Here is a 60,948-nt window from a genome sequence, read left to right as displayed (position 1 = left end):
GAGAGGGAGAAGCAGGCTTCCCGCTGAGCAGGGAGCCTGACACGGGGCTCGATCTCAGGCCCTTGGGATCATGACCTGAGCCAAAAGCAGATGCCTAACGACTGAGCCACCCAGGCGCCCCTCAGGTCAGGTCTTGATCTCAGGGTCATGAGTTCAGGCCCCACATTGGACTCCACCCTGGGCATGGAGCCTACTTAAAAAAAAAAATTTGGGGGCGCCTGGGTGGCTCAGTTGGTTAAGCGACTGCCTTTGGCTCAGGACGTGATCCTGGAGTCCCGGGATCGAGTCCCGCATCGGGCTCCCTGCTCGGCAGGGAGTCTGCTTCTCCCTCTGACCCTCCCCCCTCTCATGCTCTATCTCATTCTCTCTCTCAAATAAATAAATAAAATCTTTAAAAAAAAAAAAAAATTTTTTTTTAATTAACTTTGGGGCACCTGGGTGGCTCAGTCAGTTGGACATCCAACTCTTGATTTCAGCTCAGGTTATGGTCTCAGGGTCCTGAGATCAAGCCTTGTGTCAGGCTCCACACTCTACAGGGAGTCTCCTTGAGATTCTCTCTCTCCCTCTCCCTTTGCCCCTTCCCCCCATCTCACACACTCACTCTCTCTAAAATAAATACATAAATCTTAAAAAAGAAGATGGAATATCATTCAGCCATGAGAAACAAGGAAATCCTGCCATTTGTGACAACATAGTTGGGCTCTGAATGCATTATGCTAAGTGAGATAAGTCAGACAGAAAAGAACAAATATTGTATGGTATCACTTATAGGTGGAATCTAAAAAGAAATTGAATTTGTAAAAACAGAAAGTAGAATGGCAGTTACCAGGGACTAGGGAATAAGGAATTTGGGGATATGTTGTTTAAGGGTGCAAACTTACAACAAGTAGATAAATAAGTTCTAGAGATCTCAGGTAGAACAAAGTGATTATAGTCAACAGTACTATATTATAAGCTTCAAAGTTACTAAGAGATGAAATCTCAACTGTTCTCAATACAAAAAAGAAATGATAAATATGTGACATGATAACGTATGTTAGCTAATGCTACTGTAGTAATCATAGTGCAATATATAAATGTATCAAACCAACACCTTGTACAGCTTAAACTTATACAATGTTATACGTCAATTATTTCTTAATTAAAAAAAAAAGCCAGCTTATGATCCAATCAACCTACATCAAAACCCTGAAGTTAATAAGCCCTATCCATGTCAACAGAGCTTAGCTTAATTCCTCACTTTTAAATATGAACATAGCGAAAGATTACTAGACACTCAAGAAAAGTTACCAAAAGTAAAGGCAGAAATCAAACCAGGGGCACCTGGGTGTCTCAGTCAGTTACGCATCTGACTTTTGGTTTCAGCTCAGGTCATGATCTTGCAGTCGTGGGACCAAACCCCACATCAGGCTCTGTGCTCAGTGTGGAGTCTGCTTCAGATTCTCTCTCCCTCTCCCCTTCCCTCCCCTCTCTCTCTCTCAAATAAATAAAACCTTTAAAAAAAAAGTCAAACCAAACAAGAAAAAAATATACGTATATAGAAAACAGAAGAAAAGTTTTAAAAAAAAACCTGAAGTATCTTTAGGGAAACAAGATATTGCATCCATGAAAGAAGAATAAGGTTAACTAAAAAGAATGGAACTGAAGGGAGGGGGTGGAAGAGTTTTATGACACTCAAAAAAAATTCAGTACTTTCTTCCTAGCAGAAGTTTTAAGTTCAAAAAGAGAAATTTAACTTTGCGCTAATTAGGAAAAGTCATAATTGATAAAAAGCTTATATGAATCTCTAAGGAATTTCCTAATAAGACTTTCTGGGAGGGCGCCTGGGTGGCTCAGTTGGTTAAGCAACTGCCTTCAGCTCAGGTCATGATCCCAGGGTCCTGGGATCGAGTCCCACATCGGGCTCCCAGCTCAGTGGGGAGCCTGCTTCTCCCTCTGACCCTCTCCTCTCTCATGCTGTTTCTCGCTCGCTCGCTCTCTAATAAATAAATAAATAAAATCTTAAAAAAAAAAAAAAAAGACTTTCTGGGAATGATTTAAAGGTGTACTTTCTGACACATTTTCCAATATTTTTTATTTTGATAGTATTAAATGTTTATATTCTCTGATTACATTTTACTTTTTTTTTTTTAAGATTTTATTTATCTGACAGAGAGAGACACAGTGAGAGGGAACACAAGCAGGGGGAGTGGGAGAGGGAGAAACAGGCTTCCAGTGGTGCAGGGAGCCCGATGTGGGGCTCGATCCCAGGACCCCGGGATCATGACCTAAGCTGAAAGCAGACGCTTGACTGAGCCACCCAGGCGCCCCACATTTTACAACATTCTTTATTAGCTTCAGGCAGTTTAAATTCAGCTAAGAAGATGACCGCCTCTAAGAAATACTGTACCAGGACTGTCAGTAAATGAAGTAATGTATGCATATACATTGTAAACTTTGCTATAACAATACAAGATATGATGTATTACATTAGTAAGGGAAGAAGAGCATTAGCCTAGGAAAAGGGGCAAGATAAGCTTTAAGATCAGGGCAAGATTTAGTCAAAAAAACGTGAAAATACATGAATTCTAAAATTACTAAAAATTAAATAACAGCAGGCAGAATTGGTAATTCAGCTGGAAATCATTTATATGAATTTGTATAGATATCTGAGTAAAGTCACGGTATATGGACCAGGTGGTGATGAGATTAAATCACTGTGCAGAATTTAGAAGACCGAAGTCATGGGAAGTATTTCTTCCATCATCTCTCAAGGTAGAGATTCCTCTTCTAATGGACAAAAGTCTCCATAAGAAGCCCAGCACTGAACGCATCTATTTTCTTAGAGCTGGGGACTGTCAGCTATTAGAATGCCAATATTCTCGTGTGAAGCAACGAAACCCTTACCTTTTTTTTTTTTTAAAGATTTTATTTATTTATTTGAGAGAGAGACTGAGATAGAGAGAGCATGAGAGGGGGGAGGGTCAGAGGGAGAAGCAGACTCCCCGCCGAGCAGGGAGCCCGATGTGGGACTCGATCCCAGGACTCCAGGATCATGACCCGAGCCGAAGGCAGTCGCCCAACCGAGCCACCCAGGCGCCCAAAACCCTTACCTTTTTTATCCCTCAACGCCATACTCCCCTTTATTCTTCTGAATGCCATGATTCAGATGTGTATCTAAATCTTTCTTTTCAAATGTATATCTAAAATCTTTTTTTTCTCAAGACATAGACATTATATTGTTACTCTTACTCTCAAAAGGAAAAAAGGAACTATCAAATAATAATAAAGAGCTCTAAGAAACACTATGATAAACTAAGATTTTAATAGGTTAGAAAATGAAGTTAGAGAAATGACCTATGAAGTAGTACAAAAGTCATAAGCATAATTTCTAAATACTGATTTAACAACCCCAAAAAAGTAAAAAAACAAAAAAAGGAGTAAGAGCTGTATCAAAAGGGAAATGGAGGGGCACCTGGGTCAGTTGGTTAAGCATCTGCCTTGGGCTCAGGTCATGATCTCAGGGTCCTGGGATCGAGCCCCACGTCGGGCTCTCTACTCAGCAGGGAGTCTGCTTCTCCCTCTCCCTCTGCCCCTCCCCCTGCTCATGTGCACTCTCTCTCAAGTAACTAAATCTTTAAAAAAAAAAAAAGGGGGGGGGCGCCTGGGTGGCTCAGTTGGTTAAGCGACTGCCTTCGGCTCAGGTCATGATCCTGGAGTCCCAGGATCGAGTTCCGCATCAGGCTCCCTGCTCGGCGGGGAGTCTGCTTCTCCCTCTGACCCTCCTCCCTCTCATGCTCTCTGTCTCTCATTCTCTCTGTCTCAAATAAATAAATAAAATCTTTAAAAAAAAATTTTTTTTAATTAATTATTTTTAAAAAAGGGTTAATGGAGAGAATGAGTAATTTAAGATTTAAGAAGCTAAAATCCTCACCTGATAGTAACAGGAAATCAGTAGCTAATGTCTTAACTCAGGAAATAGTAGGAGATGCATATTATGTAGCATCAATAAGGTAAATACTAAAGAGTCAAAAAGTCTTGTCTCTGGTTTTTAAGCTGTGTATACATTCCTTTGACAAAAAAAAAAAAATTTTAATAGCTTAAGCTTATTTGGCTTATGTATACAGATTAGAGCTAAGTTAAAGTACAGAAGTGTGGCTTAGGGGAAAGTTCTTATTTCCAAGTAAGCTTTGTTTTGAATTTATATCATGAATTTGTTTTGAATTTATTATACTTCAAATACTTATATGCAAAGGGAATTTTATAGATACAATGTGATCAACATCCATCCATCAGGTTTGTTTTTTTGTTTTGGCTTTTGTTTTTGACAGAGAGAGAGAGCAAGGTGGGGTACAGAGGGAGAGGGAGGAATCTTAAGCAGATTCTGTGCTGAGCATGGAGCCCCACGGTGGGGCTCGATCTCACAACCCTGTGATCGTGACCTTAGCCAAAAATCAAGAGTCAAATGTTTAAAGGACTGAGCCACCCAGGTGCCCCTATTTACCAGTTTTAAAAGGATAACAATAAGTGATATACATGTTAAGAAAATGAAAATGTAGCTGTTAAGAGAAACAAGGAAATTTGTGAACATTACAAATTAAATTTAAAAATATATATGTACACACACACACACATACATACATACATACATGTCTCAGCCTGATTACAAGGACTTGAGAAAGACTTTCCGGCAGAGATTATCAATTTCACTGCAAATTATAGGTGTGTCAATTGGCAGTTCAAAGCAGTTACTAGACTTTCCCAAGCTTCTATCTTTAAGCACCAGGGACTTTTCAAAGGGCATTAAGTGGATAGCAAGCACATGATATCAAATTTTAGGGTAGACTATCAAAGTGTAGCCTTGAAGGCCCAAGTTCAAGAACACCTCCTCTACCCAAATTTACCAAAAGTAGCTTCTTGAATTGTCTTCTAAGCCCAATACTATTTCAAAAGTTTTTTGTTCTTCTCTGGCATTTTTGCCCATAAAGACAACTGTTATTTATCATCTCTGTCTGAAATTGTCCCCCTATGTTAAGTGACAGGCTTTTAGGTAACAGTGATTAACTCTGAAGTCTGTTTATAAACATTGCTATCTCTGCTCAAGTTTATGTACTTTATACGGCTTTGAAATAGAGGAGGGAAATAGCCTGATTCATTTATCCATTTGCTTGTCTCTTAACAAACCCTAACTTTTCATTATATGCTAATAGGTCTGAGTCAGACACACCTAGAATGACTGCATGGTAATTACAGACTCCTGGTTCTAAGCTGTATGAAACTTTGGTGTTTTATGATTGTTTTGTATGTTTGTGATTCACAGTTAAGTCATTTTTTCAAAGGACCCAATTCCATTCTGTAGATTTACACTAGTCCACAAACACAATGTACAAAGCATTACAAGCCACTGGTTATTATTCCTAACCAGTTATGTACTGTCCACATTTTATTAAATTACCTAGCTCTGGTCTGCTGGAACTGAGGTGGACATCTAAGCCTCATGTTGATGTACAGCTGAATCCACAATAATCCAAGGAGGGCTTTCAAGCAAGTACTTCAAAACCTGCTAGAAAACTGCAAGGGAAGACAAAACAGTTGTGTTTTAGAACATGACCTGAGTGGAAGGAAGACCAGGCTATTTTATTGGTGACAAATAAGCACTTGTTTAAAAAAAAACAAAACAGTAAGTGATAGCCACAATACCATAGCAGAGAGTAAACACATATGAGAAAAAAAAGGGTTTTAAAATATTTTTATTTGCAAAAATAAAAATAAAACTAATCTGAATCAGGTTCCTTCTTCTTCCTTCTTGTCCCTTTTGAGTGAGTCCCAGGCTCTGTTCTGTCTTTGTCATGCTCCATTTGTTGTGTCAACCATTCTTTTTCTAGCTGTTTCAGCATGTCTGCAGTGAGGAGGCCTTGCTGCACCAATCTGGAAGCAAGGGATTTCTCTCCCGCACTGGGGCTGGGTGGCTCGGCAGCTTTACTCCCTAACGTTTTGGTGCCACGCACCCTTCTAGCTTGGCCCTTTAAAGTTCCTGATGATCGCGGCTGGCTCTCTGCTGACGAGCTCTCCAAATTCAACAGCTTATGCGTCTCTGAAATTTTAATCAGTTTGGTGATGTTGTGTACACCGTCTTGGATAATGCCATCTAGGTCTTTCTGGAGGTCTCGAACAAGGCTGGCATCTGGAAACATATCTATAAACCGGTAGCTGGGAAAGAGACATATTATGTTATAACAACAGCTCTTCTCACAGTATTGGACTTATCTCACTGACATAACTCCATCTTGACACTGATGGGTCCCAAATACTCTGTTGTTGCAAATTCTGTCCAGTGCATTTGCTCAACCTTTATTTCAGCACCAGCACACCTGAGAAATATTGTCATTATGAGGGTAGGTCATCACGCATATCTTAAGTGATTCTGATATGCTCCCCGGTGGTACATGCCCAACCTTTGAAAATCACTGACCTAGCACAGTACTTTTCAAATATTAATATACAAGTGAGTCACCTGGATATTTTGTTAAAATGCAGTTTGATTAAGTCTGGGGTGGGCCTGATATTCTCTAGTTCTAACAAGCTCCCGGGTGATGCCAATGCTTTTGGTCCACGGACCACCATTTGTGTAGCAAGGATCTAGTAAACCTTCTCACCTACCTATCTTAACTAGAATCGTAAGTCCCTCAGTCATTTTTAGAATGGGTATAAACAAGGCTCAACAGCCAAAATGGACAACAAACATAACATAGAACAACACCCTGCAAAAATGTTTCTAACTTGAGATCAAAAGACCATATTCATAAAATCTTTGATTTCCTCTATTACTTAGAAAAACGAGAGTACATAAAGGAAAAATTTGATACCTTAGCCAGAGGTAAAGATCCAAGACATCATGGACAGCTTCTAGATCCATGAGGTCTTTAATATTCTTAGGTGAAAGTAATGGCCACTTAATATATCTGCGTAACCATGAGAAGGTCAGTGGTTGATTCCTGCTATACTGCCTGGCAAACTGAAAGAGAAGAAAAGAGTTTGGTAAAAGAATCAAAATTCACTTAAGTCTGCAATTAGAAAAAGAAAACACAACAAAACATTAACTGTGGTTATGTTTCAATAAGCAGGCTGGTATCTTTCCTTCTTTATACTTTTCTATATTTTTTAGAACATGTAATATTTTATAAAGATACTTTTAAGGAAAAAAAGGGGGAGAGGGTTTCCTTCACTTTCCAAAACCAGGGCAATAATATGTGCATCAGAAGTTGTACAAGAACGAACTTTCCAGAGCCTAAGTCTGTTAACTTTTATGAACATTAATGTTCTAAGTTCTGGATAGACATCGAAGACTCTCATTTCTATCCCTTCATCCAATAGTCCTGTAACTACAAATATGAGCTGTATCTTGTTAATGTCCTCTCTTATCATAAAGAAACCCTTTGGGGTGGCTTGGTGCAAGGCTGCATATGAGTCAAACTGGTAAAGAGACTCCGCCTCTTCACTCAGCTGTATTGTTTTGGCCAAGCCACCACTCTGTGCTTCAGTTTCCTCATCAATATCATAAGACCACCACACCTCCTTCTGGAACCACAGGACACTGTTGGAGAATGTGCTTGGAAAACCAGGCTGCTCCCACTCCCCAACAATGCTAGGCAGGATTATGCATCAGACCACAACCAAATATGGTCTGTCTATAGAAGACAGACCACAACCATATGAGACCTCTAGAACAAGAGTTTAAAATCTTTAGCTTCAAGAATAAGCTGATTTCAAATGGTTCATTTCATGGTTAGGGAAAATTCTCTCTAAATGTTTAACCTAAGCAAGGTCAATACTTCAGAGAGGCAAGGGAGTTTTAGAACAATTGTGGTTAAATAATGTTATGATTTGGGGCGCCTGGGTGGCTCAGTCGATTAAGCGTCTGCCTTCGGCTCAGGTCATGATCCCAGAGTCCTGGGATCGAGCCCCATGTCGGGCTCTCTGCTGAGCGGGAAGCCTGCTTCTCCCCCTCCCTCTCCCTCTGCCTGCCGTTCCACCTGCCTGTGCTCTCATTCTCTCTCTGTCAAATAAATAAATAAAATCTTAGAAAAAAATAATGTTATGATTTTATTAAATTCAGTTGTGCATTCTGCTAAGCTTAATAAATGCCAAACAGGATAGCCACAAAGGATGGAAATCTGACCATACTAACCTGCTAAAGCAGGAAAGCCAAACTCAATTTCTCTTACAAAGACAGTGGCTTTAATATTTGTGGCCACAAACTAGTGGAAACCCAGTATGTCAAAGAGCTAAGTATGGAGCTGCCCAGAGAAGAGAAGGGAGAGACACCTATCAGATACCTCCATCCAACAGCCAGCCCTAAAGGAGCTCCCCAGAACACTGATTCCAAACAACTATCCCGGGGGGCATCAGAGGCCATCAATGGGATTGAGCTATAGTTCAGTAATAATGGTGATCAAGAAAAAAGGAGGGGCGCCTGGGTGGCTCAGTTCATTTAAGCGACTGCCTTCGGCTCAGGTCATGATCCCAGGGTCCTGGGATCGAGTCCTACATAGGGCTCCCTGCTCCGAGGGAAGCCTGCTTCTCCCTCTCCCACTCCCCCTGCTTGTGTTCCCTTTCTCACTGTCTCTCTCTGTCAATTAAATATTTAAAAAAAAAAAAGAAAAAAGGAAAAATCTCTAAATTTCACATGCTAACCAATAACAGAACATATAAGCAACTGTTGGCCTGTACCGTTCCAGACCTCTTACTCCTTAGTAAAATGCTGCTGCTTCATTAGAATAGCTGTTTGAAGGATGGTATAAATGGGGTCAGGGCCATGAACTCGCGCTCCATCCAGGTCAGTTTATAGCATTTGAGACTTTGTTCCATAAACTTCAACTATGCTAACTAACTCTCCCATAAATGTCAGCTCTAAGAAACGTATTTTCTAGGTAAATACCTGGACTTGCAATACCTCTAAGACATATTAATGGGAAAAGAAAAAGGCTAGCTGCAGAATAATTCATCATAACATTTATGGGAAAACACACCCACGCAACAAAACTAGAATTTCTGTATGTACACATATGTAGGCAAACACAACGGAAGAGGTCTGCAGTGACACAAACTGTTAACTATAGCTCTGTCAAAGACTGGGATTGGGGGTGGTAACCCAATTTAACCTATCTGTAGTGTTTTAATTTGTGCAGCGAGAAAGCATTTATGTATTATTTATGTGATTTCAAAGTAATTTAGAACATAATTTAGAAACAGATTTGGTAGGAACACAGCTAGTACGCAGAATGCTGAGTTCTATAGAGAAGACAGTGGTGAGACTATAAGTCCGAGGAGGATTCAGAGAGGAGGCCTGTGGGGGTTTAGTGGGATGGAACTCCAGGCAGAGGCAATAGGGGGAGAGGCAAGGGCACTGCAAGGTGAGAGGACATGGCAGGGGGCTAGAAGTTCAGCTTCCACTGCCCTTCCCTGCCCACCCTTGTCTGGGTGCATCCTGTGCTCCTCAGAAGGCAGAGGTTTGCAACCCTATGCAAATGAATGAAAAAAAAAGGGGCTGAAGCTTGGCACCAAACTCATAAAAGACAGCAATCCTTGGCTCAGTGCCTTATAATTAGGAAAACTGAATACTATTGCCACAGCTCACCCCTACTCCCCTTCTCCTTCCAAAAAATATTAACCAATGCCATTAAGAAAGAAGTGTATCAGAGCGCCTGGCTGGTTCAGTTGATAGAGCATGTGACTTTTTTTTTTTTTTTAAGATTTTATTTATTTATTTGTCACAAAGAGAGAGACAGAGAGCACACGAGAGCACGCGCACAAGTAGGGGGAGCAGCAGGCAGAAGGAGAAGCAAGCTCCCCACTGAGCAAGGAGCCCAATACGGGACTCAATCCCAGGACCCTGGGACCGTGACCTGAGCCAAAGGCAGGTACCCAACTGAGCCACCCAGACATCCCAGAGCATGTGACTCTTGATCTCAGGGCTGTGAGTTCACATCCCACGTTGGGCATGGAGTCTACTTAAAATAAATAAATAAACGAACAAATATTAAAAAGCAGACCAAAAAAAAAAAAGTGTATCATTAGGCAAAGAACCCCCCTTGAAAAAAAATTACAGTTGTTTTTGTTTTAGCTTCTTCACAAAGGCTACCATACAAACCCAAATACAAAGCAACAATTCCCCATTACCCCAAAAAATTGCCTGTAAGAAAAAAAGAGCCACTTTGTATTTAACTTCTTATATAGTATCCCATATCGAAAGATACTCTCCAGGGGCGCCTGGGTGGCTCAGTTACGGTTAAATGACTGCCTTCGGCCCAGGTCATGATCCCAGAGTCCCAGGATCGAGTCCTGCATCAGGCTCCCTGCTCAGCAAGGAGCCTGCTTCTCCCTCTGACCCTCACCCCCTTCATGGTCTCTCTCACTCTCTCTCTCAAATAAATAAGATCTTCAAAAAAAAAAGAAAGAAAGAAAGATACTCTCCAATTGTTTTAATTTGAATAACAAAATATTGTTTGGGGAAATGCACGGACTTGAAACAACTCAAAATATAAAGACAAAGGCTTACTTGTAACAGTGAAGAACAGACAAAGGGCTGCTTCTTGTTGATAGGAGCTGTGCAGAAAACATACCTCACTCGTAGACTTAATGGAATATGTTGGATCAACTCTGCAGAAAATTTAAAATCATCCATATTGCAGACAAAATACTGCCCATCAACTTGTGAAAAATCTACAAAAATATCCTGGGGGGAGGGGGGAAATAAATTACTGGACTGCCTAAGCGGGCATGAATAAAGAACTCAAGTCTACAAACGACAATCTCTTTAAATCTGTAACAGTTTTCTAGAAAGGCCTGCTTAATCTGCCTTCCCAAGCTAAAAGACCTCCCCCATAGCCTTCCCAACCTGAAATACTCAGAAAATTCCTCAGGACAAAAGTCCCAGAGGATTTTCTGAGAACATTTTTTTCACTTTCAAGATAAACTTCACAAGTAGCAATGTCACAAAAACAGACTATCCACTGATGCCCAGGAGATTAACTAATAATTGTCTGACATATCAACATTTTTAGAAAAGAAATTTTAGATTTTAGAAGAGATTTAAAAATGAGTTCTTACTTACAATGAGATTAGAAAGTGTTGTATCAGGGAGATGGTAGGCAAACATCTCAATCTGCTCAGCAGTTGGATGAAGACCGGCTGCCTTTAGTAAAAAAAAAAAAAAAAAAAAACATGGAACACTTCATCTAAAACTAATGATGTAATGTATGGGGATTAACATAAGAATAAAATTTAAAAAAAAAACTGTAAGTTTTCTTCTTTTTATTTTTTAAGATGTTATTTATTTGACAGAGAGAGACAGCAAGAGAGGGAGGAGTTGGAGAGGGAGAAGCAGGCTCCCCGCTGAACAGGGACCCTGATGCGGGGCTCGATCGACCCTGGGATCATGACCTGAGTCGAAGGCAGACACTTAATGACTGAGCCACCCAGGCGTCCCAAGTTTTCTTCTTTTTAAAGGACAACTTTTCTTTAAGTTATTTCAAAATAAAGTCCTATATTCAGGCTAAGCTCTCGCCAAATGAGTTAAATGCCAAGAATTTGAGTAAAAAAGAAAAAAACAACATCACTTTCCCATCTATTACCAATTAAGAAAACTGATGAGATAAAACTAACCAATTATACCCAACTGAGTAATTAGTCAATCTTTCACATACATCTTAGTTACACGCCTAAAATCTATGATGATCTGATAGAGTACCAAAACTGCTTTCCACGGTCTCAATTATCTTCACTGAACAAAAATGAACAAGGAAAACCCAATTGCTTTAGCCAAGGCAATAAAACTGACAGACAAATCCAGGAAAGAATGTCTAAACTGGAGGCCAGTGATCTCTTCAACTGTATTCCAGTATTAATAAATGCCTACAGGTAAGTATATGCAGAGAGAAAGGGAATGGGAAAGAAAAAGAGCAAAGGATGAATGGAGGAAAGAAGAGATGAGTCACAGGAGGGAGAAAGAATAGGAGCACAGGAAATGAGGTGCACAGGAGAAAAGTGGGAGTGTGTCATTATCAACTGCACTTTTAACAAAAGCTGCAAGGCACCTGGGTGGCTCAGTTGGTTAAGCGACTGCTTTCGGCTCAGGTCATGATCCTGGAGTCCCTGGATGGAGTCCCGCATCGGGCTCCCTGCTCGGCAGGGAGCCTGCTTCTCCCTCTGACCCTCCCCCCTCTCATGTGCTCTCTCTCTCATTCTCTCTATCTCAAATAAATAAATAAAATCTTTAAAAAAAAAAAAAGTTGCAGAAATTAGTTCAACCACAGCTTTCCTCCAGGAATGTTTCCTTGCATCATCTCATTTCTATGCCCCTTCAGCAGAGCCACTGAAAAATGCGAAGAGCCACGTTAATTTGTAAGCGAATTTTCCAAGCAACTTAAATTGTAACAGTTTGTTTAAAATACATATGCTGCTGCCTCATTAACTGCACAAAACTGAATCTTGTCCTTACTGGCTCAAAGTTGTATTGCTTAGTACTGTTTTTGCCCCACACTCAAGGGTTTCTTCTACATTCAAGCTTCTTATAATTTTTCAGTCTGCTGACATAGCTGTGTGTCCACCTAAAGCAACTATACCCCCACCCCACCCATCACTAGACTATAGGAAGAACTAAAGGAAAATCAGGTTCATTAAACTTGTTCCATCTGGATCTTTCACTTGCACACCATTCTCTGATGAAGGGGTCCCTATACCACTCCAAAGCAGTAAAGTCGGGCTTCCTTAACATGATTTTCATGGCACAAAACTTTCTTTTGCTTATATTAGAGTCTAGAAGATAGGTGAAGAAAGGAATGACTGTCCTCCACAGAGAAGTAATTAACATGTTACACCGTACCTTTATAGGCTCCACATGCCTATTCAAAATTTCCTTTAATAAACTGAGGTCTTCTCGATTCATTGTTGTCACTTCTCCTTCTTTATATTTTGAACTGAACCTACCAGCTCTGCCAGCAATCTGCAAAGCCTGAGAGGTGGTAATTGGTTCTATTTCTTTCTCTCCCTTTTCATTGATAGTGGGCTTTATAAGGGAGTAAAAAATAATTCTTCTTATGCTCCTGAAATAGAAATAAAAGTACTCGCTCAGACTGCTGAATAAAAGACTCTCCATCATTTTGGGTCATTGTAGAAATGCTCACTGCAATTCTAGTTTAGGCCTGCTTACAATCTTGTCCACTGTTTACAAAATAAGGAAAAGAGGTTTGTTAGTAATTCTTTTTCTTCCCATTAAATAGTTATTTTTTAACAAATGTGTAAATTTACTAAAAATCATTAAGTTGTACATTTACAAGGGGTAAACTGTGGAGGATGTAAATTATCCTTCAATAAGGTACAGAAATAATTTTCTTTTTTAAGATTGATTGATTGATGTATGTTATGTATGTATGAGAGAGCAAGAGCACGAGCAGGGGGAGGAGCAGAGGGAGAGGCCAAGCAGATTCCATTCTGAGTACAGAGCCTGACTCAGGGCTCCATCCCAGGACCCTGAGATCATGACCTGAGTTGAAATCAAGAGTCAGACACCACCGACTGAGCCACCCAGGCGCCCTGAAAATAACTTTTTTTTTTTTTAAACAAATAAACCACATAAAGTGCTCTCAGACTGCTTTTAAAAGTTGGCTGCTATCCCTGGGTGGCTCAGTGGGTTAAGTGTCAGACTCTTTGATTTCAGCTCAGGTCATGATCTCAGGGTTGTGAGATCGAGCCCCATGGAGATCTCTGTGCTCAGCAGAGAGTCAGCTTGAGAGTCTCTCTCCTTCTCCCTCTACCCCTCCCCTCTCACATGGTCTAACAAAAAAACAAAACAAAAACAAAAGTTGGCTGCTATTAATAGCTTTGAATAGTTCTTTAATTCATAAAGGTATAATTGCCTTGATTACCCAGAGAAGAATATTTAGGCATAAAACCTAATGCCTAGTTCCACATTCATAATGGGCACTCACACACTTGCTGAGAAACTGAAAATACAGTAAAATAACATAACAGGTTAGTGGTAGGGAGTTCACTCAAAACTCCTAGTACTGTGTGCTATTTTCTTTTTATTCCCTCAAAAGATGTAAACAAGATAAAACTCAGATCTGTATTATAATACCCATTCTCCTAAACCTAAATGTTTGGCCATTCTATTGCCAATTAGAAAATATTTAACTGCCATCAAACCCATTGAATATCCATGATTATTTAAAACAAATTACTTACAAATTAAGTCCCATGCCAATTGCATCTGTAGCAACCAGGATTTTGCATGGATCATCAGGATCATTAAACTTTTTTGCTTGAGCAAGTTTGGTCCCTAAAATAAGAAGAGTTTATGTTAGTTCAGCATTCTCAATCTGCCACATCACACCAAGTATATCTCACCCCTCACCTCTTACTCTCCAATCTGCCACATCACACCAAGTATATCTCACCCCTCACCTCTTACTCTCCATTTTTATCAATAAAACTCATTGTTTCTGGGTGCCTGGGTGGCTCAGTTAAGCGTCCAACTCTTGATTTCAACTCAGGTCATGATCTCAGGGTCCTGGGATCGAGCCCGCATTGGGCTCCACACTGAGCTTAGAGCCTGCTTGGGATTCTCTCTCTCCCTCTCCCTCTGCCCCCCCCACCCCACTCACACTTGCTCTCTCTCCCCCTAGGGAAAAAAAAGAGAGAGAGAGATTTCAGGACTACAACTTCAACATAATTACCAAGCTCATATTTCACATTTTAATATTTTTGTTTTGTTTTGTTTTTAGAGAGAGAGCCAGGAAGGGCAGAAGGAGAGGGAGAGAAAGAATCCTAAGCAGGCTCCACGCCCAGCACAGAGCCCAACATGGGGCTCGATCTCACAACCCTGAGATCATGACCTGAGCCAAAATCAAGTGCCAGATGCCTAACTGACTGAGACACCCAGGTGCCCCTTTAATGACTTTCTGTAAGAAAATCATCAACTCAACATTTAAAATACAGTCCAACAATAGCAGCAAGAACTATGAATTTAAAAACTTCTATCCCTACCAAGATGAACCAGAGAAATTTTATACAACCCACAATAAATTATTAATGTATCAAGTTAATTCAGTATCTTTTACTGCATCTTCTATACACAGCTCGACATAAATGGCAAAAATAAGAGACTTCATATCCCTGTCATGATGAAAGCCAATAATTACCAGGTGGGAGACTGCCATATATAACAGCTGATTCCAATCCCCGAATTTCAATCTGTCGACTCACAGAATAAATATCATTCTTGCTAAAACAGACAATGCAGTCCCCAGGCCGAAGGTTGTCTAACGATTCTAATGCATGATCCAGCACGGAAATGGGGGTAAGCCTCTTATAGTTTCGAACCTACAATAAAGACATGATATTGTAAAATAACACATTTAACTTCTTATGACTAATAACTAAGTGAAAAACTTGCAATGAAATGTAGCTAAGGGGCCCCTGGGTGGCTCAGTTAAGCATCTGCCTTTGGCTCAGGTCATGATCCCAGGATGCTGGGATCGAGCCCTGCATCAGGCTCCTTGCTCAACGGGGAATGTGGGGGTGGGGGGGGTGTCTGCTTTTCCCTCATCCTCTGCCCCTCCTCCCTGCTTGTGTTGTCTCTAAATAAATAAATAAATAAATAAATAAATAAAATCTTAACAAAAAAACATAACTGACAAGTTCCAACATTTTTCAAAGGAAAATACAGAAAAACATTTTCATATTATAAATGATACCATCAGTTCTCATTGGTATTTCTAAATCCATAAAATGTCATATAGCATTTCACAAATTTTCAAAGCACTTTCATATATATTCAATTTTCATGGCAACTTGGTAACTTCAGAATGCTTATTAACTATTAGTTCCATTTTATGAAAAGGTAAAATAGAGCCCATAGAAAAGATCAGGTCTGATAAGGATTCTTTCCGTTCTGGCCTTCTGTGATTTGCCTAAGAACGCAAAGCTAATAAAAGCAAAGCCTAGAACCCAGAATTTCTTCCACTACATTCCAGCCTCTCCCTGAAAGCTGAACACAAAACAAATGGGCCCATTTTTAAAAATGTCTTCATCTTACTCAAGAACTATAGTAAAAAACAAAACAAATGTAGGATTAAAAGGAAACCAGTTACTTTCTATTCTATGAATTTCAGAAAGGGATACAAACTATCTCTAGCAATTAGATGTATATCAAAAGTCCTAATACTGGACATCTGAGGCTCAGAAAACCATGAACTTTTGCTAAGCCTCAAACTTCGAACATTCCTGACTTAGTTAATTCTAAAGAGATCTGCTCAAACTCCAAAAGGTTTTGTCAAGAAAAGATGAAAAGTCTCCTGTACTTCTGGAAGGCTTAGGGTATGATGGACATTCTGCCAGGATTTCGGATCATGATATTCAACCAAGTATGTATGATCTAGTCAACTGTGAGAAAATGAAGCATTCTTTTTAGTTAAGTTCTGATTTTGCCACTATGTGGGACCTACGAAGCCACTGCTGGGGTACTCTAGGCTATTTGCTACGCCACCTTGAGACAAAGCATATAATCTAGTACCTCTACTTCCTCCCCAGTCGTGTACATAAGCTCAGTAACCAGGTCAATAGCAGCAGATTCTCCACACAAATGGACTTCTTCAGCACAGAGTCCTGTTAAATGCAAAATCAGTAGTTTTTTAAAGATATGAAATTAAATATTGTAATACCTTATATAGCAAAAGTACTTTAAGTTTGCTTACCTATTGCTTTACAACTTTACCAAGCGTTTTCATCAATATTATCTCTTTGATGCAAACCTCAAATTAACAACATTCTAGTGGGCAAAGATTCTATTTTTATGACTCTCAGAGTTTTTAAACTGCTTTGGCCAAGGTTTTGAGTCTATTAGAGGGTGAAACCAGCCAGGACTAGAGAACCTTGCATTCTGATGGTTAGCACTGAATCTTATACTTGCATTTTTCAAATTAGGCTCCATGGAATCACTAAGGTGCCTCAGAGGCTGAGGGCTGGAGGGTAAATGAAACTCCAAGCTCCTTATCGCTGAGCAGATCCACTCTCATCCATTTTAAATTACAGACTTTAATGTATACACTTTGTTTGAAGGAGTTCAGCTATTTGTTTTTAAATTTGAAAACACCTGCCCTACAACACGGGCTGATCAAAAATCCACTCCAATCAAGCAGTGGAAATGTTCATTCATGTCCATGGATCTCAAAAACTCCAATTCCAGGAGCCTATCCTAAAGTAATAACTAAATAAACAAATGAAAAGCTATGGCCACAAAAATTTTTACTGTAGCACTATCAGTAATAGGAAAAAATGTTCAACTCTGTGGAAAAAAAAAACAGTGCAGCTCTTCAACGGAGAATATACGATATTAATATGTGGGGTGAAAAAAAGTCTATGAAACAACAAACTGGAAAGAAAAAAAAAAAGCAAGATACAAAATAATTCACAAGACACCGTATTCCCAAGGAAAAAGACTGGCATGAAAACACCAAAATGTTAATCCTGGTTGTGTAAAGATGGCAAGATTTGAATTTTAACTTTAATTAACTGGTTATGCTAACTTTAGAGTAGGAAAACTGGACTTTCCATTATTCAAATAATGTTTAGGAAATAAGAACTCACACTAGGCTGACTCTTTTGTTTGATTTGTGTCAAAGAGAGAGGATCCTAATGATTCTATCTGGCACTGTCAAGCAGAGAAATGCATCTCCATGCAGATGACACAAAGCACAGGTCTTAGCATTCAGACCACCAACCTAGAAGCGCTCTGGTCCAGGCCCATCCTCTGGCTGGATCTTTGATCATTTGAATTTCATCAATCACGGCCACTTCATCTACAATAAGAAGTTCTCATGAGCAACACAATCTACTTAAATAGCGTCATGAACAAATTATAGCACCACAACTCAAGTTTTTGTCACCACCATCATCACAATCGTCACTCACTAAGCACTTCTTTTCTGGCAGGCTTGTTCTAAGTGCTTTATTTACAATTATATATCTCATTTAATCCCGACAACGAGCCTATACAATAAGTATCATCATTCTAGCTATTGTACAGAAGAATTAACTAAAGCCCAGAGAAGTCACTGGCCCAAGGTTACACAGCATGTGCAGTTAGTAAGTGTTAAGATCTAAAAACATGAAATTCAAACCCAGGCCATCTAGCATGTAGTAGGTCCCTTTGTCCTATTTTCTGCAATCTCAGAGGCAGCCTGGAGAATCTGCTTAATAAGAACTAACACACCCAGGGGCGCCTGGGTAGCTCTGTCGGTTGAGTGTCCGACTCTCGATTTCAGCTCAGAGTCATGATCTCGGGGTCATGGAATCAAGCCCTGCATAGGGCTCCACACTCAGCGGGTAGTCTGCTTCAGATTCTCTCTCTCCCTCTGCCCCTCCCCCTGCTTGTGCATGCATGCACACACTCTCTAAAATAAATAAACCTTTAAAAAAAAAAAACACACCCACGGGGTAGTAAAAAAGAGAAAGTATCTATACTTCCAGGAACAAGGAGTAGACAGCCCCACTATAAATGAAGCCTCTCTATCACAGGAACCCAGACAGATGCCAGGAGCAGAAAGTGGAAGAGCAAGAGTCATTCCCTGAGCTCCAGCTATGCTCATTCTTAGGGGCTTTAAGCTCATCACTATGGCAAAAATTAGTACCTCATTTTATTTTCTAATGCCAAAATGCTTTTGACCATATTATTTTATTAAGTCAAATAAATTATATTTTAATTTTCTTCCTCAAATACCAAGGAGTTGAGAAAAGCACATTTAAAAAAAATTAATATGCCCACAGTAACATTTAGGAAACAAAAGAAAGCACATTTTATACTGAAAAACCATCAGATTAAAAATCACTTATTGCAATTGGGTACATACAAACAAGATTAGAAAAAAGGGGACAGGAGGGAATTTTGATTTATAAACTTCTGTGCTATCTAAATTTTTTTTTTAAAAGATTTTATTTATTCATTTGAGACACAGAGATACAGAGAGAGAGAGAGCATGAGCAGGGGGCGAGACAGAGGGAGAGGGAGAAGCAGGCTCCCCGCTGAGCCAGGAACCTGATATGGGGCTCAATCCCAGAACCCTGGGATCGGGACTTGAGTCAAAGGCAAACGCTTAACAACTGAGCCATTCAGGCGCCCCTGCGCTATCTAAATTTTTACAGTGTATTACTTTTATAATAAACTCATCTTTTAAAAACTAACCATTTACTCAGAAAAATTATTAAAATGAAAAAAGCTAACTAAAGTACATAATATATACCTATTTAACTATACACACCCACAATGCACACATAAGTATATGCATACACAACACAAACACAGAAGAAATCTGGAAAATACACACCACAGGGTTAACACTTGTTGATTCTAGATGGGTAGAATTGAGAGGTTGTAGGTTTTCTCTCTTTGCATTTATTTTTATATTTTCTATAATGAAGATATGATTGCTTACTGGTAAGAAGAAGTTAATTTTTATTTAAAATATTTTCAAAACTACTTAAATAGAAGTTCACTGAAGTGTTACATATAATGGTGAAAAACTTTATTTTTTTTAAGATTTGATTTATTCATTTGAAAGAGAGAGAGAGAACACGAGCAGAGGGGAGGGGCAGAGGGAGAGGGAGAAGCAGGCTCCCCGCTGAGCAGGGAGCCGGGACACGGGCTCAATCCCAGGACTCCAATATCACGACCCAAGCCGAAGGCAAGTGCTTAATGGACTGAGCCATCCAGGCACCCATTAGTAAAAAACTTTAAACAACCTAAATATTCTTTAGTAGGGGAGGGAATGAATTTTAGTCATAAGATGGAATTTTAGTCATAAGTTTAAATGAATAAACTTGATATATATATTTATGATATATACGATATACATGCGATATGATACACCTAAAACAAGACTAGATCTAAAAACATGCTGTGTAGAATAAAAAGCAAGTTGTGATGTCCACAATAGCCAAACTGTAGAAAGAGCCAAGATGTCCATCGACAGATGAATGCATAAAGAAGATGTGGTGTATATATACAATGGAATATTATGCAGCCATCAAAAGGAATGAGATCTTGCCATTTGCAACGACATAGATGGAACTGGACGGTGTTATGCTGAGTGAAATAAGTCAATGAGAGAAAGACACGTATCATATGACCTCACTGATATGGGAATCTCAGGAAACAAACTGAGGATTGCTGGAGTGGGGGGTGGGGTGGGAGGGATGGGGTGGCTGGGTGATAGACATTGGGGAGGGTATGTGCTAAGGTGAGCGCTGTGAATTGTGCAAGACTGTTGAATCACAGATCTGTACCTCTGAAACAAATAATGCAATATATGTTAAGAAAAAAAAAAGAAGGAAAGAAGAAGATAGTAGGAGGAGAAAGAAGGCGGGGAAATCGGAGGGGGAGACGAACCATGAGAGACGATGGACTCTGAAAAACAAACTGAGGGTTCTAGAGGGGAGGGGGGTGGGAGGATGGGTTAGCCTGGTGATGGGTATTAAAGAGGGCACGTTCTGCATGGAGCACTGGGTGTTATGCACAAATAATGAATCATGGAACACTACATCAAAAACTTTAATATAACAATTAAAAAAGTCCAAAAAAAAAAAAAAAAGCAAGTTGTGGAACAATAACACAATATGGTAATCATGTCAATGTTTTAAAATACACAATCTAGGGGCGCCTGGCTGGCTCAGTTGGAAGAGCCACGACTCTTGATCTTGGGGTGGTAAGTTCAAGCCCCACGCTGAGTGTAAATAAACTTCATTTTTTTTTTTAAGATTTTATTTATTTACTTTAAAGAGAGCAAGAGAGAGCACAAGGCGGGGGTGGAGGAGAAGCAGACTCCCCGCTGAGCAGGGAACCCAACATGGGCTCTATCCCAGGACCCTGAGATCATGACCTGAGCTGAAGGGAGCCACTTGACTGACTGAGCCACCCAGATGCCCCATAATAAATAAACTTTAAAAAAATTCTTGGGGCACCTGCGTGGCTCAGTTGGTTAAGCATCTGACTCTTGATTTTGGCTCAGGTCATGATCTCAGGGTCCGTGCTCAGTGGGGAGTCTGTTTCCCCTCTCCCTCCCCCTGCTCACACACACTCTCTCTCTCAAATAAACAAATCTTTTTAAAAAATTCTTTAGGGGCACCTGGGTGGCTCAGTCGTTAAGCGGCTGCCTTCGGCTCAGGTCATGATCCCAGAGTCCTGGGATCGAGCCCCGCATCGGGCTCCCTGCTCAGAGGGAAGCCTGCTTCTCCCTCTCCTATTCCCCCTGCTTGTGTTCCTTCTCTCACTGTGTCTCTGTCAAATAAATAAATAAAATCTTTAAAAAAAAAAAATTCTTTAAAATAAATAAATCTTATTTATTTATTTTATACGTATTGGTGATATGAAAAAAGACAGGAAAGATATATACCAAATACTTGACAGCAGCTGGATCAAAAGAGGAATTGAATCGGGGAGTGGTACAAAGGAAACATCATACTTGTTAACATTTTAGTTCCTTGGAGAGAAAAAGGGAAAGGAACATTCAAAAGCAAACACCATAGAGTTTGGCATTTATCAGCGGTGGTGAGCACTGGCTATCTGTTGTCCTAGTCATCTCAATTAAAAAAATTTTTTACAATAAAAACAATTTCGTATGTTCATCTGTCTTTTCAAATAAAAAATTACTAAACCATAGTGTTTTAAATGGCATGTACATACAAGGAGTTGTAACACTGCACATCTCAACGGTACAAGCAACGTGGGCAGCCTGTTTCCCATCTGGCTCTATGGTCACACGCTCTTCCCCTGTTACCAAGTCACACGGAACACCCTAGGATGACAAAAAGAAATCCGGAGTTATCACCACCTTTAAAATAACAGAAAAAGAAGTTTTGGATGTTTGAGTATTTTCGCCATTACCATCAAATTTATTCCCAATCCTGTAAAGAAAATTTTTATGAAAAATAAAAGTGGCTCGCTTACATAACCTACATAAACTTGGAAACATCTCAAATCAGCTTAATTCTCAGGTAACACAAACATGAGAAATCATAGCAGTTTCACTTTTTAACTTTGTATGTTTCTGTACTATTTTGGTTTATTAAAATGAACATGGATTGTTTCTATATTCAAGAAGAATATTATAAATAATATTTAAGAACGTAAAGACCCCCTAATAGAATTCCTTGAGAAGGAGCAGCATTAATAGTATGGTATAATAGTTTGCCCAGGACTGAGGGGCTCCTCAGGACGAAGGGCTTTAGGTGCTAAATCTGGGAAAGTTCAGGCAATCCGGGACAGCTAGTCTCCCTAGAGGCCTGAACTAATCATGAAGAAACATCTGATATATCCAAACTGAGTGACAGTTTACAACACAAATGACTGGTAGTTTTCCAAATGTAAAGGTTTTGAAAGATAAAAGAAGGTTCCTGAGGAGTTGTCCCAGATTAATGGAAACTAGAGACATGATAACAAAATACAGCGTTGAGACTGTGGACAGAATCCTAAGGGGTTGGAAGACAGTGGTGGTGGTGTTATCGACAACTGGCAATTTAAATATAGACTGTGGATTAAATAATAGTATTCTATCAATATTAAATACCCTGCTTTCGAGAAATACCACGTGGTTATGTCAAAGAAAGTCTCTGTTCTGAGGAAATACCTTCTTATTTATGGATAAGGAGGCAGGATGTATGTCAAATTACACAAGTCATCCAGAACAAAAAACAGAGAATACAAATTATCTTCCCAAACCTGTTCATCTCACATTATAAAGTCATAAGACAATGAACCAGAACGTGGCCCGTTTAGTGAAACGATGCCTCAGACGACAGGGCGTTCAGTCCTTTGCAGGTCTAAACAAGTGGCTTCAGTCTTTATCATTAGTTCTAGTTCATAGCATCAGAGGTCTAATTGAAAAAAAGGTAAGTTAAATACAATAACAGAGTAGGTTAACTCTGAGGAAGCAAAAGAGGGCCTCAGAGGGAGTTTCAACTGTATCAATAGTTTACTTCTTAAAAAAATAAATAAAACAAGAAGTATGGTGAAATGTTAGAATCCGATGGGAGTTGGGTAGTGTGGATTCAAGTTATTTGCATGTAATTCTCTGCATTTCTCTGTAGTGGTGAAATATTCTGTGATACTGTATTTCATTCATTCCAATACACTTTTCACATTTTAGTATCTCTGAAATCAGGAGGTAGCCTAATGGCAGGTCAGAGTTCAGTTGGCAGCTTCTTTTTCTTTCTCAGTTGTACATAAAATAATCGTACATCTTACAAAGTACAATGAACTACAGCAACTTTTATTAGTGGTAAATTACTACATATGCCCTTCCCCACCTTCCACCTTTACCCTGCCCAGCCCTCCCAAATTAACAAGAAAAAGAGCAAATATTTGGTAATATACTGACAGCAGCATTACTCTTTTCGAAGATCTCATGTGCCAGTAATTTTAAAGGGCCACAATACACTCCAGATTTTGCTGACAAGTATTTCTGGATTGCATGATAAGTCTTTCCACTGTTTGTGGGGCCTGAATGGAATATTATCTTCCGCTGTATGGCTCTGGCTTCTGGGTACCTAAAACATAAGTAGGTAAACAGCTTATTCCCATTAACCTGAAAGTCCATCCTGGTAAAAGTTATCAACCGAAAATGATTCCAATGAAACATCCTGTTAATATTCACTTGACAGGATCTTTTGGGAAACTAAATAAAATGATGAGTTTCAGATCCACACTAAAATAATGACTTTTGGGGCACCTGGGTGGCTTGGTCAGTTAAGCTTCTGCCTTTGGCTCAGGTCATAATCCCAGGATCCTGGGATCAAGCCCGTCGGGCTCTCTGCTCAGTGGGGAGCCTGCTTCTCCCTCTCCCTCTACCTGCCGCTCCCCCCGCTTGTGCTCACTTGCTCTTGCACGCTCTCTCTGCCAAATAAATAAAAAAATTAAAAAATATTGACTGTTTTTGTTTGCCTTTGGCTCAGGTCATGATTCCAGGGTCCTGGGATCAGGCCTCGCATCAGGCTCCCTGCTCAGTGGAGAGTCTGCTGCTCCTTCTGTCCCTCTCCCCCTCGTTTGTGTTCTGTCTCTCTCAAATAAATAAATAAAATCTTAAACCCCCCCCCCCAAAAAAAAAATATTGACTGTTTTCCAAGATTGGCACTTACTAACTAAAGGACAGAAAAATCTAAATGCAAATTAATTTCTTGGATATTTTTGCCATTGTCCAAGTCCCTTCTCTTCAGGAGTTTAACTTAAAGTAAGTTTAAACTGCTATCAGCTCCACAGACATGCTGATTTCACTTCCACAGCTCTAAATACATGACCCTATAAGTAAATATTCCTAGGCTTCTGAATTTCAACATATATAATGTAATGACTGAGTCTTCTGTCTCCAGCCATGATGAATGGTACGGGACTTGCCCGCCCACCACAAACAAGTACAAAACTGGACAAAATACATGCCACAGCTGCTTGGGGACATAAACAACAGGCAGTGGAGGACTACAGCCCTGAAACAAAGGAACACTTGAGATGAGCCCTACTGCACTCCAGCAGGGCACAGGGAGGTGGAACCCAAGCAAAGTATGACAGTCCCAATGAGCTGAGCAGTAGAGATCAAAGTCAGAGATGCTAAAGCAGGTGGGATTTGAAGGGCATAGTGTGGAAGAGAAGAAAGGGTTCAGTGGAGGAAGTGCCTTCAAGTCTATGTGAGGCTTCCCTTGGGTCTCTGGCCAAGGGCTGGGCTGCACATGTGCAGGGTCTAGCAGAAAGCAGCTTGCTAAGGGTTTTAGCAGAAAGTCTCAAAGAGGTGGCAAAGCGCTAGATGTTGCGAGCTCCAGCCACAATGGCGGTAGTGATGAGAGCTCGTTAACACCCAGGCATTTAGCTGACACTAGGCCACACTTTAATTGTAAGGCCGAAACCCTAAAGTAAGGGCTACTCTAGATTTGTCCTAGTAAAACCTACTACCTAGCTTGATCAGAATCAAGGGGAGACACCAGAATTAATTGCCTGTTTTTCAAGGGAAAACAACTCCTAGACTCCTTATGATTTATCATCCACCCTACAATAAAAAAATGTAATGATCACCAATCTCCCAAGATTAGACACTAGTATCAAACCCACAAGTAAAGAAACTAACCAGTTTGGTGGTATTCTTAAGTCACTGATTTTACGAAGGTCATCCTTACATTCCAACACAGGAAATATCTGTTTTGCGTGTCTCAAGAAAAATGGAAATAAATCATCCACATGAGCTGAAAAATAAAACACTGCATTAACAGGTGCAATCTACATGTTATCCATAACCAGACTTAGCGAAACTTTCCTTCTTAGCGAGGTAGTCAAGGGGAGGATACCAGGATAAAAAGAAAAATTCTGGAGCAAGGAACTCTATCCTTTTCTCAGATCCTGCTTCGTCTTGTGTTTTCTTTTTAATTTCACTTACGTTTTCTAGGAAAATAGCAAATTGGCTGTCAACCACCATGTTCTACTCTTCTGATAAAAACAGGTAAAGATCAGCATTGGTGAAAGTTAAATTAAAAAACCTGGAAATATACATTAGCAAGAAGACCTATGGTTACTGAAGAGAAATGCAGGTACAAACACTTTACATTTAAAAAACATAACCAAAGCCAAACTGTCGATGGGAACACAACAGTGATGTTCTTACATTTTTTCTTTTCTCGCAAAAACTCTGTCCTGATATGAGGGAGAAAAAAAGTCAGTGGCAGAAACAGATGGAATCTGCCACATATTGATTCTATCTTCTATGAGAGTTCACTTCACTGTTGCCTATACATAACACATAGCCGAGAGCAGAAGGTGATAGATCAAGACCCCAGTCTTCCTCTAGTCTAAGATATATGGTGGATTTAATGACCAGCTCAGAGATCCACTATAGAAGCAAAATGACCTAGAAGGCCTCCTATGAAAGCACACAATTATTTACAGACGGTGTGAATGGGCCCACTCTATAACAAACAAGCTCTGACCAGAGAAATAGACATGAAGCACAAGAAGAAATACAAAGTATGCTCAACACATTTTAAAAGAGATTTTTAAAAATCTCTAAACACTTACCTGCACTGAAGCAAATATCATTCAAAATAATGTGAATGTCCACATCCAGAGAATGAGACTGCATGATATAATTTCTAAAGCTAACGAAAGCTTGATGGAAGAGACGAGCTGTGGGAAACACAAAACCAAAATAGGTAAGGCTTAGTTTTCATTTCATTTCTCATTTAAAAGGTACATATACACGTTACACCTAACTCATCAAAGTGTCCTCTTTCTTTGGGGTCAGAGGAGGGTCCTACAGCTGGATTATTATGATCTGGCCTACAGTGAAATCCTAGCACCACATGAAGGAAAAATTAACACACAGCTCCTTTGCCGTGTGTCCAGCTCACCGGGTGCATCTTGCCAAACTCCTGTCAAGACAGAAGCAAAGGTCAGGGACATCCTCCAGACAACACGTATGTACTTGTTTCCTGGGTACGCGAGGTCTCACACAAGAATGACAAAGCTGTAATCTATGAAGTAATAAAATATCTCTAATGGAAATGCTATTAGCCTTACCATCGAGTCCATAATCAGCACCCAGTTTCTGAATTTCTTTCCTCTTGTAAAACTTGTCTAAGATCTTCTTTACTTCATCTGAAAGAAAGATGTGCTTAACATTGGATTTCTAGATGGAGAAATGCCCAAAGAACAAAAGAAACTTGAAGTCATAACACTCATGGCAGCAGCTTACTGAGAGTTCCAAGTATTTAAAGGTTTTAGTTGACCACATGCTTTTTATGGTTTAATAGTGCAACCGAGTGTCTAGAAAAATTATAAATTCAAATAATAGAATATTCCTGTTATACTGCAGAGGAATAAGCAAGGTGCCATAGGATTAGACATTGCCCTTAGCCTCCATCAGGGCACTCTTAGATGACCATATTCTGTTTCATTTACTTACATCCTTTCTAAACATCTAATAGTGAGCAGTTAAAAGGTATCTAGAAAGACAACCAGAACTGCAAGGAGCAGATCACCATGCTTTTACTCAAATGACTAAAGAGGTCAGGGATGATCTGTAGTTTGAAGATGATGATTTTAAGAACAGACTACGCTTATTTTGTTCTAGATGGCATAACTACAGTCAGTGGGAAGTGAGGGATGCAGATTTCAGTGGAATTTATACAAGAACTTAGAACAGTGGAAAGGGGCTGCCTCAAAAAAGTGCCAGCTCCTTGTCACTGTAAGTGTCAAGCAAGGCTGAGAAGACTGTATTTCAAGGGTGATGGAGGGGAGGGCGAGTCAGATGTCTGATGAAGCAACAGGCCAGTATGAATCAATAATTTCATAAATGAAAATATTTTAGTCAATCAAGCTGCAAATGTATTAACATTGTACATTTTAAATACCACTGCATTATTCCAGAGATAAACGTTCTACTGATCCAGCCACACACACTGTATTTCTGGGAAGACAGGCCAAAATGGAGGATAGTCTTTGCCCACGAAACACTGAAAGGCCAAGTGGCCTGTATTTTTACCTCCTGCCCAAGTACCAACCGCATTTTCATGCAATGACAATACACACAATACTTAAGAAATTAAGCCTGAATAAAGCATCCCACTAATAAAAATTTGTTTTCCATAATGAGGAATTTTAAAATCAGTGGCTTAGGCACTAGATTTGCCCACAATGAAATGTGAGATACATACATATATATCACTTATCACGGGCAGCTATCCTGATATTTCTGGGTATCTGTGACTTTGTACCCAGTGGGGGCGATCATCTCTTTCCATCAATAGTGGAAAAATCAGTGACAAATAAAAGACTGGAAAAAAGCACATGCAACTGCTTGGGGAAATTCTGCAGAACTACAGACTCCATACAAACTGAAGACATCACATTTGTTTAGAATTAACCCACTTTCCATAACTAACACTCGAGTGTTATGCAAGAATCAAGATACTCAAGGATACTTTACTCAAGCATAAGGTTTCTTGTGCTAAGTGAATGACGCTAGTCAAGAAAGACCATATCCTGTGTGATATTATTTATATGAAATATCGTAATGTGAATTAGTGGTTGCCATGGGCTGGGTGAAGGGAAGTGGGGCTAGCGGAATGTAGAGTGACTACTACTAGGTATGGGATTTCTTTTGGGGGTCATGAAAATGTTCTAAAATTAAGATTATGGTGATAGTCTACAACCCTGCAAACATACCATTACACTTTAAATGGATGAATTTTATGGCATATATGTTATTTTTTAAAGCTGTTGTAAAAAAAGAATATTACCTACACAAAAATCTCTGTATCAACACTTTATCTAAAAGCATGCTCCAAATCCACTCCCAACTTTTTAAAAAAAAACTGCAAAAAAAATTAATGGAAATAACACTAAATATTTTTTAATTTACTACAAAAGTATATGAAAACATGTTTTGCTTTTCATAAAAATTAAGCTTTAGATAATTAAGCTTTACATAATTAACATTATGTACAATGTTAATACATTTGCAGCTTGATTGACTAAAATATTTTCATTTATGAAATTATTGATTCATACTGGCCTGTTGCTTCATCAGACATCTGACTCGCCCTCCCCTCCATCACCCTTGAAATACAGTCTTCTCAGCCTTGCTTGACACTTACAGTGACAAGGAGCTGGCACTTTTTTGAGGCAGCCCCTTTCCACTGTTCTAAGTTCTTGTATAAATTCCACTGAAATCTGCATCCCTCACTTCCCACTGACTGTAGTTATGCCATCTAGAACAAAATAAGCGTAGTCTGTTCTTAAAATCATCATCTTCAAACTACAGATCATCCCTGACCTCTTTAGTCATTTGAGTAAAAGCATGGTGATCTGCTCCTTGCAGTACTCAATCAGTTAAGCATCTTCCTTCGGCTCAGGTCACCTGGCTCCCTGCTCAGTGGGAAACCTGCTTCTCCCTCTCCCACTCCCCCTGCTTGTGTTCCCTCTCTCGCTGTGTCTCTCTCTGTCAAATAAATAAATAAAATCTTTTTTAAAAAAATTAAGCTGTAACAGTTTCACTATTCTTAACAGAATGATCTGATTTTTTATCATAATTACTTCTCATTAAAATTAACAGTGATTAAAGGAGACACCCTCTGGATTTCAGCCACAGTAGAAATGACTCAGTCACTACAACTTTCACCAGGTAACAACACATAGCTTTCTTCTAGCCTCCTGCAACGGAGCCTGGGACTTAATACAGCTACACTGGGACTCAGTTACATTTGCTAAAATTAAGAGGCCCACTACAAACTCTAAGCCAGCTGCATCCTTTTAAATGGTTACATTTTCTTTTGAAGAGAAAACAAAATGTTCAAGATAGTCCATCAGGACTTCCAAAATGTGAATCTACCTCACCGGGAGTGTTACACAAAATAACAGTCCACTTTACTCCACCTACATTGTGATGAAGAACAAAGTAGCCGTTACCAACTGGGGTTGCTTAAACCATATGATTTATCCATTTTGTTAAAATGTTTTAATTCCCTCGTTTCACTGTAAGCATCCATCATTAAAGAGAATCCCACTTCAGGACACCAAAGCTACAGCTCATTCGAGCGCTGGAGAAGCAGATGGAAAAGTATACAACTCAACCTCTCTTCATAACAGAGTTGGGAAGGCCAAAGCCACAGTGGAAATGCAGGTGGAGAGAAGTGATCAGAATAGGTTAGAAAATCTCTAGGATCCATAAAGGAAAGGCAGCATCATTCCTCAGTGGTGGCATTTAGCTCCTTTCCCTCTAATATTACAACTAGTATTACTACCACTGTCATTGAATATGAAGATGTGCTGGAATATTGTTCTAGTAGTGGCCAGAACTCATGCTGAACCTTTTTTTTTTTTTTCCCTTTCCAAGTTTTTATTTAAATTCCAGTTAGGCAACATACAGTATAAAATAAATTTCAGATGTAGAACATGCCGAACCTTTCATATCATCACAAAGGGAATGAAAAACCCTAGATCTGCTCCAAGGGTAACTACTGCAGCAGACAGGTGCATCAGACCAAATGCCTCAGACCCTTCTGCCTCACTCTCAGGTGACAGGTGTGACATCAGCACTGAAACGGAGAAGGCTCAGCTATCCTCTACATGCCCAAACGTGTCTGTGCCTGATATCCTGCATCAAATTACAATGACTTTATTAAGCCTCTCCTCCTTCATAAGGTCCCTCCTGCAACCATGATTCTCATCCCGAAAGCTAGATGTGCTCTGAAAAGTGTCACCTAACGTCTATACAGGGACTGTCTCCATAATCTTGACCCCCTTAGTATCATACCTGAATTCCCTACTTCATAAGTGGTATGCCAGAACAAATCCATCCAGGTGTTTTGACAAGCTTCCCCCAAACTCTGACTCCAGTTCACTCTACTAATAGGGAGGCGAGGGGCTTCAACGCTCTTGCAACAGCTCTACAAATCCAAGTTCCAATGTGCATCTACTGGCTCCCTGCTCAGTGGGAAACTTCCACTACTAGGATCTCTAAGGAAACTACCACACAACCTGCCTCAATTAATCTGATACTCTCCCCGGGAGTGACAACTGCTAATAAAATCCACCAAGAATATTATTTTTGCTGCCACCTCCTGTAAACAAGCCAGTGATTAATCAAAAATCAAAAGGAGGGGCGCCTGGGTGGCTCAGTCGTTAAGCGTCTGCCTTTGGCTCAAGTCATGATCCCGGGGTCCTGGGATCGAGTTCCACATCGGGCTCCCTGCTCTGCGGGAAGCCTGCTTCTCCCTCTCCCACTCCCCCTGCTTGTGTTCCCGCTCTCACTGTGTCTCTCTCTGTCAAATAAATAAATAAGCAAAATCTTTAAAAAACAAAAATTAAAAGGAGATCATGCTCTGCAGGTACATCTGCCACCCGTGGTCAGCCAGGGCTCACGTAGCTATGTCAATGTCTGGATGCTACTACTTTCCTCCTTCGCTGCTCCACTTGAGACTGCCCAAAGCTTCCAGCCTAGTCACCTTTCCCAGAAAGAGGAGGGCTACTCTGCCATCAAAGGTAGTTGTACTTCATTGCTAGAACTTCTAAACACTTAAAAATTCATAGTAGTGCCCAAAGTTCTTAAAAATACTACTCTGGTGGAACCAGCTGATTCTAAGTAGAAATATGTATAAGGAATTTTACACCAGCTATTATAGCCTAAAGGGAAAAAGCTAAGGAAAAAAGCCCTTGTTGATACACTAACCTAAAAATACATTATTTTATTAAATCCTCACATCAACCTAGATTTATAGGTAGATTATGTGGGCTTCTAGGGGAATAGTATTCCCAGTTTCCATGTATCAGATTCTTACTGCAGGGTGTCATCCCAACTTTTATTGTTTTTTGTTGTTTTTTTTTTTAATTTGACAGAGAGAGAGAGAGCGCGCGCGCACAAGTAGGCAGAGTGGCAGGCAGAGGGAGAAGGAGAAGCAGGCTCCCCATCGAGCAGAGAGCCCAATGCAGGGCTCGATCCCAGGACCCTGGGATTATGACCCGTGCCGAAGGCAGATGCTTAGCCGACTGAGCCACCCAGGCTCCCCGGCAACCCAACTTTTAATTCCATTTCTCAAATAGCAAATGTTTAGTACAAATAATGTTAGTTTACATTTGTTCATCCCTTTACGTTTTCCAAAGTGCTTTTCCTAACACGTTCTGATGATTTTCACAATCCAGAGATGCAGGCAGAGAAAATATTATGCTCATGTTACCAACTAGGAAATGGACAAAAGGTAAGTAAATTGTAAATCAGACGGGTAACTTAAGTGCTGCGTGACTATCACAAATATGCACCATCTTTCTACACGCAGTCAATCTATATTCACATGGCTAAATTCGTTATAATCAACCAAGAAATATAGACAGGTAGATATTCAGCACCTACCGTGTGACTACAACAGTGCTTGGCACATAGTAGACATACAAGTAGGTTTTGGGGGGGATAAAAACACTAACTCATAAGGGTTCTTAGGAAAATTGAGTCACATGCTTACAATGGTACCTGTTCTCTAGCAAACACTCAATATTAGCCACTGTTTAAAAAAAAAAAAAAAAGGAGCTCGGCAGGAAGCCTCCTTCTCTCTCTCCCACTGCTTGTGTTCCTGCTCTCGCCTGCTCTCGCTATCTCTCTCTCTGTCAAATAAATAAAATCTTTTAAAAAAAAAAGAAAGAAAGAAAGGAATCACAGGGGCATTCAGGCAGTGAAAGTATTGTACTTCTACCCCAAAAAACAAGATTTGGCCCATAATATGTGGTAGTTCTGTATTTTTAAATTACAATAGGAGTCATCAATGTTGCTCGTTGAAGTGAACTGCCTCAGGTAACTCCTGGAGAGCTAGTGCCCTGTGGAGCTATACCATTCCCTCACCCTGCCAGAGCTTCATTTGGTCAGAGGAAATCCCCTGCCTCCCTAATCATCCAGAAACTAAAGAGGTGCAGCCCTATAATCTGAAATTCCCCTTAAGACCATTTGCACGCCTAGCTGTCAAACCCATTCAAAGTTAGTTGCTGCCACTTGCTGATACTGAGCGATTCCTTTCTCTCTGGAGTCCTGGATGATCAAGGATACACACCACCTTTGCCAAAGAACCCGTATCATGTTCTAACTTGTATTAGAGTTGGTTATCCATACATCCTTCCTCCCCGCGAGACTGTAAGTTTCTGGAGCGCAAGAGATCTGAATCTGAGTCTGGTTCCTCTTGGCAACTACCATACAATGCCTAACCGTGCCAGGTTTGCATAGATGCCAATAAATGAGAAAGAATCCTGAAAGAAATCCTCCTCTGGCTTTTCACTGACCATCCCCTTGCCCCTTTTCAAGGACAATAGTTCTAGGCAGCGGAGGAGAAACAAAGGATGCTCGAAAAAGCGGTCGTCCACGTAACGACGCAAGAAAGGTGAATCGTGCCACCAGAAGAGGGTTTAAACCATTCCGAGAGGAGCGCAGTGAAAGGGAAAAGACCACTTCTGGGGCGGCATATTAAAGACTGAGTAAGACGCAGTCCCAAGCCTTGAGGGGCTCACAAACCAGCGCGATACGCAGACACTGACAGGCACGATGACAACACTCGAGGGGACCGCGGGTCTCCAGGGGAACAGGGTGCAGCGTCCTCGCGGCCACGCATCAAGCCCGCAGACACCCCCGCCGCCCTCGCTAGCTCCCGCACTCACTCTTATCCAGAGGGCGGGTTAGCTCGGCCCCGACGTCGCCATCCGCGCTGGGGCCCTGAGGTTTCACAGTCAGAGGCACGAACAAGGATGTGTTCGGGGCTTTAGAACCTCCTGAGGCAGAAGAGGAGGAGGAGGCGGAGGCAGCGGTAGACACGCGCCCCAGAGCCCCAGGCAGGGGTTCACCGCGGGCGCGAAGGACAGAGCAGACCGCTGCCCGGTGGCCAGCCCAGCGCCCCGCCGGGAGCCGAGCCCACAAAAGGGCACACCGGGGGAAGGACATCGAGGCCACAAGCCTTAAAGGAGGCTGGCTGGAGCTGCCTGGGACTTGGCGGTGGACAATGACGCATCCTGCCAGCGCCTACTGTTCAGAAAGCCCCAGTCCGAGCAGGGGAGCTGCCCAGGATAACGCCCGATCAAAAAACAAAGGTAGTGTGGTGAGATTGCTCATAAAGAAGAGGAAAAGCTTAGAAATAAAAACCAGAAAAATGTTATTTCTTGTTCTCTTTCTCTTTTTCATTATTTATTGGGCTAGCTTTCTCTAAAGATAAGAAACTAATCAGGCACCGTTGCAGATGTCACTAGATGGGGAGGGGGCCCTGCGAGTTGTGTCACGTGACGCGAGCTAGCATGGTAGGTGCGCGCGAGCTCAGAAGCACGTGGGCAGCGCGGTCAGCGGTGCCGGGCAAGACTCGGGGACGGGCGCGCGAGTATCTATCTCTGTTGTGGACACCAGCGAGGCTTGCTGACTCTCTAAAGAGCGTTTCTCAAGTTTATTGGATTATTAACTTCCGTTTTCTGATAGAGTAGCGTTAGAGAACATAACTTGATCTGGCCTTCAGAACGTAGCTAAGGAATTTTTTTCTGCAAGTTCTTAGGTAAACCCCCTGTGTGACACTTGTGTAAGTACTTGTTCTTTAACGTGAGCAGTTTGTGTACATCATCTAAGCAGCTGAGATGTCACAACCGCATAACAAAAATAAGTCCTCTGTATCCCAGCCAAGTTTAGTTTCATTTGCATAAGTTGAATACTGTCATAGGAGCTTGCAACATGTTAATTCAAAATACGCTGTTATATTTTCCACATCTCTTTCATTATATCTAAAACATTAATATCTTGCAACTTGAAAGGACGTGTCACGTAATAGGTAATATCGCGTGTCAAATAGTATACCAGTAACCATTTGCTAATAGGCAGTGTGCCTTTCATTCACAGGCAATGTGCCTTTCTATATATGTATATATTTTTTTAAGTAAAGGTAATATATAGATATAGATATATAGATTTTTTAATTTTTTTAAAGGCTTTATTTATTTATTTGTCAGAGAGAGACACAAGCAGGGGGAGGGGAGAGGGCTTCCCGCGGAGCAGGGAGCCCGATGTGGGGCTCAATCCCAGGACCCTGGGATCATGACCTGAGCCGAAGGCAGACGCTTAATGACTGAGCCACCCAGGCGCCCTATAGATATATTTTTTAAGTAAATTCTACCCCCAAGCTAAGGCTGGAACTTAGGACCCCTAAATCAAGTGTTTGCGTGCTCCACGACTGAGCCAGCCAGGCACTCCCACAGAATATATTTCAAACATCAGAATATAAGTAGATAACCCCTTATTCTCCAAAAGTTTCGGATCTGGTTTTGGTGATACTAACTGTACAAGTTAAGTAATGCAAATACATGTTAATCTTAGGCTAATGAGAGTTCAAAGAAAGGAGCAATTTCAGATCCTTAAGGAAGTTTCTGCCAGACTTACAAGCAAACAAACAAGACAAATAGGGAAGTTGTAAGGAAATTCTAGTCAGAGGAAAGAATATAAGCAGAGGCTTAACTATGGAAAAGGCATACTGAAAAAGTTTAAATACCAGAATTAAGGCAGGCTTCTTTCTGTGTTTGGCAAATAGTTTAAATGTTTGAGCAATCAATTAGTGTCTAGGATAGACTGGAACAACCCCCCCCCCACACACACACACAAAAAAAAAAACAGGGAGGAAAACCAATTATAACTATAGCAAAATTTCTAGCTGAAGCTGGTGGATTAGTGTGTCTGAATTATGGTAGACCCCATGTATATGGAATGGAGAGACTTAACAAAGAAATCCTTAGATAATTTAAATATGACAGAAAATGCCATGAAACTGGGAGAATGAATGAGCCAAATACTTAATATGCAATGAGGCTGATGTTATTCCTTTTGTTAATATGCCTGACAACCGTTTATAATTATTGGGCCAGAATCAGCAGTTGTTAATAATCTTAGGGATGTAGTAATGTACTCTAATACAGTTTTACAGGAAAAAAAATCTTAAAACAGTTTTAAATGGGGGCCCCTGGGTGTCTCAGTCGTTGGGCTCAGGTCATGATCCCAGCGTCCTGGGATCGAGCCCCAGGTCGGGCTCCCTGCTCAGCGGGGAGCCTGCTTCTCCCTCTCCAGCTCCCCCTGCTTGTGTTCCCTCTCTGTCTCTCTCTGTCAAATAAATAAAATCTTTTTAAAAAATTTTTTAAGTTTATCAGCACCTAGTACATATTAAAGCCTCCATAAGTGTTTTGTTTGCGTGAATGAATGTGATAACCATAACTGGTATCCTTGCCTGCTCTCAAGCCTCCATCCATACTTTGCACAGTCACCATAAGGATCTTTCGAAAACACAAATCTGGGGGTGCCTGGGTGGCTCAGTCGCTTAAACATCTGACTCTTGATTTTGGCTCAGGTCTTGATCTCAGGGTCATGAGATGGAGCCCTAAGTCAGGCTCCACGTTCAGTGTGAGCTTGGGATTCTCTCTCTCCCTCTGCTTCTCCCCCTCCTCATGTGCATGCATGCGCACACACACTCTCTTTCAAATTAAATTTAATTTAAATTTTAAAAAAAACACAAATCTGATTAATTCCTGCTTAAAATCTTTTAGTGTATTCTGAGTAAGTGTTGAGATAAAGCCCATACTCCATTCATTTGTATGGCGTCCAAGGCCCTTCAAAATTTGCCCTCCTTATATCATCTCTATTCCCCATATCTATTATTCTATTCATGCCAGAACTACACACCACTTATTATGTCCTCACTTCTCACCTCCGTACCTCTGAACACATTGGGTGCCTCTCTTGTGTGCCATGGGACCTAGGACAACTGCTATCTAGCACTAGAATTGTGTCATAACTGTGTCTCTAGTACAGTTGAACAACACAGGTTTGAACTTTGTGGGTCTACTAATACATGGATTTTTTTGATAAGTACGATATTGTACATGTATTTTCTCATGATTTTCCTAACACTTTCTCTAGCTTACTTTATTGTACAAATACAGTAATACATATAACATGCAAAATATGTGTTAATCTACTGTTTATGTTATCAGTAAGGCTTCCCAGTCATTAGTTTTGGGGAAGTCAGAAGTTACAGATTTTCTACTCCACAGGGATCAGTGCCCCTAACTCCTGCTTTGTTCAAGGGTGAAGTGTAGTTTTCTTTTTTTTTTTTTTTTCAAGATTTTATTTATTTATTTGGCAGAGAGAGAGACAGAGAGAGACGGAACACAAGCAGTGGGAGAGGGAGAAGCAGGCTTCCCTCTGAGCAGGGAGCCCAATGTGGGACTCAATCCCAGAACCCTGGGATCATGACCTGAGCCAAAGGCAGACACTTAAAGACTGAGCCACCCAGGCGCCCTGAAGTGTAGTTTTCAAACCTTGGGTGCATCAGAATCATCTGGAAAGCTTGTTAAAAACAAAATTGTTGGGGGGTACCTGGGTGGCTCAGTCAGTTGAGCATCTGACTTGATTTCTGCTCAGATCATGATCTCAGGGTCCTGGGATTGAGCCCCACATTGGGCTCAATGGGGAGTCCTTGAGATTCTCTCTTCCTCTCCCTCAGTCCCTCCCTTCCTCTCTTTCTCTCTCAGATAAATAAATCTTTAAAAAAACAAAACGAAACTGTTGGGGTCCTACCCCCAGAGTTTGATGCAGTAGGTCTGGGGGGGCCCAAGAGTTTTCATTTCTAACTTGTTTCCAGGTGATGTTGACCCTGCTGGTGTGGGAGCCACACTTTGAGAAGTACCCTGGATTATAGTTCCATCAGGGTAGGGCCAATGAAACAGCACATACGTTCAGAAAACATGCTGAATATATGCATAAATAACAAAATAAATGGGGAGAGGGAAAGAAGTGGAGGAAGTAAAAATACCCCAGGTGATAGGGAATAAAGTAAGCAAGTTCTTCTCTCTACTTTGCCTTTGCTATTAAAACCTGGTATAGAGGGTTTCACAAAAGCACATCCTTGTATATCTCTCCCCTCACATCTTGCCTACCAAATTCTGTAGTTTCTAGTATTTTTCCAAAACAAGGTTATCGTGACCTAAATACTAAATTGTTTATCCTAAGTGAATTTTTTAAGATGCATTTGTGGGACTTGTAAATAGCACCATCATGGTCCTGCTCTGCTCTTTCTTGTTTTCCCTCCCAGGCCATTAAAACTCCTAGAGAACCTAGTCTGTTTCTTTATTCTAATGCTGAGGTGCATAATAATTCTTATCCATAATTTTATTACATTTGGACTTGCTGCAGGATTGTTGAACATGATGGTCAAAAAAGAGTTCTTGAGATGTTTTACAGTACAACTTTGTAAATTTATTTAAGTAGTGCGGGGGCAGGACCCCTGGGCAGAAAGTGCTGCACTTTTGCTGTATGAAGCTGGTGGTGGTTACATATGCTTAGTGTTCAAGGGGGATGGGACGAGCAGGGAGCATTAGATCGTAAGTGTTTTCTTCAAATTTCGACTTGTAAAACTACTGGAGATTTCTCTGGTGCTTATCATTCAGCTTGATATTAACTACTGGTGAGATATACCGGTAGTCATGAGACCCTTTAAAAACGTAGCAACCATTTGATCCTTATCAACACTGCAGACTATAGGTCAGGCTTCTGGACTAAAGGTGAACATTTTTCTGTTTCTGTCCGTCATCATTTCCCTCCTGATGAATTTTCAGTACTTAAATCTTTAAGGTTGTTGAAGGACAAAGGGCTTATCTTCTGTAACTTCTTCAAGCTGACAGGGGTCATAGAGATGTCCCTATCCACGGATCGAAATTGATCACTGTCTGTGTCTACAAGTTACTATTACAGAAGGCAATTGTTGTAGAGTCCAGAGGTGACACTGGGTAAATTTGTTTCAAGTAGTAAGGATCTTCTGTCAGCTGGGCGAAGGAGTCAGGAACTGCTTGTATGTATCTCAACAATAGGAGAGAACAAAGTGAAAGACAACATATTAAGATTAATATAATAAAAATAAGAAGTGTGATAAGAAGATCCTTTAAAGTAGACCTTAGTCCACCTCCTGACCAGGAATTTAATCAGTCATTAAATGACATTGTAGAGTCTTTAAGAGCACCAATTTGATTTAGTAGTAGGAATATCCCTATTGGGGTGATGTATCATATTGGCTATGTATTGATGTAAATAATGCCAATCTGTACCTTATGATGGAGAAACCCACCAAGGGAGGCCTGAAGTGCTTGATATGGGCAGTAAGCCACAAATCCAAGGCAAAGATTGGTTTTGTAGCTCAGTGTAATGTTGTGCCCATTGTAAAAAAAAAAAAAAAAAAGTTAACATTTAGGTACAGTGTGCATGTCTGCTAAAACTTTGGATACATTAGCAGAGTCATCTGGGATATACACAAAACATTTAGTCTCAATATTAGCAATAATAACTTTTTCTTTGACTTGCAGTCATCAAGGGCCATTAGGTTTTGGAGGGTCACGTTTCAAATTTGTGGGTGACTTCGTGTTGGGTTTAGTTAAAGGTGGAAGCTTTAGGCTTGGCTAAAGCCTCGTTGGTAATTTTACATCGATAGAGGTGGCTCCCAGGACAAATATGGCTAAGGGATACACCATTAAGAAGCCTTCTTTGGGACACCTGGGTGGCTCAGTCGGTAAAGTGTCTGCCTTCGGCTCAGGTCATGATCCCAGGGTCCTGGGATTGAATCCTGCATTGGGCTGCTTGCTCAGCAGGGAGCCTGCTTCTCCTTCTGCCCCTCTTGCCCCTGCTTGTGCTTGCTTGCTCTCTCTCTCTGACAAATCAATAAACAAACAAACAAACAAAAAAAGGGATGCCTGGGTGGCTCAGTCAGTTAAGCGGCTGCCTTCGGCTCAGGTCATGATCCCAGGGTCCTGGGATCGAGTCCCATATCGGGCTCCTTGCTCGGCGGGGAGCCTGCTTCTCCCTCTGCCTGCCTCTCCCTCTGCTTGTGTTCTGTCTGTCTGACAAATAAATAAAATCTTAAAAAAAAAAAAAAAAAAGAAGAATCCTTCTTTGCCTGATGTTTAGCCTTAACAATATCCTAACTATGAGGAAATGCTAGAAAGTGAGAGATGACCTGTCTGGGGAAATAAGGGCATCCCAAGTATAGTCTCTGATCCAGTTATAAGGAAGGTGGGGCCATCCATTATCTCTAAATTCACCCTTATTTCCAGAGATAGCCAAATCAAGACTAATTCATTTGTAAAACAAGTCCAGTTTTATTTACATAAGCTCCTCAAGGAGAGTGATTGATCGTGTAGATCCTTTAAATCTGCTTTGCTGGAACTTTTCATAAGGAATCTCTAGACTGAACTTTTAATAGCCTCTCAAACCAAAGCCAAGCCAAATACTTGTCATCAGACTTGCCTGTAATACCTGTAGATTAGGATATTCCTCTTCTCGAGGTCCCCAGAATATCCTGAAGTTCCCGCACCTGCCAGGAAGTGACATTCTTTACTCACCTGGTAAGGCTGCTGGGAACTCTAAGCAAGATATCAAGCCAGTATTTTCAAGGGGCTCCATGGGCTCCATAAAGTCTACCTTAATTCCTTAAAGCTGTCTGGTCATATCTGAGTCTATGCATATCTCTCTCTAATATGACATTCCAGTCAAAGTCTTGGTAATATAACCAATGTTTCCAATGGTGTCCTGTTAGAAGGGGAACAGATTCTTACTGAACTTATGCAAATAACTGTAGTTGCCATGAAAGAAAGAATACTCACTGAGAATTTCTAAATTCTAGAGGGTTCAGGTAGGGAGAAAAGTTAAATGCTTCAGTTTGTTCACAAAGAAATACTTTTTCACATTTCTGTAAGTCATGGGTATCTTAAGAGAAAATTTCCTTAAATCTGGAAGAGCAAATGATAGAGAATCAGCAATGTTTCAAACAAGAGTCACATGCTCAGGGTGACTGGGTGGTTCAACTGGTTAAGCATCCGACTTGATTTCGGCTCAGGTCATGATCTCAGGGTCCTGGATGAAGCCCCATGTCGGGCTCCATGCTCAGCAGGAAGTCTGCTTGAGATTTCCTCTCTCCCTCTCCCTTTGCCCCTCCCCCTTCAAATAAATCTTTAAAAAAGCAAGAGTCACAAAAACTATAATCATCTTCCTCAATTCATTTAGTCCCATATTACTAATTCTAGTTGTTTGGATGCAGCTTTTTTTGGTTAGTTCTGGAAATTCTTACCCAATTTAGTTTTATTTTTTTATTTTTTTCCCAGTTAAGTTTTATCATTTTAAAGATATCAAAAACCTGCATTTTTTTTAAAGATTTTTTATTTAATCCTTTGAGACAGAGACAGAGACAGAGAGAACACAAGCAGGGGGAGTGGGAGAGGGAGAAGCAGACTCCCTGCTGAGTTGGGAGCCAGATGCAGGGCTCTGAGCTGAAGGCAGATGCTTAACCATCTGAGCCACCCAGGCGCCTCAAAAACCTGCATTTGTTAAAAGTCCTTTTTATGAATCTATTTGAAGATAAAACATACTTGCAAGAGCATCAGAACAATAACTATAAATAACCAAAAAAAACCCTTCAGAAAGATCCAATATAAGAATTAATCATAATGCAATTGACAAGGAAATCCACTTATTTCTATGACACACAACATTTCAATAGTTGAAGTAATGACCTTATCCCAGGACATATTAAAACTAAAAGAATTTTATATATATTTTATTTTTTATTTTATTTAGATTTTATTTATTTGTCAGAGAGAGAGAGAGCACACATGCAGGGGAAGCAGCAGAGGGAGAAGAGAAGCAGGCTCCCCGCTGAGCAGGGAGCCCCAAGCGGGACTCGATCCCAGGACCCTGCGATCATGACCTGAGCCAAAGGCAGATGCTTAACCATCTGAGCCACCCAGGCGTCCCAAAGAATTTTATATATATTTTAAAATGGTTATAGCATTTACCTGTAGAACACAACCTAAGGCTTATCATCACTGGTTCGACAATGCATCCCATGTAATTTAACATACCAAATGAACAAGCCTTAATAAGTCAAAAGATGTCATTTACCATTTAAATCTCGAGAAGTTTGTTAAAAACCTTAGAAAGTTCTAAAGCACATACTTAGGGGTGCCTGGGTGGCTCAGTCGGTTAAATATCTGCCCTCAGCTCAGGTCATGAGGTCCTGGGAACCAGCCCTGCATCAGGTTCCCTGCTCAGCAGGGAGTCTGCTTTTCCCTCACTCTCTGTCCTACGCCCTGCTTGTGATCTCTCTCTCTCAAATAAATAAAATCTTTAAAAAAAAATAAAGCACATACTTAAATAGGATTACAGATCATTATAAATTTAATATTTATATTTAACCAAGGTGACGATAAGGGATTCTATGGGAAGTTATATAGTTGTTAGCAAAACTTAGGTCCTTTAATATTGAAAAGTTTTAACTTTAAGTAATCAAAGACCTCATACAGACAAAACATCGAAGCTTTGGTTTTCTGGGCAGATAAAGAAAAACTTCACTTACATTTTCTTATCAAAAACAGACCAACAATCCAAGAAAACTTTGTCTTCTTAACATACAGAAAAGGAGAATTTCAGTTTTATACCAGTGTACTTTTAAAATCCATTCATTTTGAGGGGCGCCTGGGTGGCTCAGTCATTAAGCGGCTCAGGTCATGATCCCAGGGTCCTGGGATTGAGCCCCGCATTGGGCTCCCTGCTCAGCGGGAGGCCTGCTTCTCCCTCTCCCACTCCTCCTGCTTGTGTTCCCTCTCTCGCTGTGTCTCTCTCTGTCAAAGAAATAAATAAAATCTTTAAAAAATAAATAAATAAAACCCATTCATTTCGAGGTGCCTAGCTGGCTCCGTCGGTGGAGGATGTGACTTCTGATCTTGAGGTTGTGAGTTCAAGCCCCATGTTGGTGTGGGGCCTCCTTAAAAATAAAATAAATAAATAAAATCAATTCTTTTTTTTTAAGATTTTATTTATTCATTTGACAGAAAGAGAGAGCACAAACAGGGGCAGCAGCGGAGGGAGAGGGAGAAGCGGGTTTCCCGCTGAGCAGGGAGCCCAACACGGGGCTCGATCCCAGGACTCTGGGATCATGATCCGAGCCAAAGGCAGACACTTAACTGACTGAGCCACCCAGGCGCCCCTTGACTTTAATTCTGACCACACATAAAATTCTTTTCCAAAGATTTCCCTTCACAAACCTTCTACAATTTTCTTTTTTATTTATATTTTGTCCTAAGCCTTTTTTCTCTAAACAACCCATCTCATTTTAGGACAAAATTACTTTATTTTTCCCTCAACAAAAGGTAGTCCCATCCCTTATAACTTTCTCATGTATCTCCTACTTTCTTATAAGTAAAGTTGATTTCCTTATTTCCACCAGTCTTAATTACATTTAGCAGAATTTTAACTTTTAGAAACCTTTGCCCCCAATGAAAATTGAGTAGTAACCAATTGTGAAGTGTCTGTTACACCAGGATTCTTTTAAAGCTGAAATTCATGAATACATTTCATAATTTCTAAAAACATAGGTTTTCCCATAGTACATTTACTACTAAAGCATGAAGCAATTTACTACAGACCCAAGTATCCTCAGTTTCTCTGCAATGAGAAGCCAAAAGCAGACAAACCTATGTTCAGTAAGTAACCAATGCTTTAGTATTTTATCTTTTTTTTTTTTGCTTTAATATTTTATCTTATCTGGAAAAGACTTAGATATCCAATGAATTCGATTTCTCATTTAACTTAGCAAAACTTCAAAATTTTAAGTTACCAAAGATTTTGAAAGCTATTTAGAAGTTTTACCTATAAACCGTTTTATTTAGCCTACTTGGTTTTTAATAATTACCCATAAAACTCTGATGAGATGAACACAATTAACCCTCATGTTAAGTCATTTTTTGCTGACAACTGGCAGCAGAGGTAACATGAGCTTATTTGACCTGTAGTAAACCTTGGTAGAATACAAGTTTTATATTTAATGCTGATAATTCTAAAGACATGTCTACCTTAATTATTATTATTATTTTTTAAAGATTTTATTTATTTGACAGAGAGAGACAGCGAGAGAGGGAACACAAGCAGGGGGTAGTGGGAGAGGGAGAAGCAGGCTTCCCACCGAGCAGGGAGCCCAATGTGGGGCTCGATCCCAGGACCCTGGGATCATGACCTGAGCCGAAGGCAGACGCTTAACGACTGAGCCACCCAGGCGCCCCATGTCTACCTTAATGAAACTAACAAATTTAAATTAGCTTAAATACCGAATATGTTACACTGGGTCCACTAAAAGTCAATCAATTTGTTCCCCACTGTCAATTTTTACCTGGGGCTCCCGTGGGGAAATCTGAAGGGGGCAGAAGTGGGGCGCTCTTGGCTCCTTGATGGGGAGGGTAGGAGGAGCAGGGACCAGTAACGCCAGGAGCCCGGGGGATGGTACAGGAGCTGCTTATGTAAGGCGGCTCCCGGTGGTGCAGGAACAGGAGGGAGAGAGGGGCACAGAGTAGGTGAGGTGCTGCCAGGAAGCCTGGAAGCGGATAAAAGCCCAGAGGGCAGAGAAAGAGGACTCCTGGTCAGAAAGATCTTCAGCTCTGACAGATGAGCAGACGGACATTTTCTTTTTTCCACCCACAAAAAGTGAGGGGCGCCTGGGGCGCCTGGGTGGCTCAGTTGGTTAAGCGACTGCCTTCGGCTCAGGTCATGATCCTGGAGTCCCGGGATCGAGTCCCGCATCGAGTCCCGCATCGAGTCCCGCATCGGGCTCCCTGCTCGGCAGGGAGCCTGCTTCTCCCTCTGACCCTGCCCCCTCTCATGTGCTCTCTCTCTCATTCTCTCTGTCTCAAATAAATAAATAAAATCTTAAAAAAAAAAAAAAAGTGAGGGGCGCCTGGGTGGCTCAGTTGGTTAAGCGTCTGCCTTCAGCTCAGGTCATGATCCCGGGGTCCTGGGATCGAGCCCCACTCAACGGGGAGCCTGCTTCTCCCTCCCCACCCCACCCCTGCTCTCTCTCTCTCTCTCTTTCTCAAATAAATAAATAAAATATTTCTTTTAAAAAAGTGAAAATGGGCAGTCCATGTTGGACCAGAGAAGACAAGGAACCTCCCCAAAACAAAGGGGGTTTTGGCAGCTGTTTGGGTATTCCTTAAAGTCCCTGTCCCAAGGTGAACTAACCAGATAATTGGTTCCAATTATCCTAACCATTAACCTGGGAAACGAATGATGGAGAAAACCCCACATACAACAAGAGTCAGACAACATTCATTCAGTCCTCTCAAGAGTATATTCCAGATCTGACACACAAAAGAAGAAGCAAACAAAGAGGAGGCTAATGACTTAGGAAAAACAGGCAGGCATGTAAGGATCTTGACAGCAACCTGTTTACAAAAGAGTTGCACATCTTGGGGGTTAGATTTATTTTATAGCCCAACAGCATGGGGTGCTTTTTTTAAAATCCAAATGGACTCTAATATGCTAGGAAACAGCCCAAGAGGGAATCCTTTAGGATCGAGAAAGCTGATGTCCTAGTCCATTCCTATAAAACGAAGAGAGTACTTTACCCCAAATCCCCTTCGGCTTCTGAATGGCATCCCATCAGGAATATTGCCAAAGGTTCCTGAGGTTCAGGGTGGTGGGAGGCATCCCTCTTCTCAACCGCTCTGACACCTTGGTACTACCTGAGAAGTGATGTTGACCTCCCTTCCCTTCCCCATTGCACCCTAGACCACAAAGGCTGGTGAATGGACTAAAACACGCAGAGACTGGGGCTGCCTCTTTCCATTCTGGGGAAGCCAATATATTTGGCCACCAATATTAATACCCTTTGAAAGCCTCTGGATCTAGTATTAATGGATGGGGTAGAGGTCCTGGCCTTTGTTAAGAAGGGACAGCTATTTTATATCATATTGTCATGTATCTAAGCTAGAAGTACTTTCATTCTAAGAGCAGGACTGTTGCCCATGGGTAAGGACAAACGAGAGACATGAAGAAATGAAAGTGTGGAACCCCTGTCTAATCCAGGCAACTTTCTCGTGAGCTTTATCCATGATCCAGTCCCAAGGGAGTGGTCCCCCATTGGGTGAGTGCCCCAACTGGGTAATAGCTCCGGTCCCTTTCAGGAAGAAAACGGTCAGACATGTCTTAGACTTTATGCTCATTGAGGGATCACACTGGGTTATTTAGGAAGAAACCTTACACAGGAGTCTTAAGATTGGCAGCCATCCAAATGCCATGAATGGCTGTCCCATGCCTGAGAAGAATACAAGTATTAACAGGTAAAACAGGAAGAGCCTGATTTCTGAGCCCAACACCATTACGACCAAGGTACTGATGTCCATCCAGCCAGGTGGCAGGAGTTTGTCCCTCCCTGTAGTTTGGGCATGGGCAGAAGGTTCTCTCCTGAGCACTCAGCAAGACCTGTTCCAGAGGGTTGTACTATTCAGGACATCTCTGAAAAGGAACAAGTTAAAAACAAAGACCGGGGATAAAGAAGACTTACCAAGCCACATCAGGGCTCTTGGATTCATTCATAATTCCTGTACAGACCACCAAAATTGTGGCATCGCTGAGCTTGCCAGTCAAGAAGTAATTCTGGAGACATTTTATGGTGCAACTTAGTAAGTTTCAGTAGCACAGGGACAGGACCCCTGGGCAGAAAGTGCTGCACTTTTGCTGTATGAAGCTGGTGGTGGTTACATGCTTAGTGTTCAAGGGGGACGGGACGAGCAGGGGGCATTAGATCATAAGGGTTTTCTTCAAATTTCTTCTCATAAAACTACTTCCATAAGATTTCTCTGGTGCTTATCATTCAGCTCGATATTAACTCAGTGAGATGTACAGGCACTCACGAGACTTTTAAGATTTATTTATTGGGGCACCTGGGTGGCTCAGATGGTTAAGCATCTGCTTTCAGCTCAAATCATGATCCCGGGGTCCTGTGATTGAGCCCCACCCACATGGGGCTCCCTGCTTGGCGGGGAGCCTGCTTCTCCCTCTCCTTCTACTGCTCCCCCTGCTTGTGCTCTCTCACTCGCTCTGTCAAATAAATAAAATATTTTTTAAAAATAAAGATTTATTTATTAATTCAAAGAGAGAGAGTGAGCAGGGGGAGTGGGAGAGGGGGAAGCAGGCTCCCTGCCAAGCAGGGAGCCCAACACTAGGCTCCATCCCAGGACCCTGAGATCATGACCTGAGCCGAAATCCAGGGTCAGTTGCTTAACCAACTGAGCCACCAAGGTGCCCCTGTCATGAGACCTTTTAAGAATGTAGCAACCAGTGCATATTTGACCCTTATTGAAACTGTGCAGGCTATAGGGCATGCTTCTGGGCTAACAGTGAACATTTTTCTGTTTCTGTCCCTCATCAGATTTTTTTCTAGAGGAGAACACCTAATTTTATAATCACTAGGAAAATAAGGTTCACTAATTTATTCAGATATTGAAAGTATATTATGTCATAAGCACAAAGTACACTAAAACAAGACTGAGCCAAGAGGCTTAAAATCCATAAAATCAAAGTCTTTTATAAAAGTGTGGTGAGCAGAGTCCCGGAGGTGTGCACAGCAGGCCTTGACAGCACAAGAGAGAACATCTAGCTCTTTGACTTGGAGATGGAAATGGTGTCTGGCAAGACCGGCCAGCAGAGCTTGCAAAAAGCTAGCTGGAGTGCAGACGGGAGAGCGGTCATCCTCCAAGGGGCTTAGAAAAACGGGAGCGGTTATGTAGTATGGAGTTTAAGCTTTCTCCTGGAATGGAGTCACTAAAGATTTTGGATAGGGGAGTGACTAGGAATTATGCTCATGGAAGGCCCGAAGCCTTAAAAAGGATCTATTAAAAGGTGCACAGTTTCCTCATTATGCCTTTATTTGAAACTTAAAATATGTTGTATTCCAATTCAGGCTAGTAGAAGCCCCTGGTGCCTTTATGTCTGTTCAACAGATTCCGTTGAACACAAAAGGAATGAAATTAAGATGTTACTGACTCACCCAGTACTTAGGATTGAGTATTCCAATTACTTGATCCATACTGATGAAGGAGTCTGCAATATGCCACTGTGGCATAAGAATTTTGAGGAGAAGGCATTTGAGTTCCTGAAATCCTCTGCCTCAAAGCCAAGCCTCCCAAAGGAACTCAATTATCATAAATCCCCTCTCAGGGAGCAACCAGGGAAGATGATCTCATCACCAGGTACAGTGAAAGTTGGCACCACGCCTAAACAGACTTTGTCACAAAACTATTTTATCTTCCGTCAATTCTCCTAAGGGCCCATTTATCTTTCTTAAGTCATTTGTTTTCCCATAAGTGCCCTTTCTACCCCCAACTTCCCCTATGAAGAAGTCATGTATAAGTGTCCTTCACCCCCTTTCCCCTATCAAGATGATATATAAGGTCCCAAATTCTTTTTTTTTTTTTTTTTAAAGATTTTATTTATTTATTTGAGAGAGAGAATGAGAGAGCACATGAGAGGGGGGAGGGTCAGAGGGAGAAGCAGACTCCCTGCTGAGCAGGGAGCCCGATGCGGGACTCGATCCTGGGACTCCAGGATCATGTATAAGGTCCCAAATTCTAACTACCCCTTTAAGTTTCATTTTTGTGAACTCCCTCATACTCATTCAGTCAGTCTTTTCTCTTGCTTGTCTTTTGTCAGTTTAATCAGCACGCTCCCAAACACAGAATCTAAGAAAGTAGAGGAAAAGTTCTTCCTCCCCAACAATTCAAAACAGTGCCTGCCAGCCACTTATTTCTAATTATGTACTTTCCCCCTTTTATGATTTCAAAATAATAAAACTCCTTTGGGAGCTGCTTCTCAAATTTAATAGAGCCTAACGTAGAATCGGCTAAGTGTTCTAGTTTTTAATCTGATGATTACATTTAAAAGGAACTGTGATTCTTGATTTCTGTAATTTGTCACTGTGGTTTCTTTAAAAGCCCAGGGTGCTGGATTTACAAACTCTAAAAACCTTCATTTAGGTGCTTGTTTAGAATTAACATCTTTTAGATGTTAACCTCCATGTTTACGTATAACTGAAAAACCATAAGTATGACAAATTAATGCTTTTTGGTCTTTAGAATTGAGAATTGAAAGGTAAAGTAGATAGGAAATGTGTGAGTAGGGAAAGTAGTTGATAATTTACCAATCATTCTTGAAAGAAAACTTAAGAGGGTGTAAACTGACCAGGACTGCCTGATCGGAAGGGTTAAGAATTGCTAAAATTCTAGTTTTTCTAAAAACTGATTTGATTGTTCCTGGTTTGTTTTTCTTTTTTAAGATTTTGAGAGAGAGTGCACAAGTGGGGCAGGGGGAGGTAGGGGCAGAGGGAGAGGGAGAAGCAAAGTCCCCACTGAGCAGGGAGCCTGACGTGCGGCTGGATCCCAGGACCCTGAGATCATGACCTGAGCTGAAGGCAGATGCTTAACTGACTGAGCTACCCAGGCACCCTGTTGATGTTTTTAAAAAGATTTTTAATTTTTTTCAATTTTTAAAAATATTTTTGAGAGAGAGCCATGAGCAGGGAGGAGGGGCAGGGAGAACCAGACTCCCCACTGAGCAGGGAGCCCGATGTGGGACTCGATCCCAGGACCCTGGGATCATGACCCGAGCTGGACAGATGCTTAACCAACTGAACCACCCACCTGCCTGTAAGATTTATTTTTAGAGAGGAGCATGGGGGGAGGGGGTTTGCAGAGGGGCAGAGGGAGACGGCCCCCTCCCCCGACTCTTCATTTTATTTCATGAGGTTCTTGCTATCAGCTTCTGCTAACAGAAATTCAGAATGATTAAACTGTGTCCCTCTTGTATTTTTTTTAGTTCTGCTTCAAAAAATAAAGTTCAGGGGGCGCCTGGGCTCAGTTAAACATCCGACTCTTGATTTTGGCTCAGGTCATTATCTCAGGGTCGTGAGATGGAGCCCTGCATCCGGCTCCCAGTTCAGCATGGAGTCTGCTTGAGATTCTCTCTCCTTCTCCCCCTGCTTGCATGTTCTCTAAAGTAAATAATTTTTTTTTTTAAAGTTCAAAACTACAAAAAAAACACAAAAAAACAACAACAAAAAAACCTCTTCGCTAGTGACGGAAACAACCATTTACATGGTTTAGACAGTGGTTCTCAACCCTGGATGTTTTTTTTAACACTGAGACCCTGACCCCTGAAATTCTGATTTTATGGTCTGGGTAGGACCCAACATGGTTATTTTAGATTTTTTTTTATTTATTTGTGAGAGAGAGAATGAGAGACAGCATGAGAGGGAGGAGGGTCAGAGAAAGAAGCAGGGAGCCCGATGTGGGACTCGATCCCGGAACTCCAGGATCATGACCTGAGCCGAAGGCAGTCGCTTAACCAACTGAGCCACCCAGGCGCCCCAACATGGTTATTTTAAAAAGCTAAACTGATTTGAACACGCAGCCAGGGTTGAGAACCACTGGATATTGCATTTAAAAAAATTAATTTAAGTAATCTCTGCACCCAACATGGGGCTTGAACTCACTACCCTGAGATCAAGAGTCACATGCTCAGGGTGCCTGGGTGGCTCAGTCAGTTGAGCGGCTGACTCTTGATTTTGGCTCCGGTCATGATCTCAGGGTTCCTAGGTTGGGCTCCATGGTCAGCGGGGAGTCTGCTTGAGGATTCTCTTTCCCTCTACCCCTCACCCTGCTCACTCACGCTCTCTCTCAAATAAATGATTAAAAAAAGTCACACGCTCTACTAACTGAGCCTCTGTACTTACTAAAAGCACAAATTTTTTTCAGTTTATTTCTAGTTAACTGGCCAAATTTTTACCCAATTCACCAAATATTGATTTCAAATTTTTATTCTTCAAATTGGTTATGCAACAATTAAGTGAATAAGCATCCTATTTATGTGTTTGTTTTAAGCCACCTAATTAAAAGCATTATATAACTATTTGAAATTAAAACTGACAATATTTATAAAAACTTCTTGTAACAAATATAGCTTCCTAAACTATGAGCAATCCTGTCCTCAATGAATAAATATGACAGTGAGATTTGAGAATAGAACATTTTAATCATTCAAATAGCAAGCTCAGTATCATTTCAAATTCTTTATTATACATCATGGTTGCACAATTTGAGGCTGGTTAAATATAATTGTTTTCAAAATTTCTTCGAATATTTTCTAGATTACTACATGCAAGTGACCATGAAAATATCTGGCATCTTTAAATTTTGAAACTCTGAACAGGCACTTACATGAAGGAAAACATTACCATTCACAGATAGCCACATTTAAAATAGATGCTCCAGCACATGGTACATGGAACCTTTTGCCAGTAAAGAAGTTGGTTACTGACCATTTTATCAAAGTGCCATAGTAGTAAACAGGTTTAGAGAAATGTAATTTGGGTTACTTAGCTTACTCATAAAGTAAGGTTAACTGACAAGACTTGCGCTGAAGTGTATAAAAAAATATTGGTACAAAAACCAGTGAACCCTAAGTGAAAGTAGTTTCACACAGCAGGCTTCATTTTAGTTCCTACACTCCACATTTAGTGTATCTGAGATCAGACCCCATGCATATGAACAGATGACTAAAACCTTCTTTTTACAACTTTGAACAAATGGCTTGAATTTAGTGTTAACAAAATTTAAACAGAGTGGGTGAAATTACATTTGAGTTTGAACTACCCAAAGTTCCAGTTTAACAAACATGAAATTGTCCAGATCTAGATAACTACATGCTTCACAGGTCCTCCTGAGTTCCCCATCCTCAAACTTTCCCCTGGAAAGGGAAGAGAGTATTTGTGAAGGCAACAAAATTATAATTTCATGTATGTGGTAAAAAGATGTCTTAAATTAAAAAAAAAAAAAAAATTCAAAGTAGTTACAGAAAAATGATATAGTTTTAACAAATTCGAAAATGCCAACAGAGTCAACTCTACATTGCAGAAAACATACAGTGGTACCTGCTGGATAGTAATAGCAAAATAGTTACTTAATATGGCAAAAAAGAAAGAAAGAAAAGAATGAATGAAAGAAAGAGAAAAGGAAGAGAAGGAGGGAGGGAGGGAGGAAGGCAAGGAGGAAGGAAGGAAAGAAGAAAGGAAGGGGCAAGCAAGCAGGCCACGGTGACATGCCACATAATCTCGGGGAAAAATTTTAACATTCACAAAACAGAAGACTTCAAAGAGGATACAATTCAGGAAGCCATGGAATGGTGGAATCAAAAGCACCTACAGTGAAACACTCCATAGGTATTTCTCAAACACACATGTAGAAACAAATGTATTCCTCAAAAATATTGAGATGCCATGTTTTAAATCTTTGCAGGATTTAAGGCCCATTCAATTTTTCTTTTTTTATTTGAACACGAAATACTTAATTTTTTGCATGTAGAGAATAAGAGGTAATTATTAGCATGAAAAAGGAGAAAAGTATTTATAATCAACATTACTAAGAAAAGCAAAATTACAAATACCAGCCTACTCACATGAAAATCTTTAATGTTTATGTTTATGCATATCTGAGTGCTTATTATCAGGTCAAAGTGTGCAGTAAAAAAAAAAAATACAAGAAAGAAAAAACGGCAGCTTAAGAAAGTTCCAGTGTTTCAAAGAAAGCGCTTTTTTTAATGTATATACATGAAGAACATTTAGTTGTATCATAAAATAAATGCAGCACTGTAAGATAAAGGAAGACTATTATAAATGGAGTTTTGGCCTTTTCCCCCACTACAAGCTGCAACCATCTTTAACCTGCTGAACTTAATCTCAATGGATATAGGAGTTTTTTGTTTTTCTTTTTTTCTCCTATTCAGTTCACATTTCAGGCTGTTCAGCAGATGCCTGTGATTCTGGTGATTCAAATCGCTGGTGAAAGTTTGTTCTCTGTTTCCTCAATTTTTCAGGAGCTTTTCTCCATAAAATGATCTCCTGGTAAAACATATGCAAGACATCAACAAATTAACATTCTCATATTATGCCTTAAATCTTCACCATGGAAATAATGCCACTTCAATTTTAACTATAACAAAATTAGATTCTTCCCAACAAAAGCTGTTCTCTTTGCTGAGTGACCTACTTTCTTCCAGTTCTAATCTTGGACCACCCCTTCTGCCAGCCCTGCTTCCCTCTCATAAGCACCTATGTACACCACCACTGCCAATCCAATGTGGCACAAGATTCTAGCTATTACTGATTTCAAGAATTCCTAAAATCTGTCCTTGGTTTGCTATTTTGCCCTTAGCCAAGTTCAAACCTCTGTAACTTCAACCTCCGACACTAAGAGCTTCTTGGTAGACAGCTTGGCCTCCAGTGCCTGAGGCTCCTTTCTAACCCGCCCTTCCAATCACTACCCGATTTGGCTAAAACACTGCTTCAACCGCACTTCGGTAGTTCTCAGTGCCTCTAGGATAAATCTCAGACCAGGCATTCAAGGTCCTTCACAACCTTTATCCAATTTACCAACATCACTCTGTTCCCCCACCAGCCAAACAGTTAACGCTCTCCTCCCAATGCACTCCAAATAAACCCACCCTACAATTTCTCCTATATATTTTTTTCAAATACTTATTCCTCTGCCTATCCAAATCTTGTTCCAACCAATCCATCCTGAGATCTTTTAAATTCCTAAAATTTAAAAAAAAAAAAAAAATCCTAAATTTGCTCTGTAAAGTCATGACAGGCTGTTTATGTTGGTTACCAAACAGCCAAATGAATGCCGTGGGAAGCAACGTATTCATTCAATAGGCTACAATATGTAACTGATTTGGAAACTGTAAAGTTTATATAATCTTTTTTTTTAAGAGGGGGGAGGGGCCGAGGGAGAGGAAGAGAGAGAATCCCAAGCAGGCTCTACACCCAGAGCAGAGCCCAATGTGGGGTTCGATCTCACGACCCTGAGATCATGACCTGAGCTGAAATCAAGAGTCAAGACACTTAACGGAGCCACCCAGGTGCCCCTATATAATCTATCTTGAGTTACAAATTACCTTTTTTTTTTTTTTTTAAGATTTTATTTATTTATTTGACAGAGAGAGACATAGCCAGAGAGGGATCACAAGCAGAGGGAGTGGGAGAGGGAGAAGCAGGCTTCCTGCTGAGCAGGGAGCCCGATGTGGGGCTCGATCCCAGGACCCTGGGATCATGACCTGAGCCGAAGGCAGACGCTTAACAAATGAGCCACCCAGGTGCCCACAAATTACCTATTTTTAATCTTACAGCATTATGGCAATATCAAAAGAAAAGGTTTTCTCTCTTCTAAATTATGGTCGAACTAGAATTTAAGTTTTCTGTTAATTAGCTTTTTATAATTTTTCTCTTTCCACACATATGCAATGTGAGAACGTTGAAGACAAGCTATGTTTATAAAAGGTAGATTTTGTATTCTTCACAATACTTAGTGCAGAATAATTTCTAATTTAGTTTTGAGTACTCAACTGACATTCAAATATTTATTAATCTGGTTCATAATATAAAAGACCATTCCAATCACAATCTTCACTGAAAATTCACCAAAGGCTTTTGATTTTCAAATGAGAACTAGTTTTATGATAAACATTTTATATAAAAAAAAGTATTAGGGCGCCTGGGTGGCTCAGTTGGTTAAGCAACTGCCTTCGGCTCAGGTCATGATCCCGGGGTCCTGGGATCGAGTCCCGCATCGGGCTCCCGGCTCGGCGGGAGGCCTGCTTCTCCCTCTCCCACTCCCCCTGCTTGTGTTCCTGCTCTCGCTGTCTCTGTCTCTGTCAAATAAATAAATAAAATCTTAAAAAAAAAAAAAATTTTAGATTTGGGTCATCTCAGGTAAATTTACAACAGAATGGAAAACCAGAATCCATCAAATTAATGAAATCATTCAAAGTGATAACGAAAATCTACATCTGTTGATAAAGGAAAGATATTCAAGACACTACTGAATGAAAAAGCAAATTAAAGAACAACACACATATGATCTAAATACACATATACAAGTTTGTCTGGAAAACTACTCACAATGATGGTGGAATTTTTGTTAACTTGTTCTTTATTGCCTAATTTTTTTTAACAAACAGTAGGTATTATTTTTATAAAAAAAAAAACAAAACTTTCAAAAGAAAAATAAAAGCTCTGCCAAATTACAGCCCATTCTGGGGTCCTGCTTCTGAAGAGATCTATCACGACACTATTCCATTCACACCTAAATTCCTTATCATAGAAACTCCCACTTGCTCAGTACTGTAAAGCTTAGAAAAGTGAGTGCTTTCCAGGTGTTTTTAGAACTGCCATAGAACAAAACATCAGCCTTGGTGGCACCATACCTGCTGCTTGAAGTACCTTCTGTCTTCCTCATCAACAAGGACTAGATTCAAAAAGTACCTTACTGAAAATTTTTTGTTCACATCTCTCATTGTTGGAGTTGGGTCATATCCCGCTAAAAACAGTCTTATTGGAATTGATTCACCTGAAAGAAAAACAATTTCCATTTAATTCTAAAGATGAAAATATGGTCACATAACACCTAGAACTAAGCATTATAGAGAAGACACTAACAGTTTAGTTCTTCATGAGATGGCAGCCTAACAAAAACTTTATTTAAAAAAAAAATTTTTTTTTTAGAGCTTTTATTTATTTGTCAGAGAAAGAGAGAGAGAGTGAGCACAAGCAAGGGGAGCTGCAGGCAGAGGGAGAAGCAGGTTCCCCGCTGAGCAATAAGCCAGATAGATGCGTGGCTCCATCCCGGAACCTTGGGATCGTGACCTGAGCCGAACGTGGACACTTAACCAACTGAGCCACCCAGGCGCCCCATAACGAAAACTTTAGACCAGGGTTTCTTAGCCTTAGCACTACTGCCATTTGGGGCCCGATAATTCTTCGTTGTGGTTAAGTTCTGTTCACTAGATATCAGCAGCATTCCCCAAGTGTGGCAACCAAAAATAACTCCAAGCCACAACAAATGTCCAGGGGGTGGTGGTGGAGCAAAACGGCCCCTAGATGAGAACCACTGCTCTACAGTCAGAATGCCTGGATTCAGATGCCAACTCTACAACTTACTGGCCATGTGACCTTGGCCAAATCACTTAACCATTCTGTTTCAAGTTCCTTATCTGTGAAATGGAAAATAGCTATAATATCCATCTTGTAGAGATTTGTAAGGACTATATGAGTCAATATATGTAAAAAGCTTAGAATAGTGCCAGCAGGTAAGTGCTGTTTTAGTAGTTCTGTTATTCTTTCCATGAAGTTTACCATAATTTCTAATCATGTGTATAAGTTCTTCAATACTTATTAACTAATTCATCCAAAGCAACAAACATGTTTCTAATGATGATTATTCCTTCGTTACCAAAAAGATTCTCGTGGTTTCTTTCCTAAGGGTAACTATTTGCATATTCTGTTTTGAATCTTTTATATGTAATACTTTTCTTGTGCACATCCATTTCCTAAAAGATATATGATCCATTACTTTACATAAAACTTTGTGGCTGCTGAAATTTTACAAAGTAATGTTGCCTAACGGGAGTGTGTACACACACACACACGTCTTGAATTTAGAAAGACCTGGGCTCAAATCCAATTCTGCAATGATTAGCTATTAAAGGAAACCAGATTATGTCACCACAAATCTGCCTCTTTGACATAAAAATTATTTTGAGCTGAAGGCAATTACGAAGCAGCAAAGAGCAGAAAAGGCTCCCCATTTTCTGCCTAAAGGCAGGCTGTAACTTCTCCCTTTAATGAAGACAGTCTCAGCCCAGGGATGGCTGATCAGGAATCAGCAAACAAACCTTACTCCATTTGTTTCCTCCCTTAGATTTATTTACCTTCACACAGCTTGCCACACCCCTGGAGAAGCCTGCAGCTACGTTCCTTTGTCCAGTTAGATCTTGAAATTTATTGTTCTTTTGAAGATGCTATATATGCTGAAATTCTAAGCCACTGTTTTGAGTTATTTTTTGTTGAGGTTTTTCCTGCATGATGTGCACTGCACACATTAATAAACTTTTTTTCCTTTATTAATCTGTCCTTTTGAGAGTCCCAGCTGAAAATCTAAGATGGGTAAAGTTCTGCCTCCCCTACACTTTACCTTTAACAAGTTTTTTAACCTCTTTGTATCTCAGTTTAATCTGTAGAATAAGATACCATCACCTAACTCAAAGGAAACATTGGAGCACCTCAGAGTACAATGCCTCATCTATAGTTGGCACTCAGTAAATGATAGCTACTTTTTGAAATAATTACTAACCGAATGAGAAAAAGCCAAAGATGTAGATGTAAAATGATAAATACTGAGGCACTGGCTGGCTCAGTAAGCAGAACATGTGACTTTTTTTTTTTTTTTTTAAGATTTTATTTATTTATTTGACGAGGGAGACAGAGAACACAAACAGGGAGAGTGGCAGGCAGAGAGAGAGGAAGCAGGCTCCCCACTGAGCAGAGAGCCTGACGTCAGTCTGGATCCTGGAACCCTGGGATCATGACTTGAGCCGAAGGCAGACACTAACTGACTGAGCCACCCAGGAGTCCTGAGCATGTGACTCTTGATCTCAGGGTTGTAAATTCGAGACCCTTGTTGGGTATAGAGATTACTCAAAAAAAATTAAAAATCTTTAAAAAAGTAAAATTAAAAATACTGGCTTTATTATCTTGGATACGGAAGATAATAATGGAACTGCTTGTTTTCTTGGGGGCTATAAGGATTACAGAATCCCACAGACATTAATGCTTAGCTATACAGCACCTTATATTCAGCATGAGTAAAAAAGACTTACCGAGATAAACTATCATAACAGAAGACAATCAAAATATTACAAATTCAGAACTAGGTAAGAGATAATATATAAATGTCTCTTCTAAATACTAAATTAAAGTTTTTCTTTTTTTTTTTAAGTAGGCTCCACACCCAGCATGGAGCCCAGCGCCAGCCTTGAACTCACAACCCTGAGATCAAGACCTGAGCTGAGATCAAGAGACAGAGGCTTAACCAACTGAGCCACCCATGCACCCCTAAATACTAAAATTTAAACTGCATAAAAAATTAAACTTTACTTCAGACTAGGAAGTACTATTACAGTCTTTCACTATCTATACAAAGACGATCTTAAAAACATCATTATCAGAATCACTTAAGAATTCACAAATACTTTTACACTGCATAAATACTTTCAAACTAAACTGCCATGAACACTGCTGTTTGTACTACCTATCACACAAAAGAAGTAAATGAAAAGTATGTTACCTTTTACTGGTGCACCATCCATTATTTCATATTTAGCAATTGTTTCTGTTTCTGTGGTGGTACTGGGTCCTAGCACAATAATGTAAACGACATTAAAAAAATAATGTAAGTGACATTAAGTTAAATATTTCCAGAATATAATTTCCAACCTTGTATCTTATTTTCCAACTACATTATTTTAGTACTAATTTATCTTCCCATTTTGTGAAAATCATTCTTTTCTATTTCTTGATCTACACTTAACATACTTATCACTTCACTGAATGTTTCACTCTCTTCTTACCATATATATAGTTCAGAAAGAATCTTCTCCATAGAGTTCCTTCTATCATTTCTAGTATCTACTAAAATGGAAACTAGACACATAAGAAATAACCACTGTCATGCTAGTTTTCTCTGCAACATCCAAACTGTCTTCTTTCAGAGTTAGTTAACTCTAACTTGGAGAAAACATCAAACTGAGTACTTGATTGACATAGTTCTTTTAAGTTTGGGTGTTCATCTTCTAAGAGATTATTTGACCCCAGACATCTGTAAAAAGTCAATGATATGATAAATGAAAAAAGTGTATCAAAACATACATTAATGATCCCAATGCTGTATAACATATAATATGCAAAGACAACTAAACTCTGTTCTGAATGATGAGTACAGATTATTTTTTATTTAAACTTTTCTAGAATCAGCCAATTTTTAACCAGAAAAAATGTTTAATTTCTTTTAAACAAGAAAAAGGAACCTGACGTTTGATTTTAATATCTTTAAATCCCTTAAAACTTTTATTAGCAGGTGAAAATGGAGATTAAGAAATCACAGATGATTGTAATTATGATTCCAATTATAAATTCTTAAAGAGTGTTGCCTAAAATTATTTTCAGCAAAAATCCAACAAATGGGACAAATTAAATCTATACACTAATTAAAATTAAAAAGTAATTATAAATAATTCTGGAGCAACTGGTCAGCCATCTGGAAAAAACTAAAGTTGAATCCATATCAAGACAAATTCCAAAGAAATTAAAAATTTAAACAAAATCCCCAGATTATATTATTTTAGGAGAATCAAGCACAGAAAATTACTTTTAGAACATCAGTGTGAAAAAGGCCTTTCTCTGGCACAAAACCTAGAGTCTATAAAAGGAAAAACTGGTAAATTTGACTACACAAAAAACTACATGGCAAAAGCCATCATTAGCAAGACAAACTAGGGAAATTTTTGCTGCATTCATTCATTCATTCATTTATAAAGATTTTATTTATTTATTTGACAGAGAAAGCGAGCAAGAGAGCATAAGCAGGGGGAGCAGCAGAGGGAGAGGGAAAAGCAGGCTCCCTGCTGAGCAGGGAGCCCAACACAGGGCTCAATCCCAGGACCCCTGGATCATGACCTGAGCTGAAGGCAGATGCTTAATCAACTGAGTCACCCAGGTACCCCTTTTGCTGCTTTTAATTCAGAAAAAGGAATTGATTTCCCTAATATATAAAGAGTTTCTACAAATCAGTAAGGAAAGACTAATAATCCAAAAGAGATGGAACACAGGATATAGATATGCAGTATATATAGAAAAGAAATACAAATAGCTTTTATACACATGAAAAGATGCTTACCCTCATTCAGAACGAAAAAACTAAATTAAAACTACAGCGAGGAACTTTCTCTCCCTACTCATCAGATCAGCTAAAAATTTTCTAATGTTGTATTGGTAAGAATAGGAGGAAAAGGGGCAACTGGGTATCTCAGTCAGTTAAGCCTCTGCCTTTGGCTCAGGTCATGATCCCAGGGTCCCTGTCAGGCTCTCTGCTCAGTGGGGAGTCTGCTTCTCCCTCTCCCTCTGCCCCATTCCCCTCCTCATACTCTCTCTCTAGCTCACTCAAATAAATAAATAAAATCTTAAAAAAAAAAAAAGAATAAGAGGAAAAAGGCATTCTTCTACATTCCTTGCTGGTAATAATACAAATTGATACAACCCCTAAAGAGGATAAACTGATATGTATCAAAATTACAAATGAATATACTCTTTGAAATAACAATTCTACTTTTAAGATTTTTATCTCCCACACATACCTGCACACATGCAAAATGACATTATTAAGTTTAGCACTGTTTGGAATAGCAAGTGACTGGAAACAACCTGGACCAGACTGGTTAAATTCTAGTATATCCATAGAAAGGAATACTATAAAAAAGATGAGGAAGTACTCTACACATTGATATGGAAAGATCTCTAAGATATATTAAGTGAAAAAGCAAAATATATATTGTACATAAACATTTAACTTAAAAGCAGGGCAAAGGGTATAATATAAAAGTAGTTACTGTATATGTATAAATATCAAGAAGCATTTTAAAACTTATAAACATATGACCTATGAGTAGCTGGAGTACACAAATAGGACACTTTTTACCATATAGTCTTTTACACTTTGTTTTTGAACCATGTGAATGTATAACCTATTCAAAGATTAATTTTTAAAAAAGCACAAACATTAAGCAATATTAAGTATCAAAGTTAGTATCCAATATGTATATTATTGTATATCTAAACAGTATTTTAAGATTTAAAAATTTTTTAAAACAGGAATTTTAATTCAAATACTCTTTTTAACTTACCAATTCCTGTGATCTCTTTTTTGATCAGTTGCAACTCCATATGTTGGATTTTTATTCTTACTAATAAAAAGTAAATTTTTCCAACAATCACATCCTTTAGATGATACCTTTGGGGAAAGAACATACCTCATTTACCAAGTATCAGTTTAAAAAAACAATCAAAAAGGGGCACCTGAGAGGTGCAGCTGGTTAAGTGTCTGACTTGGATTCGACTCAGGTCTCAATCTCTGTTGTGAGACTGAGCCCCATGTCAGGCTCTATGCTCAGTGTGGAGTCTGCTTTGGATTCTCTCTTCCTCTCCCTCTGCCCCTCCCACTCATTCTCACTCTCTCTCTCTCTCATCTGTCTCTAAAATAAATAAATAAATATTTTTTAAAAAAGAGTGAAATATGTCCTGAAAGGCTTTAGTAGACATCTTTATGTCAGACATCCTTATGACAGTAACTATTTAAGAATACCATTTTGGGGGCACTGGGTGGCTCAGTTGGTTAAGCATCTGCCTTCAGCTCAGGTTATGATCTCAGGGTCCTGGGATCGAGCCCTGTGTCTGGCTCCCCATTCAGCGGGGAGTCTGCTCCTCTCCCTCTGTCCCTCCCTCCACTTGTGCTCTCTGTCTCTCAAATAAATAAATAAAATCTTTTTAAAAAATACCATTTTGGCTATTCAGATTATTTAATGTTCTTTTTTTTTTCAAAAAAGTACTCACCATTTTGCTATAAAAATAGGAATCAAGCTT

The 60,948-nt window shown here is 40.1% G+C and overlaps 2 protein-coding genes across 4 annotated transcripts in view; both read right to left on the bottom strand.

Moving 5' to 3' along the window:
* Positions 1-5,747: 5,747 nt before the first annotated feature.
* LOC118018903 (ATP-dependent RNA helicase SUPV3L1, mitochondrial) lies at positions 5,748-33,544 on the bottom strand. Its single transcript, XM_035017704.1, has 15 exons — positions 33,200-33,544; positions 26,585-26,662; positions 26,084-26,191; positions 25,143-25,257; positions 23,409-23,577; positions 21,716-21,827; positions 17,760-17,837; positions 16,553-16,644; positions 15,180-15,360; positions 14,224-14,317; positions 12,863-13,082; positions 11,093-11,173; positions 10,538-10,714; positions 6,846-6,994; positions 5,748-6,189 (listed from the first exon to the last, which is right to left on the bottom strand). The coding sequence occupies exons 1-15, from the start codon at positions 33,477-33,479 to the stop codon at positions 5,754-5,756; spliced, it is 2,370 nt and encodes a 789-aa protein (XP_034873595.1). The 5' UTR covers positions 33,480-33,544; the 3' UTR covers positions 5,748-5,753.
* Positions 33,545-50,475: 16,931 nt separating this feature from the next.
* The window catches only part of LOC118018879 (vacuolar protein sorting-associated protein 26A), a 34,231-nt gene continuing 23,758 nt past the window's right edge, over positions 50,476-60,948 (bottom strand). For all 3 annotated transcript variants that reach the window (XM_035017689.1, XM_035017684.1, XM_035017695.1), the window contains 4 exons: positions 60,213-60,319; positions 57,602-57,670; positions 54,684-54,826; positions 50,476-52,317 (listed from right to left, as the gene is read on the bottom strand). In XM_035017689.1, coding sequence (XP_034873580.1) covers positions 52,204-52,317; positions 54,684-54,826; positions 57,602-57,670; positions 60,213-60,319 — 433 coding nt within the window. In that variant the 3' untranslated portion in view covers positions 50,476-52,203. The remainder of the gene's footprint in view (positions 52,318-54,683; positions 54,827-57,601; positions 57,671-60,212; positions 60,320-60,948) is intronic.

Source organism: Mirounga leonina, unplaced genomic scaffold, assembly GCF_011800145.1.
Source record: "Mirounga leonina isolate KUSES-001 unplaced genomic scaffold, KU_Mleo_1.0 Mir_107, whole genome shotgun sequence".
Taxonomy (NCBI): Eukaryota; Metazoa; Chordata; class Mammalia; order Carnivora; family Phocidae; genus Mirounga; species Mirounga leonina.
The sequence above is the reverse complement of the archived record's forward strand: the minus strand, read 5'-3'. Positions and strand labels throughout refer to the sequence as shown.

Coding starts and splice junctions, on each gene's coding strand:
- LOC118018903 (XM_035017704.1), bottom strand. CDS start 33,479: ATGTCCTTCCCCCGGTGTGCCCTTTTGTGGGCTCGGCTCCCGGCGGGG. Junction 13,083..14,223: donor ATTGGCATGGGACTTAATTT/GTAAGTAATTTG, acceptor TTTCTATTTCAG/GAGCATAAGAAGAATTATTT. Junction 6,995..10,537: donor TCTGTTCTTCACTGTTACAA/GTAAGCCTTTGT, acceptor CTTCTCTTTCAG/TTTGCCAGGCAGTATAGCAG.